At 35.3% G+C, this 72,089-nt stretch overlaps 4 protein-coding genes and 1 pseudogene across 7 annotated transcripts; 1 reads left to right on the top strand and 4 right to left on the bottom strand.

Annotated features, from left to right (window-relative positions):
- Nucleotides 1-1,253: 1,253 nt before the first annotated feature.
- Nucleotides 1,254-23,748, top strand: LOC114270670 (ABC transporter B family member 28). 4 transcript variants are annotated; one of them, XR_014337494.1, is made up of 17 exons: nucleotides 1,263-1,696; nucleotides 3,988-4,175; nucleotides 6,439-6,462; nucleotides 17,548-17,649; nucleotides 17,925-18,015; nucleotides 19,655-19,755; nucleotides 19,940-19,990; nucleotides 20,109-20,237; nucleotides 20,499-20,561; nucleotides 20,837-21,116; nucleotides 21,616-21,764; nucleotides 21,869-21,958; nucleotides 22,403-22,537; nucleotides 22,629-22,685; nucleotides 22,752-22,808; nucleotides 23,019-23,296; nucleotides 23,394-23,748. XR_014337494.1 is itself a non-coding variant. In XM_082882373.1 (17 exons), the coding sequence occupies exons 1-16, from the start codon at nucleotides 1,405-1,407 to the stop codon at nucleotides 23,258-23,260; spliced, it is 2,046 nt and encodes a 681-aa protein (XP_082738499.1). In that variant the 5' UTR covers nucleotides 1,276-1,404; the 3' UTR covers nucleotides 23,261-23,296; nucleotides 23,394-23,748. The 4 variants fall into 4 exon arrangements, 3 of the variants coding, with proteins under 3 accessions (XP_082738500.1, XP_082738499.1, XP_082738501.1); XM_082882373.1 differs by having other exon boundaries at nucleotides 1,276-1,696; nucleotides 23,024-23,296; XM_082882375.1 differs by lacking the exons at nucleotides 1,263-1,696; nucleotides 3,988-4,175; nucleotides 6,439-6,462 and adding an exon at nucleotides 6,743-6,898 and having other exon boundaries at nucleotides 23,024-23,296.
- LOC145797434 (uncharacterized) lies at nucleotides 15,219-16,438 on the bottom strand. Its single transcript, XM_082884586.1, has 2 exons — nucleotides 15,763-16,438; nucleotides 15,219-15,448 (listed from the first exon to the last, which is right to left on the bottom strand). The coding sequence occupies exons 1-2, from the start codon at nucleotides 16,436-16,438 to the stop codon at nucleotides 15,414-15,416; spliced, it is 711 nt and encodes a 236-aa protein (XP_082740712.1). The 3' UTR covers nucleotides 15,219-15,413.
- Nucleotides 23,749-24,469: 721 nt separating the features above from the next.
- On the bottom strand, nucleotides 24,470-26,725 carry LOC114270698 (uncharacterized). Its single transcript, XM_082882376.1, has 2 exons — nucleotides 25,990-26,725; nucleotides 24,470-25,263 (listed from the first exon to the last, which is right to left on the bottom strand). The coding sequence occupies exons 1-2, from the start codon at nucleotides 26,470-26,472 to the stop codon at nucleotides 24,991-24,993; spliced, it is 756 nt and encodes a 251-aa protein (XP_082738502.1). The 5' UTR covers nucleotides 26,473-26,725; the 3' UTR covers nucleotides 24,470-24,990.
- A 4,221-nt stretch (nucleotides 26,726-30,946) lies between these two features.
- Nucleotides 30,947-31,591, bottom strand: LOC145797647 (pentatricopeptide repeat-containing protein At1g06140, mitochondrial pseudogene; annotated as a pseudogene).
- A 1,275-nt stretch (nucleotides 31,592-32,866) lies between these two features.
- LOC114270715 (calcium-dependent protein kinase 3-like) lies at nucleotides 32,867-36,990 on the bottom strand. Its single transcript, XM_082882377.1, has 4 exons — nucleotides 36,428-36,990; nucleotides 35,706-36,002; nucleotides 34,098-34,508; nucleotides 32,867-33,462 (listed from the first exon to the last, which is right to left on the bottom strand). Exons 1-4 carry the CDS (start codon nucleotides 36,735-36,737, stop codon nucleotides 33,191-33,193), a joined length of 1,290 nt encoding a protein of 429 aa, XP_082738503.1. The 5' UTR covers nucleotides 36,738-36,990; the 3' UTR covers nucleotides 32,867-33,190.
- Between the last annotated feature and the right edge of the window lie 35,099 nt (nucleotides 36,991-72,089).

Genomic DNA, 72,089 nt, shown 5'->3' on the forward strand with positions numbered 1-72,089 from the left:
TTATTATTAATATTATATAAAATCATTATATATATTTATTTCAGTTACACTTTTATAGTATGATAGAGTTAAAATTACTAAAATACACATAAATAATTAAAATTAAATTATTATATATATTTGTTTAAGGTGTTGTTTGGAAAGTGGGTTGGCTTTTCGATTTTTTGACTTTTTTGACTATTTTAGTCTGTGCTAAAAAGCTTAGTTTAGGAAGAGTTTTTTGGCTTTTTTAACTTTTTTTGTGAGAGAAAAGTGTAATGATTATGGGTTAGATGTGATGTTTTGTTTGTTGTAGTTAAAATAGCCTATTTAATTTTTTGTGTCTATTTTAACCCCAAATCAAGTTCCCAAACAATGCCTCTTTTATAGAATGATAAAGTTAAGATTATCAAAATAAATAATTAGAATCATTATTTAATTTTAAATATATTTTTTTTTCATATTTTAAATATTAAAATGAATATTTATTTTATTATATTAAAATTAAGTATAAAATAAAAATATTATATATATATATATATATTTGTTACACTTTCATAATTCAACCCAAAGATATATTTTGTAACAAAAATGTTTCATGCCCCCTTTTCTCCCACCCCCTTTGACCCCCTCTCTCTCTAATTGGTTACATTTTCTTTTTCTTTTTTCTTTTTTTCCTGTTCCTCCAATCACCACCTGCCACGTGTCTGTGGGGGGTTGTGGGGTGGTGATTAGAGGGGGTCTCTATCATGACTCATTTTGTAATATATTTTTTAAGGGTATGGCTTCTCTTCAGTTCAGGATCAGATTGGACCGTACTGTTGGGCCCGTGAGGGTTCACCACGGGTCCTGTTTTGATAATCTGAACCGTTTAATGTGTAGAACTCGTCGAGTACTATATGCTTGCAAAAAAATCACATTGATCGGATATCGCTAGCTATATGATCAAATCAGTTTCGTATTAAAAAAATTGAACGATGAACAAATTAACGGTTGACAAAAAACTGTTTTGATCACATAGCTATTGATATCCGATCAACGTAATTTTTACAGGCATATAGTACCCGACGATTTTTACATGTTGAACGGTTCAGATTATCAAAATGAAATCCGTATTAAGCCTCCACGGATCCAACAATACGATTCAGTCCAATCCCGGACTGGACAGAAGCCATACCCATTTTTTAAATAGTTATATATATCCGTTACTTCACGGCAACGCTACATCCATCCAGAAAACTTGGACCAACATCGTAACAGTTTCCGTTTCGCTAAATACGCTTTTAACCATTTGATTTTCGGTTTCGTCTTCCACTCTCCTCTTCCTCATCTCCCTCTCATTTCAACTTCAATGGCAACTCTCCCTCTCACTCTCTCTCTCTCTTCACTCTCCCCAAACCCCGACTTTCTCTCTCCTCCTCCTCCATGTCCTCTTCCTCCGCCTCTTTCCGGCCTCAACTCGGGCGTCGATCGAAGGACTCAGCAACTGTTTCTTTTGCTTACACGGCGGGGCCACCGACCGATCCGATTGTGACAGAGAATGATCCGAAGGTCGATGTCTCGAGCTCTCGCGGGGAGAGCGTAGAATCGCCGCGTAATGCGATTAGTTGGGGTCTGTTGTCGAGCCTGTTGTCTCAGCATAAGTTGAGAATCGCTGTTTCGATTTTCACTCTCGTTGGATGCACTACTTGCACTCTCTCAATGCCCTTGACTACAGGTAAATTAAGGGGTTGTTTGTGGGTGTGCCAAATAAGGGCTGGTTTGGCGTAGCTTAAAAAAAAGTAAAAAATTACCCAAAAATTAAAAAGTTACTATTATTCACAAAAGAAAAAAATTAAAAAATCAACGTTCTAAACAAAAGTGCAGCTTCTGTGCCGTGGTTGTTGACAAAAATGAAATGATTTGGTGTAATTTTAGATGGTTGTTGTTCGGTCCGTGGGGCTATCATGGATCACGTTTTGATAATCTGAACGGTTAATGTGTAGAACTCGTTGAATATTATATGTTTGTAAAAAATCACATTAATCGGATATCGATAACTTAATGATCAAATCAGTTATGTACAACAAATGGATGTTATAATTGACGATTGAAAAAAAATAAATTTGATCAGATAGCTATCGATATCTGATCAATATGATTTTTTATAGGTATATAGTACTCGACGAGTTTTGTACATTTAACGGTTTAGATTATCAAAATAGGACCCATGATAATCCTCACAGGCCGAACAAAACTGTCCAATGTAATGCTCAAAAAGTAGCCAATAATTTCTTAATCCTATTTCACTTGTGCAGGTTGTACGGTTGTGGCCCACACCTCTCCAATCTTCTCATATATATTTATTTATACAATTTTTTAATACACATTTTTCATAAAAAGTCAAAAAGTTAATTCAAGCATCTATATTTTTTTTCTCAATTTTTTAGTTTAAAAAGACAACAAGTGCACTTATTTAAGACATCCTAAATAACCCTAAGTGTATTTTTTGTCTTTTTGAATTAAAAAATTAAGGAAAAAAATATAGATATTTGGGTTAATTTTTTGATTTTTTATGAAAAAATATGTATTAAAAAATTGTATAAATTAGTGTGTAGGAAAAAATTAAATGAGAGCTGTGCAATCGTAATTTTTGCCTTTTGATGAATAGTGATAACTTTTTAATTTTTTGAGTAACTTTTTGACCTTTTTTCAACTTGCCAAACTAGGCCTTAAAAAAAAAAAAAAAAAAAAAAGGTCTATTCAATTTCTTTTATGCCCCGTTCGGTTGCTCGGAAATCACGGGACAACTAATTTATTTATTTATTTTAATTCCTAAGAATTAATTAAAGCAAGTAGTATTTTTTTGTTAATCTGTTCCTGAATGCTCTGTTTGGAGGAAGAGCAAAGTAGAGAAGGAAACCCGAAACTTTATATGTTCTCTTCATTTGATTCGTGAGAGAAGCAAAATAGTTACAAAAAAGTATTTTTTATTTTATTTTTTTTGGGTTAAATTCTTCATTTTTTCCAAAGTGGGTCAATTTTAGGCCTTTTGGTGTCATGTAATTTGTAATGCATTTGAGGCTGGTTTCCAGAAAACGAAAAATAATTTTAGTTCAAGGCAAGCAAGAAACAGTTTCATTAGGATCAGTTGCATGGAGGTGTTTTCTTCTCAAGCCTTAATATTTACATTAGGCTGTGTTTGGTTGAAGAATTTGAGGAGGAAAATGGAAGGGAAAAAAGGAAATAGAAAGAAAATGAGAAAGAATTGATAGGATTTGAATTTCAAGTTATGTTTGGTTCATTTGGGAAATGGAGAAAGAAAAGTGCCTACGTAAACTCAAAAGACAAAAAGTGAGATTGCATTTCCTTCTCATGTTCTTTTCCCTTGTGTTTTGTCATTATAACCAAACAAAAAGTGGGATTGCATTTTCTTTTCCTTTCTATTTCTCTCACTAAATCCACAGCCTTACTGTATTTTATTTAACTGCCAAACATAGCCTGAAGTCAAAAGAAGAGTTGAAAATAAGATGAAAATGGCGACCAAAATATAAATTTCATTGGACATTTTTGTTTGATGCCAAACTTAAGGAAATCAAGGTAAATTGGAATTTCTGACAATGTTTTTTCATTATGTTTTTTTTAAACAAATCTAGAAAAAATCACTTTCCGTGATGAAGTTTTTGGTTCTTGAGAAATTAAGCAATTGAGTTTGAGAAGTAGGATTCGGACATTGTTTTCTTTATTTTTCACTTTAAGATATACAGATGGTGAGGTGATTTTGTGAACTACTGGAAAGCTTTACTTTTGTGCCCACTTCCAGTGAATTTTTATGAGATCTCCATTTTTATTTTCAAAACAATTATTCATCATGAATATTATTTTTAAAACAAGGTCATGCAATACAAGCTGAGAATTGAATGAAGAGCTCTGTTCAAAATAATTTTTCCATTTTTTTTTTTTTTGAATGAAGAGCATGAAAATGAGACATCACTAATGCTTACCAACTAGTTGTTGATGGTTTTCCAGGGAAATTTTTTGAGGTACTAATTGGCAAAACACCTGAACCTCTGTGGAATGTGCTTAGCAAGGTTGCAGTTGTGTATGCATTGGAGCCAATTTTCACTGTTATTTTTGTTATAAACTTGAACACGGTATGGGAGAAGGTTATGTCAAACGTAAGAGCTCAGATATTTCAAAGGGTATTGATTCAAAAGGTACGATCAATCAATTCATCTGAGTTCAATTTTATTTGGTCTCAAAGATGACCTACTATGGGAATTTTTCGACCATAGTGCTATATTGATTTGTTTTCTAAATATTTATTATCCTGTCATACTTAGATTGTTACATCACTTTTCAAATTTCTCATGGGGATATTCAATTGACCTCATTTCTTGTGAATGCTTCATGCTCTTTAGGTTGGATGGAGAACCTATGTCAAATTATTTTCATTCTTCATGGAAATATTGATTTAAATGCTTGCAACTCGTTGGACTTCTCGTTTATTGTGCTATAGTAGTACTCAAGAGGAACACAAATGTTGAAATGCTTGGGACTTTTTGGAAAATGAAGTGTGTGGACTTGTTTGGGGCTTGGGAACAATTTTTTTATGGGCGTTGGCTCAGCAGTAAGGTTTTTCCAATTGTGACTTGGGCATTGCGGCTTTGAAATATAGAAACAGCCACTCCACATACCCCTTGGTGGCGGGAGCCTCGTGCACTAGGGTTGACCCTTTTTCAGTGTAAAATGCTCGTTTTAAAATCACTCAGCCACCCCCTAGATTGCTTGTTTTGTCATAGGATATGTTGTTTTGGTTCTTGGTTTGTTTATAAAATTTCTCCTCTTCTTCTTCTTCTTCAAAAAAAATATTTTGTGGCTAGCAGCCCTTGGGTTTAGCTTTAGATGCAGTCTATTCACTATAGTTGTGTTCATGGGAATTTAAACCTGTGAGTATGTGGGCCATCTGCTTCTGTTTTTTTGTTATGGTGATAAGAAATTGAAGCTTCTTAGGAAGACTTGAAAATGGGGTTGGATATGCTGGGGAAAGTGCTTTTTTTTCTTTTTCTTTTTTGTTTCCTTTCTCCAGGGTGTCCGCAATATGCTTATAGTCCGGTCTATATTTGTCTATATGCCTATCACATGCAAACCAAGTGCAACATGTAGGCCTTGAGAGTCAAATTTCGGATATCTAGTTCCTCCTGAGCAATGGACTGCCTTTCCTGCCCATGCAGGTTGGAAATGTGATAATAGAGAAGCATGGGATTCTTAATCAATTAGCAATCATGATCATGAAAAGGGAGTAAGGTATCTTATGAATGGCATTTTGTTGCTCGGAGTGATCTTTAGCTGGAGAGAACTCTGTGTTGGATTCAAAAGAAATAGTTATGGAGATAGAAATTCAAGGATTTTGGGCTTGAAAAGGTGAAGGCCTTGTTTGGTTTGTTTTTGTAGAGTAGTTTTTGAGAAAAAAAGTACGAAAACTTGTTTGGTTTGCCTTTTTTTCAGAAACGATTTTGGAAAATTATTTTGGGAAGAGAGTTTTTAAAAAAATGATTGATTTGATGTGTATGAGAGAGAGTAATTTTGAAAAGTAGGTAACCAAATAAATTTTTGAGATTTTTTTTGAAAAAATTTGTTTGGTTTGATTATTCTTGAAAATTTGTTTGTAAAGAATTTTTTCCAAAATTTTTTGTGAAAATCAAACCAAGCAAAGCCGAAGTGTCTGTGCTTCTTAGATGATGGGGGCAGCAGAAAGATGTTTTTCTGTGAGAACACTTTACTTTGAAGGACCCAAAAGCATTGGAACTTGGTTTTTACTTAAAGCTTTGTTTGGCACAAGTGTTGAAGCTAATGGGAATTCCATTGTTTGAAGGAACCAAAAGGGGGAATCATTCAGTGAAATCTTTTCTGACCTTAAGTTGGTTGTTCCTTTTAATGTGGAGGAAGATAGATGCGAAGGAGATGGATTTTGAGAAGTGGAGAATGTGGAGTTATCTTAAAAAACAATTTGAACAAGGGACATAATTGCCCTAACTGACACATACTTCAAATATGGATTCAGAATAAATATCTTATAATTTGCTTGCTTTGGTTGCATAACTATAAACCTGTAGATGAGATTCAGTATGCACTAAAGGTAGGCATGGGGAGCCTCGTTAATTTATTATTAGGAAATTGATTTACAAACAGAAAATTTATACGATAAACACATCTAGGATGATGTAATAGTGGTATTCTTGTAATTATAATAATGATGGATATTTTTACTTAGAATGAAAGGATCATAAAATGCTATGTCATTCTGTATGAAATTTCTGTACAGAAATTTCATTTGTATAGCATTACCCTTATTATTATTATTGTTATTAAGTAAATATGCTTTTGAAAAATGATGTTAAAGTGATGTTAATTAGTTTTTGTGAAGATAGAAACATAGATATTTACCTTTCTGATATGTTATTTTGCCTTTATTTGCAGGTGGAGTTTTTTGATCAATACAAGGTATGGATTGAGAGTCTTCTGTTTTTGTTACTGCTCCCAGATTGGGAAGCAAGTTGATGAAATAATTGTATGTGTGTATTAGGTTATATCACTTTTATTGTCTCAAATGACCTAAAAATGTTTGGGGAAGAAGTATGGCCTATGTTGTTGCCTAAAATGGGCTGCACTCAGGGCATTTGCTCTAGCTTTAAATGGGGCTCCAGCAAGTTGAAGGAGGGATTGGTTTCCCGGGATTAGTCGAGGTGCACGTTAGTTGGCTTGGATGCCCGGCTATCAAAAACAAAACAAAAAACCAATGGACTGCTCTCTGGTGCTAGTGGTTCTCAAGATGGTCCTTTTATCTTTAGTTAGAACTACTAGCTTTCATTTGGCAGATTTTCAATTCTCTGGAAGCAGGATTTTGCAATTGCAACAAGTGTCTAGTGCTCAATATTGGGTATTCAACTTCTTAGTTATAACTTAGCATCTTCCCCGTGACTCTTCTTCCTCAGCTTTTATATTTTCTTTGTTTGGCATTTCTATAACTTTTGCAAGTACAAGTAAGCCATCCCCCCTCCCCCCCTGCCCATATTATGCTTCACATTTGCGAAATATTTTGTGTGAATGCATCGTTTTCTAAACCTAAAGCCTGGTACTTAAGAAGCCATATTAATATATTATACCTGAAATTAATATTTACAACCATTGGACTTGACTATGTGGACTTCAGTAATTGAAAATTACTATATGGAAAACATGAAACTAGACACACAACACAAGATACCTAATTCTTAGCAAAGAAAGGAAATAAAGAAAGATGTTGTACATGGAGAAGGGACTTTTTCTGTGAAATAACAATGTGATAGAAGCAATAATGCATCCTTAGGAGATGCTGCAACTACTATCAATGTGAAACTAAAAAATCTTTAATTGTGGCTTACCTTTGATTAAGGGTAAAAATAGTCATTTGGGCAATGAGTTCCCCTTTTTCTATTTACTCTGTTATGCTTATAAGGATATTTGCCCTTAACAATGTAAGACTTGCACACGATCTAAAATTTTCTTGTCAATCTTTGTTTTCTTTTTCCTTTTGTTAGATGCAATATATATTTCTCCCTTTAGTTGTGTCCTTTCTTCATACATAATTAGGCCTCTCAATTGGGCCCAAATGAGCTTGGTCGAGGATTGCCTGAGCTCAGCCCGAATTGATTTTCATGAGCCCAAGCCCAGCTCAACCCGAAGAAAAATAGCAATCTCAGCCCATACTATGCAAAGATTTTAAAAAGCGGCCGCAACTGTTACGTAATGCTGTTACGTAACGGTTGTGGTAGTTACCGCCACCTGTTACGGCCGCTTTTGCAGTGTGATTGAGATTCATAGGTGTGTCGGCTGTAGCGGTTGCTATAGCTGTTGTAATGGTGCCATAACGGCCTATTACACACTGTTACATAACGGTTCTGAATTGTTTCTTTCGAAAAAATACAAAAAATATATATATATATACATATATAGATTCGAAAATGGAGGAAGAGAGATAGATAGAGAAGAGGGAAAATGAAGAGGAAGCTGAAGGAACATGAGATAGAGAGAGAAGAGGGAAGATGAAAAACATGTTATTGATTTGTTGAAGTTATAAGACCTATGCCATTCTATTCAACTGCGATCACTCAATCATTTTGTTTGTGTGTGTCTATGTATATATTGTTTGAAAATAATAATAATAATAATGTGTGGTCATTATCTATTTGGCTTGATTAATATATATATGTATATATATGTTTAGGCTTTTATTTATTCTCTTACTTTTGTTATTGTTTATCTTATATATAATAGTTAGTGATTGATTTTTTGTACAATATAAAGTCATTATTTATTAAAATAAAATGTAAAAAACTTAGTTTATAGTGATTTAAAAATATGAAATATATTGGATTAAACTTAAAAATTTATAAAAATTGATCAATATTTATTTTAAAACCCAATAAATATGATCATGGGAAAAAAATGTGCGTATCAGTAAGTTTTTTTCAAATTGTGTGAAAAATAAAAAAATTCACAGTTCTAGTTACCGCAACTGTTGCGCTATGGCCTTTACACCCCGCAACCGCAACCGCAACCACGCCGCCGCCACCGTTACGGTGACCGCAACCGCTTTTTGGAACCTTGATACTATGTCATGGGCTTTGGGATGGGTTTGAGCTAGACTGTTTTTAAAAATTTACTGCTGGCTTTCAAAAATATTAAAAAGATTGTTCTTTGGAGACCCCAAAATTAGAAATAACAACCACTTGATGTAAGCACTTAGAAAATATGAGGAAGAAGAACTCCGAAAATATGAGGAAGAAGGAATATATTTCTGTTATATTCAAAACTTCTTATCTTACAAGACCAAATGACACTCCTTATATAGGAGATATTACAAACATCATTATAACCCATTATATGCCACTTACATATTATATATTACCACTATCTACCACTATCATATTATATACATGCCATTATCTACCACCAACACCACTATCATATTCTATACATGCCACTATCCTTTACCAACACCACTATCATATTATATACATGCCACTATCTACCACCAACACCACTATCATATTCTATATATGCCACTATCCTTCACCAACACCACTATCATATTATATACATTAACACAAATTTCCAGCACTCCCCCTCAAGCTGGTTTAAAGATATCTTCCATAGCCAGCTTGCTAGTCAGCTTATCAAATTGCTTCTTGTGTAGTCCCTTCGTTAGCACATCAGCTAATTGTTCACCTGTTGGAAGGTAGGTCATACAGATTATGCCAGCATTGATTTTCTCCTTGATGAAATGTTTATCCACTTCTATATGTTTTGTGCGATCATGTAGAACTGGATTATGAGCTATAGATATAGCTGCTTTGTTGTCACAATAGACCTTCATAGGTGTCGGGTGAGAAAGCTTTAATTCTCCAAGAATTCTTTTAATCCACATTACTTCACAGATTCCATGGGCAACAGCTCTGAACTCTGCTTCTGCACTACTTCTAGCTACCACATTCTGTTTTTTACTCCGCCATGTAACTAGGTTCCCACCTACAAAGGAGCAGTATCCGGATGTTGATCTCCTGTCTGTAACACTTCCTGCCCAGTCTGCATCTGTGTATACTTCAACTTGAAAATGTCCATGTTTCTTGAACAGTAAGCCTCTCCCTGGAGTTCCTTTCAAATATCTTAAGATCTTATAAACGGCCTCAAAGTGCTCTGCCCCTGGTGAGTGCATGAACTGACTTACCATGCTGACTGCAAAGGCAATATCAGGCCGCGTATGAGACAAGTAAATCAATTTCCCTACAAGTCGCTGATATTGTTCCCTCTCTTTGACTTCTTCAGCCTTAGCAGCTTGTAACTTCAAGTTAGGCTCGATCGGAGTCTCCACCATCTTACAACCAAGCATACCTGTTTCTCCAAGGAGATCAAGAACATATTTTCTCTGATTAATGAATATACCTTCCTTGGATCTTGCAAATTTCATTCCGAGAAAATACTTGAGGGCTCCCAGATCCTTAATGTGAAATTCTTTTGCGAGTTTCTCTTTGAGGGCTGCTAACTCTGCTTCATCATTACCAGTTAAAATGATGTCATCAACATAAACAATCAAAATTGCAATTTTACTGTTTTTTGAATGTTTATAAAATATTGTGTGATCTGCTTGACTCTGCGAGAAGCCACAACTGATAACTGCCTTCCCAAAGCGTTCAAACCACGCTCTTGGTGATTGTTTGAGTCCGTATAATGACTTGTTCAATCTGCATACTCTGTCGCTTCCAAGTCTCTGCTCAAATCCCGGCGGTAGGCTCATGAACACCTCCTCTTCAAGATCACCATTGAGAAATGCATTTTTAATGTCAAGTTGATGTAGAGGCCAATCTGAATTTACTGCAAGAGATAACAGTACTCTGATGGAATTTATTTTAGCAACAGGAGCAAACGTCTCCTGATAGTCGATCCCATAAGTTTGAGTGAAGCCTTTAGCCACCAGTCTCGCCTTGTATCTCTCAACGCTTCCATCTGCGTTACATTTTATCGTAAACACCCATTTACACCCAACTGTTTTCTTGTCTTTGGGTAGATCAACTATCTCCCAAGTATCACTTCTCCTTAAAGCATTCATCTCCTCCATGACTGCTAATTTCCAATTCGGATCATCCAATGCTTCCTGTATATTCCTTGGAACAAACAAGTGTGAAATCCTAGATGTGAAAGCTCTATGGTTTTTAGACAGTCTTTGATAGGAGAGGTAATTTGCAATAGGATGTTTAATGCAATTTCGGACACCTTTCCTAATTGCTATAGGAACATCAAGGTCGGAAATAGAAGGAATAGGATTACCTAAAATTTCGATGTCAGAACTCGGGTGGACATTCGGGTCATTAGGATGGACATTCGGGTCATTATTCCTCAGATGAAATCGCTTCCTTGTATAAACCTGAAGCTCAGGATTTAGATCATTTTGTAGTACTTCTCCCCCTAAACAAGAATCTTCTTGACTAGGCACCATAGAACTTGGTTCTCCTAAGTGATCATTATCAGACAGATGTGGTTTTTGTGTAGGATAAATGACATTGGGGAGCGGGATAGAAATATCCCAAAAACGGTCTTCTACTCCACTTGTCTCCCCCTGATGAGAAGTGTTGGGGAAATAGGATTTTGTTTCCACAAATGACACATCCATACTCACATGAAATTTCTTGGTTTGAGGATCGAAACACTTATACCCCTTTTTGTTTGAGGAATAACCCAAAAAAACACATTTTATAGCACGGGGGTCAAGTTTTGAACGAAATTGACTGGGAACATGAACATAGGCAGTACATCCAAAAACTTTGGCGAGTAAATCAGAAAACAACCTCGTGTCAGGAAAAAAAATTTTGAGACAATCAAAAGGTGTTTTGTATGTTAACACCTTTGTAGGCATCCTGTTTATCAAATAAGAGGCTGTTAAAATTGCTTCACCCCATAAATATTTAGGAACATGCATGTAAAACATTATAGCACGTGCTATTTCAAGTAGATGTTTATTTTTTCGTTCTGCAATGCCATTTTGTTGAGGGGTATCCCGATATGTAGATTGATGAAAAATCCCATTTTTTTCCAAAAACTCACCCAACTGCTCATTGAAATATTCTGTTCCATTATCAAAATGTAAAATACCAATTTTGGTTTGAAATTGGATTTCAATCATATTGTAAAAATTTGTGAATAAATTTTTCACGTCAGATTTTTTATTCATCAAATAAATCCAACATAAGCGGGTATGGTCATCAATAAATGTAATGTTAGAATTTCCCATCTTTACCTTCACCTACTCCACTACACACTCCACTTCACCTACCTCCACTTCACCACACACTCCACTTCACCTAACCCACTATCACCTCCACTACACCTACTACCATATTTTCTTCTATATATAGATTGTATAGGAATTGTAATTAATCAATCTTGTAATCAATAAATCAATAATACATAATTTCTTACATGGTATCAAAGCAAGGTTAGAGATCTTGGTGTTCTTTGCCTTCCGGCGGGCGGCAACCTTGCCTTGACCGCCCGCCGGGTCTCAACCAATTCAAACCTCCCTCTCTCAATGCTATTCAACCACCACAGGCCCTTTGATGAAGCTGAAATGTGTTCATTCACACCATCCTCCGCTTCTTCTTGCTCCTCTTACTTCAATCATCAACCCCAAGCCTCTCCTCTCACTATTGTTCTACCAAACTTTGATTTCTCTCAAAGTTTGATTTCTAACAAACTTTGTTCTACTGCTCAGTCTTCTGATAGATATATATCTATATATATATTTTTCAAAGCAAAAAAAAAAAAAAAAAAAAAAAAAAAAAAAAAAAAAAAAACAAACAAAAAAACAAAAAACAAAAAATGCCATCTCCGTCCCAGATCTGATGGCGGACAGGGACGCTCTCTTGGCCCTACGCGCCGCCGTGGGCGGCCGTACTCTCCTCTGGAACACCACTCTTCAATCCCCCTTCCCTATATTTCTGGAATCATAATTCTCGGCTACCAAACAACATGAAGAAATCAGGGATCCTTGCCGCAGCGTCCATGGCCGCAGCTTCAGCCACTGCCATCTCTTCTTCGCCGTCTTCTTCAACTCCCTCAACCTCCTCCACGTCGCAAAGCTCTCGGGAGGAAGCTGTTTCGAGCAAACATCGTGATAATTATGTGGCTTCTGCGGATAAATTTGCCCCCAGATTTGATGGCTTGAGGTTCATTGAACCATTGGTCACAGCTCACCGATAAGTTTGATTTTGATGATCCATTCTCTCTCTCTCTCTTTTCCTTTTCTTTTTCTTTTAATATTTCTTCCACTCCCTTTTGTCTTTCACATAGATTCCTTTTCTTTTTCTTTTAATATTTCTTCCACTCCCTTTTGTCTTTCACATAGAGACCACACCCACGTGACCCATTCCTTTTATTATTATTATTATTATTATTATTATATATATTTTCTTTTTCTTTTTCTTTTTCTTTTTATTATTCTTATTATTATTATTATTTTTTCTTTTTATTCATCATTATATATTTATCATCCCCATGCTCATCATTTCATCACCATCCCCTTATTTATTTCTTTATTTCTTTATTATTATTTTTTTTCTTAATTCCCTTCTTTTCACACCAAAAAAAAAAAAAAAAAAAAAAAAAAAACAAAAGTTTGCACAACAACCCATATTTTATTCATCTCAGGGATCCACCCCGATCACAATTTTACACCAAAAAAAAAAAAAAAAAAACAGCAACAAAAAAAAAAAAAAAAAAAAAAAAAAAAAAACAACCAAACCAAAACACAACACCAAAAGCTTTGTTTTCTTTTCTGCAGATGGCCACACACCGACATCCCTTCTCTACTCTGCCGCCGGTCTCTTCTTCTTGCCTCCGTCCTGGACTGCCCTTGCCGGTGTTGCCTCCGTGTTTCCCGCTCCACTGGGCACGATCACTCCCCCATACTCCTCCACTGCAGTATATGGCGGCCCTCCAAAACGGAACATTACGGTGGCCTTCCGCTTCAGTTCCTTGTTTTTCGCCTTCAGCACACTTATCTCTGCTCGCGCATCCTTATACATGCGTTGGAGCAGAGCCAGTTGGGAGTTTAACTGCTGCACCTCATTTGTCCTACTCTGCAGCCGGTTCGACAGGTTTGTGACCGCCGTCATGCTTTCCACACATGCCTTCAAAGTATACTGATTGGCCTCTACATCCGACAGCACTGCCATTCTTTGCTCCACAGACCGCATCGGAAAGTTCAACGGAGTATACCCAGCGGTGTTTGGTTGAGGTTCACTGGCCACCGCACCAGTTCTCTCTCCTGTGGACTCATTGAGGTCGGGAAAGAGGGTGAGCAGCCCGCGGGAAGACGAAGCCATTTTTTCTGGGCAACAGAGTGTTATAGAGAGTGTTACAGAGTATCTTCTCAGCAAAACCTCTCTTTCTCAGCAACACGAAGAATTTTTCAGAGGTTTCTCTCAGTTTTTTCTGTCTCAGTTTCTGCCTCCTCCGCTTCGGTTTATAAAGACCATGACACAGAGGCAGCCACGCGCATCGCGCGCCTTTTGCTTCCGACAACCTGGCACGCCTTTTCATGGCACACCTTTTGATGAATTGGGCACGCCTTTTGATGGCACGCCTTTTTATGGATTGGGCACGCCTTTTGATGGCACGCCTTTTTATGGATTGGGCACGCCTTTTGATGGCACGCCTTTTTAAAAAAATTGAGCGCACCTTTTGAGGATGCGATTTTTTATGGGTCCGACAAGACTCTGTAAACTGTCCCGACATAGATTCCGGTTAGTTTCTACAAGGGTCCGACAAGACTCTGTAAACTGTCCCGACATTTGATTCCGGTTAGTTTTTTCAAGGGTCCGACAAGACTCTGTAAACTGTCCCGACATTGATTCCGGTTAGCTCCTTTAAGGGTCCGACAAGACTCTGTAAACTGTCCCGACATTGATTCCGGTTAGCTCCTTTAAGGGTCCGACAAGACTCTGTAAACTGTTCCGACATTGATTCCGGTTAGTTTCTACAACGGTCCGACATGACCCCATAAACTGTCTTCTACAACGGTCCGACATGACCCCATAAACTGTTTTTCTACAGCGGTCCGACATGACCCCATAAACTGTCTTCTACAACGGTCCGACATGACCCCATAAACTGTCTTCTACAGCGGTCTGACACCGCCATCCAGTGTCCTCTACACCATTATGACACCACCATACAGTGTCTTCACCAACGGTCTGACACGACCATACAGTGTCTCCTATCCTTTTTTTATTTTTATGTATTTTTCTTGTTTTGTTACTCTCTCCAAACTCAAGTTGGTTAGTTTCTCTCCTCCTTGAGTTTGCGGGGGGCTGTTAGAATTTCCCATCTTTACCTTCACCTACTCCACTACACACTCCACTTCACCTACCTCCACTTCACCACACACTCCACTTCACCTAACCCACTATCACCTCCACTATACCTACTACCATATTTTCTTCTATATATAGATTGTATAGGAATTGTAATTAATCAATCTTGTAATCAATAAATCAATAATACATAATTTCTTACATGTAACAAACCATTTTTTACCAGAAAGAGTAGTGATTTTAGAAGGGCCCCAAACATCACTATGAATCAAATAAAAAGGTTTGGAAGCCTGGTAAGGTTTTGGCAAATAAGTAGAGCGATGAAATTTTGCAAAAATGCAACTTTCACAATGAAAAGAAGAACAATCAATCCCTTTAAATAATTCTGGAAATAAATGTTTCAGATAAAGAAAACTAGGATGTCCTAGCCTATAGTGCCATAGCATTATTTTTTCTTGAACAGAGATTGAACTAGTACTATTAAAGCTCTGAGCTTTTTTATTACTAGCAGGTACTTCATCAAAGTAGTAAAGACCTTCAAGCATCCTAGCACGCCCAATCATCATCCCCGAGTTCTGGTCCTGAAATTCACAATGGGATTCAAAAAATGTAACACGACAATTAGAATCCTTAGATAGTTTACTGACAGACAAAAGGTTACAGGCTAAGTTGGGGACGTGAAGAACAGCATTGAGATTAATTTTCTCAGTTAGTTTAATAAATCCTTTTCCTGCAATAGGTGAAAAACTACCATCGGCTATTCTGATTTTGTCATGACCAGAACAAGGGAAATAGGTACTAAATAAATGGGAAAAACTAGTCATGTGATCGGAGGCACCGGAATCTATGATCCACGGAGAGAAGTTTAGGCAAGAGAAGGCTTTAGGATTTCTACCTGTTTGTGCCAACAAAACACTAGGAGTACCGGATGAGGAGTTGGATTTTATCAGCTTTAAGAGTTGATCAATCTGCTCTTTGTTGAAGGGACCTGAATCGGCTTCATTAGCGGTAGGAAAGCCACGATTTTTCTCTCCTTGTTTGCTGCTTTTCCAATTGACAGGTTTGCCATGGATCTTCCAACACGTTTCGCGTGTATGGCGAGGCTTGTTGCAAAAATCACACCAGACCCGTGGCTTATCATCAAACCTGCGCTGGTAATTTGCAGCCTTGTTGGCCGCAACATCGCTAATTAAAGCAGAAATTTCAATTGATTCACCAGTACCTTTTTTCTTAAGCATGACGCTCCTTCGGCTCTCTTCCCTTCTGACTTCGGCAAATACTTCGCCAATGGATGGGAGAGGAGGTCTGCCAATAATTCTTCCTCGCACTTCATCGAACTCAATGTTGAGGCCGGCAAGAAACTTGTAAATACGGCTGTCTTCCACAGTTTTCTTGTGGTGGTTGCAGTCGTCAACCGATTTCCATTCGTATGTGTTGAAGATGTCAAGATCCTGCCACAACCTTTTCAACGAATTGAAATATTTGGTGACGGAATCATCTCCTTGACGAATCTCTCCCAACTTCAAAGTTAATTCGAAAACTTGAGATTGATTTCCTAGGTCAGAATACATCTGACTAACATTATCCCACAATTCTTGTGCAGTAGTATAGCACATGTAATTAGAGCTTATATCCTCCTCCATGGAATTGACCAACCATGTCATAACCATGGAGTTTTTAGCGTCCCAACTGTTGAATAGCGGATCATTAACAGCAGGAGCCTTCTTGTCGCCAGTGATGTAACCGATCTTTCCTTGCCCACGGATATACATCCGGACAGATTGTGACCAGCGGAGAAAATTATCACCATTTAGGCGGATGGTGGTGATTTGGACAGAGTGAGAGTTGGACGTTTTCACCGGAATGGCAGCGGCAGGGGTTGAAGTGGTTTCGGACGTGACTTCCGACATGGCTATGACGGTTTTAGGGCTGCTGTGTTTTTTGTTGCTCTGATACCAACTTAGAAAATATGAGGAAGAAGAACTCCGAAAATATGAGGAAGAAGGAATATATTTCTGTTATATTCAAAACTTCTTATCTTACAAAACCAAATGACACTCCTTATATAGGAGATATTACAAACATCATTATAACCCATTATATGCCACTTACATATTATATATTACCACTATCTACCACTATCATATTATATACATGCCATTATCTACCACCAACACCACTATCATATTCTATACATGCCACTATCCTTTACCAACACCACTATCATATTATATACATGCCACTATCTACCACCAACACCACTATCATATTCTATACATGCCACTATCCTTCACCAACACCACTATCATATTATATACATTAACACAAATTTCCAGCATAAGCTATTAAGTATTAACCAATAAATCAACACATTAATATGTTTAATTTAAATAAACACATTTATTTGCATATAAATAAAAGTAATAAATTTTAATTACACCAAAGTACAGGCCGGGTCTAAGCTTGGCTAAGTCCAGTCTGAATTTGATTTAGGCTTAATTTATTGACCAAGGTTGGCCTGTCCCAAACTTGCCAAAGCTTAGCTTGAAAAAAGTTCAGGCTGAGTGGGCTGGCTTTGGGCTTGCCCAGCCCTATTTGACTATCCTGCTCAAAATGACATTTCACTCACTAATAATTGTAGTTACAACACAACTGAGAACTTGTGGTTTCCTTGTGACAGGTTGGTGAACTCACTGCATTAATAACATCTGATTTGGGTTCTCTTAAAGACATTGTGAGTGAAAACATATCAAGGGATCGTGGATTCAGGGCACTTTCTGAGGCAAGCTACTCTTCACTAAGCAAACGTGAGCTTTATGTTGGACACAGTTAAGCATGTATATTAATTCTTTGTAACTATAATGAATTTCACTTCAAAAGTGACAACTTATCCAATTTTTATTTTATTTTATTTACAACCATATTATTTTTTGAGTTGCACTTAGTATGAGACAAGATTTACCAGTTTTTGAAACCGTATTGTGTTTTTTCATTTTTTTGGGTGGAAATTCTGTATGATGGTCATTCTACCATCTCTGACTTTTGTTTCTCTTGTAGGTGGTTGGAACAATCTGCATCCTGTTCACTCTATCCCCCGAACTTGCACCACTTCTGGGGTTACTTATGCTTATGGTGTCTGTTTTAGTTGGTAATTTTTTGTTTTTTGTTTTTTTTGATTGGCAACAAAAGAAATTTTATTAGAAAGTAATAGTTTGTTCTGTAATATGTCTTTGAATTTCATGTTGTTTTCCTTCACCATAAACATGCGACAGAAAATCTGTCTACGGTTTTGTTTTCTTCTTTTTTGTATTTTACAAATTCTTGGAAATCTTAAGCTGTAGATTTATATGCATTAAGATGTTGGGTAATTGTCTAATTGACGATGTTTCTATTGACTGGGTAAACAAGTACAATAAGTTTGAAGCCTAAACAAAGCTGTGGGAAGGACAACAACTAAGGAGCCTTTTTGATATGACTCGTGCCTGTATTTATCTTGATTATAAGTTAGTATGATGTTGGTCACTAATAATTTTATTTTATTTTTGCCACTGAACCTGTAGAATCCTATAATGTGATAATCACCTTATGATCTGCACTGAAATCAAGGAGCTCCTCTAGCCCTGCTATCTGTCTGGGGAGGCATTGATTTTCAAAGTGCTACATGGAGGACCTGGGGTAATGAGAGATAATTAATGAAGATCCAATTCTGCAGCGTATGTGAACACTGAGAAACTTTAATATTACATCAGGTATCCAGGTCCACGGCCAATGCATTGTGTGCTTTTGCCTTTGTAGGGTACTGATATGCCCACCACAGAGGAGGTAAAGTACACCTTATGTGTATTTTGACCCCAAACTCTTAGTTTCTTTTCCCATTTATGAATGTAGAAAACTCCATGATTTGAGAAAGGACTAACAATATTCATCCCTAAAAAGCCCTCTTTGTTGCTGGTGCCTGTAAGAGAGTGTCCATCACACTTGTCCATGATCAGCAATCTGTTTTTATATGCTGAAAATGTCAATCTAACTTTGAACAACTGTCACTTTGAAGTGTCAGACAATCATGCTGCTTACCACATTCTTTCTAAAATTGAGGTGTCTACCTTATGGGGATGCTAAATTCTTGGTAAAAGGGTTAGTATATATATATATTTTGATTGAGCTTTATTACCACAAAAGAAAGATATATGATGGTTTCAATAAAAAACCAAAGAGGCAAACAAACCTCTAGCTCCAAGAGGTGACATCAAGTGATTCCAAGACTAAATATATATACTATCACAACCTGAAAGTCTAGGTCTCAACAGGAAATAAAAAATCACATCCCTCATAACCCAAGAGGCTAGGATATTCTAAGTAATATTGTAGCCATCTCCTTGCCCGTGCTTAAGAAATTTCCAAACTTCATTAGTAGTTGTACGACTTGGATCCTTGGCTTGATTGCAAGATTTGACAAAGATTTATCTTGAGCCATCTTTAAGTATTTATCTCAGCTTTGTATATGTTTTTCCCCCAAATGTATAATTGGAGTTTCACTATACCATGTTTTATGACATTTCTACATATAATAGATAATTTCTTAAGCTCACACATTCGCTATTCCATGTTTATTCACATTTCAGCTTGCCAGTTGATAATTGTTTAAGCTCATGTTCAGTGAACCTTGTTGCTCTAAATCAACTCATGATTATTCTGCAATTGTCAAGAGATTCTAGTTTAGGAAGTTTTTCTTCCTTTTGCAATTGGTTCATATTTTCTTGCTGCTGCTGAGTGTTATGAATTTTCAGCTATATACAAGCGGTCGACTGTGCCTATTTTTAAAGCTCACGGCATGGCCCAAGCATTGATAGCTGATTGTGTAAATGAAACTTTTTCTGCTATTCGTACTGTAAGTTTCTAAATGCTCTGCTACAGAGATCTACTTTTTGTGCATGTGGGGTTTATATAGTGAATCCTTGTCAGAAGTTAGAATGTTCTCCGTTTTCCATTAAAGCATCTAGTTTTGAGATGGAAAGATGGATCAATGCTTGGATGTACATGCAATGATAAAATCAGTATGATTTATACTGCAGGTAAGATCCTTTGGTGGAGAAAAACGTCAAATGTCAATGTTTGGTAACCAGGTCAGACATGGGTTCTTATTTAAATTCCCATAATGCTAACATTCTGCGAAACATCTGTCTACAGGCAGATATTATTGCTGTCTACGAACTTAGAATCTACTATTGTGGAGCTTGGCAGGTCCTTGCTTATCAGACTAGTGGCATAAAGCTTGGGACTTTCAAATCCATAAATGAATCTCTCACTAGTGTTGCAGTTTATATTTCTTTGTTGGCCTTGTTTTGTCTTGGAGGCAGCAAAGTAAAGGCGGTAAGTACTTCAATCTAGTGATACCTTTTTTCGTGTCCTTATAAAATTTATGTGATTAGGTTTTTGCATCCTCCTCAAAGCAAAATTATTTTCACAGTATTATACTTAATTCATCTTATGAGCAAATGTTTTCATTACACATCTTAGTTAATGGTTGGCAGTTTGCTACGATGTTGCACTCATACATGGGATTTTCAGATCCAAGTTTTTGTTTATTTCTTTGTTGAATAAGCATTTTTTAATGATTTATGCATGATGCAGGGCGAACTATCTGCAGGAATTGTGGTTTCTTTTATTGGATATACATTAACATTAACTTTTGCTGTAAGTCGTTCTTTTTCTGCTTCACACCTTTATGCTGTTTTTTTAATTCTATATGCTGCATGACACAACATTAAGGGGTGACCATTGGTTCAATGGTTAAGACTTGACCTAATAACCTTGAGATTATGAGTTCAAGTCTTGGAGACACCACTTTGTGCATTATGCCAAATGTTAGGTGTGTATTCAATCTTTTCCCTCCTAAACACACATTAATGTGTACTAATTGGGCGTTTTTTTTTTTTTTTTTTAATGCTACATGACACAACACACCTCAGGTTCAAGGGCTGGTTAACACATTTGGAGATCTTCGTGGAGCTTTTGCTGCTGCAGAGAGGATTAACTCTGTTTTAGCTGGGGCTGAAATTGATGAAGCCCTGGCCTATGGTTTGGAAAGAGACATCAAGCGTCAAGAAGTACATGATAAGAATTTTGGATTGTTCTTTGTCAGTGATTCTGATAGGAATAATCAATCTCTTAATATGCATTACATGTCATCTTTGAAATCAACTAGCAGCCTGGGTACCCTAGCCTGGTCTGGTGATCTGTGTCTTGAAGGTATCTTGATTCACTTTACATGTTTGTTTTCAAGCACAGTGAAAGACAGAACTTCTTACATTTTCCAAAAATGCAAATTTAAGTATATCATCACTTTTTAAGGCAATGTAAAAGGGCAACTTAGCCTAATGATAAGGCTTGCCATTAGTGTCTCATGTGGTGCGGGTTTGAGTCAAGGAAATAGCTTCTCCATAATGGGAGTGAGGCTGCGTACATTTTTTGTGAGGAAGTTTGCTTTTATGAGGGAAACCTTGTCTATAATATATCTTTCTTCTTTCTACCTGCTTTTTGAAACACTAAAGATTTGAATTGGTTAGCATGGTGTAAAAAAAATGCTTAATCTTGGGAATGTCCTGTAGTTTTTTTTTTTTTTTTGCTTTTCCTGCTTTGTTTGCAAGATCAAGCCTAATCCACTTTTTGTAGTGGAAAATGTTTGTGGTAAATTCATTTAACACTTGTTTCACTACACCTAACAATGGGTCTCCATTGTTTTATACAGATGTGCACTTCTCTTATCCTTTGAGGCCTGATGTGGAAATCCTGAACGGTCTTAATCTAATGCTAAAATGTGGAACTGTAACTGCTCTAGTGGGCCCAAGTGGTGCAGGGAAAAGTACTATAGTACAGCTATTGGCACGTTTCTATGAGGTTTATTTCTTCTCATTATTTTATGATTATTTAAATTTTCATTTTCCCCGTTATGGATTCATAAAGAATGACAAGTATTAATCCACATCCTTTTTTTTGTGCAGCCAACCAAAGGTTACGTTACAGTTGGAGGAGAGGATGTGCGGACATTTGATAAGAGTGAATGGGCACGGGTCGTCTCAATAGTGAATCAAGTATGCCTCTGAATCTTCCCCATTTTTGATCTAAATGCTTCACATACTAAGTACATGTATGCGGATGTATGTATATGCTGAACAATGTTATATTGAGTATTTACTCTTTAAACCTACTCAAGGCATGAATGTAACTTTATGTACACAAACTCGCAAGAATGCTCACACCTACACTCACACATATGGGATAATCAAAATCGGTAGAAGCATATAAGATTGTAGCATTCTTTCTAACATGGCGCAGCCCAGGTTGATTAAGAAACTTGGGGCAAATTGGGTAAGACAGAGGAGTTTTAAGCACTGTGTTGGATCTAGTTGAGGGGTTTTGTCTCAAACAACCTAAACTGAACAACATTGCATCCCTATGTAGTTCTGGTGAAGCACCTTTGTTTAAACAATGTGCTCTTATATTACCTGAAAGGTACTTAAATAAAATTTTCACAGGAACCTGTTCTCTTCTCGGTGTCTGTCGGAGAAAATATTGCATATGGGCTCCCTGATGATTATGTATCCAAGGATGATGTGATAAAGGCAGCAAAAGCTGCAAATGCTCATGGTTTCATAATTTCGCTCCCACAGGCTTGTCATCTGATTCATTTCTAAAAGGTCCACATATTACTTCCTTCTGTTTGCTTCGTTGTTGTTTAATGAAGCTCTGTTTAATAAACAGGGTTATGACACACTTGTTGGTGAGCGGGGAGGTTTGCTAAGTGGAGGACAGAGACAGGTAATAAGAATAATATATGTGAGAGAGAGAGAGAGATTTGTACTGAAGTTTATTTGCAATTTGCAGAGAGTTGCTATTGCAAGGGCTCTTCTAAAAAATGCACCGATCCTGATACTTGATGAGGTACACTTTTCTTTTGCTTCTCTTTGCACATATATATGCCTGGATTAGGCTAGTGATATGGAAGATTGGTCCGGATTACCCAGATGAAACAAATTCAAAAGATATTCCATTGCAGTCCACCTCTACAAATTCAAAAGATATTTTTATTAATATAACATGTTGGTCACAGACCATCGCAACCACCTTAGTTGCTTCACATTTATGTTTTAGTGCAGGCCACGAGTGCTTTGGATGCAGTTAGTGAGCGCCTGGTCCAGGAAGCTCTAAACCACTTGATGAAGGGAAGAACAACATTAGTCATTGCCCACAGATTAAGCACAGTTCAGAATGCAGATCAAATTGCTCTTTGTTCTGATGGAAAGATCACAGATCTAGGGACCCACTTAGAGTTATTGAGCAGAAAGGGTCAATATGCTTCTCTGGTTGCTACTCAAAGGCTTGCATTTGAATAATATTGATATTACCACTTTCTGTAAACAAATGCCAAGGTAAAACACGAGTTGTAAAAATTTAGTTTTTCTTTTTTTCTCTATAAGTTCCATCACATCAATATTTATTTGCATTTGACACGTTTCCTTCATGCAGAGATCCAAATTTTGTCAAGCTTGAAAGCAAATCAGTGCTAGAGATCACAAAAGGAGGCTAGATGAGATCGTGAGTTGAAAACAAACACAATAGCTTCCATTAACTCTTTATTGACTGTTATGTATACCACTGTTACCACACTTATTTGAGTGCAGACACCCTAGGCTACATCATGTTGTAAAGTAATACAACAGTGAAAAGTGGACAAATTAACAAAGGCTATCAACAAGAATTGTCGTTATACTGATTGTTGTCCAATTATGTGAATTTATTAATTTGGTATTGTATAAGATCAAAAATAAAATATTATTTTCACATAATAAATAGACGACAGGTGAAATTGCTGCTGCAGAAATGGAATATAGTGTCTCAGCATATGAAATTTACGTTGTTGTAAAATTTTATCTTGGGGATGAGGATGGGATGGAAAGGGAAGGACTCATCTTTTGGGTAGAAAGAAAATCTTAAAACTACTGTTGTAAGAGTGTTCTTTATTAATGGCTTTGGAAATATTTTTTTCTCGTGCGATTTCACTTGTTATAACGGTGTTCGATTATTTGTGCGGAATTCAAAAGTATGCAGAGCATGAATTTATGTTTAGATAAGATGAGTGTTGTTAAGATGAAGATACTAAGATAGATGTGTGGTAAGACTAGAAAAGACAGAATTCGGAATGAGTATATTTGTGAATAGGTAAGAGTAGCATCGATAGAAGATAAATTGAGAGAGAATAGCTTGAGATAGTTTGGTCATATATAACGGAGATCAACAAATGCAGTAGTGAAAAGATGTGATTCAGTGACGGTAGATGGAAGTGTTAAGAAAAATGGCAGACCTTGATTGACGTGGACGAATGTAATAAATAGGGATATGAATTTTCCTTAATTTGACTAACCGAATGGCCGTTAATAGAGTTGAGTGGAAAAGAAGGGTTTATGTAGTCGACCTCATTTGATGAGACTTAAAAGCTTGATTTGGTTTGATTTATATAAGTTTTGATCTTCATCTCCCTTGTTAACAAGGATTTGTCTGCTTGCATTTAAAATCCATGTTCGAAGGAATTGATGCCTTCATACTTATAAGGAAAATAATGTTCATTTAAAGTCATATTTGTTCCATGTTTTTGGTGGAAAACATTCTACAAAAAAAATCTGCTAGAGTTTTTCCAGTGAAAGAAGATGTAGAACACTTAGCTCCTCTCCTTCAGTCATATAAAACAAAATAATTAGACATTGATCCTATAAGAACTTCCTCAATGACGGAGCACAATAAAATCTTGAAAAGACTCCATAACCATAACTTCAGAAGTATCTCCGATATCTCCTCTTTCTCTTGTGCTGGTCAACTCAACTTGTAGATCCTTTAGGCTGTGTTTGGTTGGATCTTAAATTTGTGGAAAGAGAAGAAACAAAAGTATACTTCCAAAAATATTTTAAGCTGTCTTGTAGCCTCATGATAAAAGAATTTAAGTACCATATCGTGTTTTCTTCTTGCTTTCCCAGTAAGAGCTATAGAGAGAACATGATTTGAAGTGGTCTAAATGGTGGTTTTAAAATCTTTAAGAATTGAAGTGGTCTAAATGGTGGTTTTTAAATCTTTAAGAACTAGAGAAGGAGATTGTAGCATTCATGTTGGCAAGACATTCCGTAGGAAGGCTAAGGAAGGTATCCATAAGAAAATCATCAATGGGGTCAACAGTTGCCACCCCAACCAACCTGCACTTCCCTTCTTCATTCAGACTCTCCCCTTTCCCACTTCTCAGTGTTCCCTTTGACTCCTCTGATGTTAACACAGTCTCCACCAGCAACGGAGGAGCTTTATAGATACTCCCAATGGAAAACAAAAACTTGGCCCTGAACTCAAGATCCACCTACAAATAAAGCACCACCATTAATACATACATACGTGTATATATATATATATATGTTTATATAACATGTAAATACAACAGCACCGTTAATCCTAATGACAGCATCAATGATCAAAATAAAGGCTGTGTTTGGATATTGGATTTGTGAAAATTTTCATTTATAATCTTTTAAAGTAAAAGTTGAGAGTGGGCTTAAAGTATATAATAAACATTATCGACACAAATGTTGCAGTATATATTCTTCACATATTTACAGAAACAATGATTACTTAAGCCCCCCTCCTTTGCTTAGCAGTCTCAAAGTTATATGATTATGACTGAGAAGGATCATCACTAGCCTATTTTAGACGTCTTTTATAAATGAGTCAGGATTATGATGTCTTTTTCAAATGCATAATGCGTTCTTTTCAGCACATATAATACGAGCTTTCTAACATCCAGAAAGCATGTGGTATTTTCCTATTTTTTGGAATTATTCTAACGTGAAAATGCCTGATGTTATGTAGATTGTGCATGGCCTAAAGATTGTATTATGATTTTTTTTCGGGGTTATGAGGGTTATTTGGAGTTTTGCCTTGACTAGTCCCTGGGTTCATGAAGTCCCTACTCTACACATACTGGGTAATTATGTACTGGTGGAAAATCGTATATGATCAAGTTGTTCTGTCAACATTGTCTAACTTTCCAGTAAATGATTATCATCAGTGAGAATTGTATATAATCTACCTTGCCAGATTTTTGGTTGATGATTCCTCGAAATAGCTCAGGAACAATATCAATTTTCAGGAAAGGCGGCAATGGCAATCCCAAGAACCTAGTTGTTGCGCTTGTCAATGGCGGAATATAGAGTGTTTCTAGATCAAAATTGACTAAAACTTCACCATCCAAGTCACCATCTACGATTTTCAACCCCGTCCCAGACCCTGTACCCCCTTCATCATTGTATTCAAAGTCAGGATATCTAGAAATCCCAAGCTTGCAACCTCCCAGTGTCCTGAACTTAACACTGTACGCATCAGTTTCTGGTATCGGTGGTTGTCTTTGAGTGACTGTGGTGGTAGAAATAGGTGGTGGTTGTTGATTCTGATTCTGATTGTTGATTCTGAACTTTGGTTGAGCTGATGAGAACAAGGATAGTTGTGATGGTTTGTTTGTGGGAATTCTGCTTAGTATTTGTGGAGTTGAGGTGTGCAAGTGACAGCACCCCATTTGGTGGTTTTGTTTTTGTAAGGTCTGTTAGGAGAGAGCGGAGAAGAAATACATGGGTTTTGTACGGGAATTTAATGTAAGAGAATTGGGTTTTTTTTTTTTGGTGTGGTTTTCATGAGATATATATGAGATCAAAATGTGTGGTTGGTTTGCTTCCTCAAGTTCGGAGAGCTTGACGTTTATCCTTTAAAGAGCTCGCCGGAGGATCTTAATGCAGCAGTAATGAAAACTGAGAATTATTATTTGGTTTACAGTCCTAACATTTGCCCTAGTAATGATGGTGATTATTACAGCCCCTAACATTTGCCATAATAATTTAGTTTGCCGTAATATAAACTAAATATATTTTTTTTATTTTATAATTTTCTCACATTTTCGTTTTCTTCTCCAAATTTTAACAAAAATCTATAATCATAACATATTTTAAATGGCAAATTATACTACTAGTTAGGGATGACAATGGATAATCTACCCTGTGGATATTCATGGAGACATAATCCAAATACATGGATTTTTCTATTTTTTTCCTTATCCATTGAGTAAGGTAAGTGATATTTTTTAAATATCCATAGGGGATGGGTCAGGGATGGGTACCCACTAATTTCCCTATATGTTTGTTTTGTTTTGTTTTTGTTTTTTTTTTTTTAATTTTTTTTTTAAGATTCACAACCAAAACTAAATATATATTCAATCTTTTTTCTTTTATTTATTTATTTATTTATTTTAGGTTCACAACCATTTTTTTTTTAAGATTCACAATCAAAGCTAAATATACATTCAATTTTTTTCTTTTATTTATTTATTTATTTATTCAGGTTCACAACCAATTTTTTTTTTTTTTTTTTTTTTTAAATTTACAACCAAAACTAAATATACATTCAATCTTTTTTCTTTTATTTATTTATTTATTTCAGGTTAACAACCAATTTTTATTTATTTATTTATTTATTTATTTTTTAAAGATTCACAACCAAATCTAAATATACATTCAATCTTTTTTTTTTTTTTTTAAGGTTCACAACCATTTTTTTTTTTTAATTTTTAAGATTCATAACCATAGCTAAATATACATTCAATCTTATTTTATTTTATTTGGCTCAAAAACAAAATCAAATACACATTAATTAACATTATCATATTATGCTTGTCAAATTTTATGTATATCTAGAATTTTTTTAATTTATTTAGAAAAATTCTATTCTTACAAAAAAATTTCATCTTCTTTTTTTTTTTTAATTTTATGTATCTCCTTCTCCTCTCTATTAATTGATCTTCGATAATCTGAAGGTGAGTTATTGTTCTCGTTTCCATCTTCTTCTTCTTCTTCTTTTTAAAAATTTTTATTTGCATTTATAGAATGAATTTTCTTGTTTTAATATCTCCTGCAATTGTTTTATTAGATCTCTCTCTCTGATTTGATGGTAGTCTTATATTGAATTTTCCAATTTTCATCTTAACTAACGATCACCTTAATTCAAATTTTATACATTTTTGTCTTTAATTTTCATGTTTTGGTTATGATTAATTGCGCGTTTTTAATCGATAGTCACAATCTTGTCATTATTAGATTGTCGTCATCACAAATCATCATTGCTGTAGTGAGAGGATGAGAGAGAGAGTGTGAGAATTAGAACTCTAATTGTCAACAGAATAATGAAAACATATGGAGAAATTATTTTTCGATGTATCCAAAAAAAAATATGGAAAAATTAGTGGGTACCCATCCCCAGTTGAGATTTAAAGAATATCACTTACCCTACCTGATGACCAAAAAAAAAAGGGAAATCCAAGTATTTGGTTTGGGTCTCCATAGATACACACATGGTAGGTTATCCATTGTCATCCTTACTCTATTCACAATTAGAGTTCTAACTCTCACTCTCTCTTATCCTCTCACTACAACAAAGGCGATTTGCGATGACGACAATCTAACGGTGACAAGATTGTGACTGTTGATCAAAAACGCGCAATTAATCATAACCAAAACATGGAAATTTAAGACAAAATTATACAAAATTTTAATTAAAGTGATCACTAGTTAAGATGAAAATTGGAAAATTCAATCTAAGGTTACCATCAAATCAGAAAGAAATCCGATAAAAAAATTACAGGAGATATTGAAACAAGAAAATTCATTCTATAAATGCAAATAAAAATTTAAAAAAAAGAAAGAAAAAGAAGAAGATGGAAACGAGAGCAATAACTCACCTTCAGATTATCAAAGATCAATTATTAGAGAGAAGAAGGAGATACATAAAATTAAAAAAGAAGATGTAATTTTTTTTTGTAGGAATAGAATTTTTCTAAATAAATTTAAAAAATTCTAGATATACATAAAATTTGACAATAATAATGTGACAATGTTAATTAATGTGTATTTGATTTTGTTGTTGGTCAAATAAAATAAAATAAGATTGAATATATATTTAGTTTTGGTGTTGAATCTTAATATAAATAAATAAATAAATAAATGTATATTTAGCTTTGGTTAAGATTGAATTTTTCGAAATAAATTTTAAAAATTCTAGATATACATAAAATTTGACAAGAATAATATGACAATATTAATTAATGTGTATTTGATTTTGTTGTTAAGCCAAATAAAATAAAATAAGATTGAATGTATATTTAGTTTTGGTTGTGAATCTTTTAAAAAAAAAGGGTTGTGAGCCTTAAAAAAAAAAAGAAAAAAATTGAATGTATACTTAGTTTTTGTTGTGAATCTTACCCAAAAAAAAATAAAAAATAAAAAAATTAAATGTATATTTAGTTTTGGTTGTGAATCTTACCAAAAAAAAAAAAAAAGAAGTTGTGAACTTTAAAAAAAATAAAAAAATAAAAAAATAAAAATTAAATGTATATTTAGCGTTGGTTGTGAATCTTATCCAAAAAAAAAGAAAGAAAGTTGTGAACCTTTAAAAATAAATAAATAAATAAAGCAGGGGGTCAAGTTGGGTTGGGGAATATCTAGACCCATTAGGAGATGGGGAGGGTAGTACCCATGGGGAATGGGGAATGAGGAAAAATAATTACAGGAGAATGGGGATGGAGAATTAATATCCACCCCATTAACCCTCATTGTCATCCCTACTACTAGTCTCTATAGTTTGAACCTTGTGTCACTTTGATTCCTAACCTTTCAATTGTAGTACATTTGACCATCAATTTTGAACCTTATTTCAAATAATGACAATTGAAGACATTGTTATTCCATTTGAAGAGCAAAATCGTCATACAATTTATTTTATTTTGGTTAACTTATATGTTGTTTGAAATATAATGGCTTTTTTTTTAATGAATAATGTTGAAACTTTTTTTTGGTTTTAAAGTTCTGTTTAGTTTGGTTTCCAGAATCTATTTTTAGAAATTTTTTTCTAAGAAATTAAAAATTAAATTGGTGAAAAAAAATTAAAAACATATTACTTTTATATAATTTTATCTTTTGGGAGGGTAGAAATATTTTTTGAAAATAATTGTTCTTTGATATTTATTTTTATTAAATTAATTTTTATTTTTTCAAAAGTCAAATATATTGACAATTTTGATGTCATTATTCAATCAATCTATTAAATCAAAAAATTCAAAACTAGAAATATTTCATATATTAAACATATCAATTATACATTAAAAGCCTACTAACAATCCATTAAATAATAGCCATCCTGTTAATAACAAATACAACCATCTATTACATAATAACCATTAAAAAATATCAACAAAATAATTTTACCTTTGGTGAGTAGAAATAATTTTTAAAAATTTTAAAAATAATTTTTTGACATTTATTTTTGTCAAATTAGTTAATATTTTGTTAAATTGACGACTTTGCCTTTCAAATAGAACAACAATATTTTTAATTATTCTTATTTGAAATGAAATTTAAAATTCAAAATTAAATGTATCACAATTAAAAAGTTAAGAACTAAAATGATATAACCCCAAAATTACAGGACGGGTGGGTGGCGTATTCGCTCTATCCCAAATGAGACCAATTATGAGACAATGTATTTTGTTGATCAAGAGTTATTATGGTGGTTTAGGAATTTAGTGCACAGAATGTCGATTTGCATGCACAGGAGCCCAATCCGACTTGAGATTTGTGAGATGAACTCCCAAACCCGATATATTATAATTATTTGTTTATTATATGTTGCAAATATTCAGAATAATTCTTTAGAGTTCATTATTTTAGCTACTCGCACCATGGGTCGCCACATATCCGTCCCCACCCTCCATTACCTAACAAATCACCAAACATGGTTCTTCATTTTTATTTTCATTTGTCTTGGACACTTTTCAGTACACTAAATAAGTTTCCATAAATTAAAAACAAAATGCAAAAAATAAGAAACTGACAATGTTATAAGATGGAACACTTTAGAGCATTCATCAGAATTTTCATTAAATCTGAGTAAAGAAAAAAGAACTCCTCTATCTGATATCGTCTGCTCCAACGGAGAAATTTAAGCTGCCATTAGACCACCGGTCGACCAGGCGGACTACCGGTCAGTCGACTGGCCGATCGAGCAGTTAATGAAAAAAATGAAAATCCTGCTTCTGAGACCATTGCAGTCCATAAAACTAAATCTTTAATAGCTATCGCTTTGAATAATTTGAGACGAAAATCAAGCAACCCACAATTCAAGTACATATCTACAAGCGATGTCTGTAAATAAATGTAGTTGGAATTCATAAAATTGTGCTTTATACAGAACCCATGAACCGATTTACCTTCTTTGCCAGCAGAAACATTTACACAAGCCCGAACCAAACATTCAGATGTAAATGGCTCCAATTCAAAACTAGCTGTTCTCTTCTCCAAAAACAGCTCAAAAACTTTGGTTTGCTTTGAAGACTTGAGATAGCCTTTCATCATAGGAACCCAAATAACAGTATTCCACTCAGGAATTTCTTCAAACAATTTATGGGCATCTTTCAAAGAACCCAAATCAGAGTACGCATCTATGAGAGCAGGGACAAGATAAGGATCTCTATCAAGTCCCGATTTGATTGCCAAACAATGAACCAACTTCCCATCTTGCAAAATCGACAACCTAATACAAGATTTGATTGCGCATGCCAAGTTGAAACTATCAACGGAACAACCTTCGGTTTGCATCTGTTTGAAAAACCGTAGAACAGTAGAGAAACATTTGTTCTTGAAGAATCCAGAGGCGATGGTGTTATATGAATAGGAGTTCTTGACAGTAATGAAATCGAAAGCTTTGGTAGCGAATTGGAGAAAACCCAATTGGATGTAGGAGTTAGAGAGCTTGGAACCGAAGAGAAGTGAACTATAGAGACCATTGAGGATGATTTGGGACTGTAGCTGTTGGGTGAGCGGGGGTCGATCTCAGGGTAAAATTTTTGCTAGAGGTGGTCATCCGGCAAGACGTCTAGCCGGTCGTTCGGTGGGTCCATACTTAACGGTTAGATATAGTAAATTGTAGAAAGGTGTAACACATATTCAGTTTGGTGAAAAGTTTGGGACGCTCTCAATTTGATACCGTTTTGGTGAAACTATTACAGTACAAAAAGTACATCTTTTTCACCAAATTTAAATTTGATGATAGATTTGATAAACGGTTAAAGATGGTTATAATAACTTGAGCAGAAGAAAACAGTTTATATCTAGAGCGAGCCTTGGCCTAAAGCGAGCAAGACGGTCCTCTTAGGCCCCAAATTTTGACAAATTTTAAAATCTTTGGGATAATTTTAACTCTGTAATATTAGTAGATTTAAAAACAAAATTTCAAACCAACTAATGTAACTTCACAATCTAAATTAAAAGTTTTTAGAACATATCCAACTCTTCATTTTTATTTTATTTTTTTCTGATTTAATTTAATTATAGATTTGAGTAAAAAAAAACTTGATTTGATATGAATTATTCCAAGTCTTTCATCAAATTTTCATGAAAATCTTTTTAAAAATTCTCTTTATATCCCAAAATTTTCTTTTTATCATATTCGATGAGGAAAAAAAATAAAAAATATCTTCAATATCCTTTTAAATTTTCATCAAATTCAAATTTGATAAATTCCAAAATTTGATTTTAAAAAAATGTCTCTCTTGATCAAATAAAAAATTATATATTTATAAATCTCATTCATTATAAGTATAACTTGCATTATATTAACCTTGAATTTATATTATACATTTTTAGAGTAAAAATTTTAAATAAATATTTTTTTTATTGTTTATATTTGAAAGGCTTCAATTTTAAAATTCCGCCTTCCGCCTCAAAAATCTCAGCCGGCCCTGTTTATATCAACCAAACATGACTTACTGGTAAAACTAAGAAACCATGACTAAATTTTAGTGATGAAAAATACAAGCATATAGAACATAACATGATCAGAGGATTCCATTTGACATGCGAGAGAGAGAGAGAGAGAAGAAACTCCCACGAATATATGTTACAAAACTTGGCACACACTGGACTGTCGGATCTACCAAACGTGGAACACCACGAAAACCCGTTAGCAATAACACTTTTCTTTTTTCCATTTTTTTTTTCTTAATTCCTCTCGCACTAATATAAACACCTAAAACACCTCTTGAAATCAGGTAAACATTACTCATGCAAATATAACCTCAACTGAATTCATCAAGCTTGGAAAACTCAAAGTGGGCATTTTGGTTCTTGAACTTTGATGATGATGATTCTTCATATCCTGCTGATTGATCCAATTCTGTTAGGGTAGTCCACACAGTTTCAACAAACAAGAGAAGACCTAAGGGATGTGGCAGTTGGGAGTTGTGTGCATGATGCCCAGCGAATAACCGATTCAGTCACCATGAGATCAATCTGATCAAATTCACCGAGCCCAATCGTATGGTTTCTCCTGCTATGGATGCCCGACATTCTAGACCCGTTTGTTCCTTCTGCTCTTCTAACCTCTGCAGCTTTATGCTCCATTTCTCTTGCCTCATGCCCAAAGCATAGTGAAGAAACTGGTACAGTAAACAACTCCCCCCCGCTTGCCTCTGCCCAAGACAAGAATTATGCGTTCTTTTATCAATATGTATATTGTTGTTAAATCGCGAATCGAAACGTGAATCGTTTTGTTACAAATAGTGAATTGTGAATTATATCGAATCATGAATTGTAAGATTCACTTTAGTTAACAGAATATATAATTTTATATATGTATATACATATAAAAATACAGTGTTTAAAATGAAATAAATATAAATATAACTAGACAAATTGTATATATTTAAAAAATCATGCATTTCAATATACTTAATTGATCTCTTTTTTCATTTTGCAAAAAGGACAATTCATGCATCATGCAAACAAAATTGAATCACAGTGAATCGTAGCAAATTGTAGTGACTCGCAATAAATTGTAAGATTCATACAATTTAAGATTCAATAGTACGAATCAAATAATTTTGATTGAAACTCCTACATATATCATTTGGGTCTGCATGATGACAAGGTAATTGAACGTGAGGCAACTGTTAGGCAAAGACAATATTTGGACAAATTATGTTGTTGCTGAGGATTCTTGTTTTTTTTTTGAAAATCAAAATTGCATGACAAAGCTTTAACCAAGTGAGGTGCTTTGTCTAATAGGTATCAGCATTGAAAGTCAAAAGATAAAAATCTACAATACCTTGACGAATTGAATCTACCCTTGTTATGTTGGCTGAGAAATCCGATGCATAATTCCCTTGCTCGGCCTCAGAACCTGGGCTAAAGAATGCAAAGCTTGGCATTGCAGCAACAGGAGTAGAGAATTCCAGGGTATTTGATCCACCGCTGCTACGAAAGGAAAACCCAACAGATGTGAAACACGGTGTTGATGGATCCATGAGCAAAGAAGAAAATGATGATCTGTATGTCACTTCAGGAGACTGGGCATCACAAATAGCAGGCGAGCCAGTTCCGAAGCTGATGTCTTGATTCCGAGTCATAAATGAAGTAGATAAAGAGCCTCTTGCCATATCCAATTCTACACAACTTTGCTTTTGACATTCATACGAGTCTTCAGAAAGTGGTGCAGGGTGGCTTATCCAGGCATGATCTATGAAAGGAGAGAAAATATCGTAAGATTTTTCAGACGGAGAGAAAAGAAGGGCAGTCAAAGCATGGAAAAAAAGGGACACGAAAAAATAGAGAATTTAAATTATATTCAGTCAAATAAAATAGATTGGATACAACATACTGATTTGGACCTAAACACTTGCCATCAATTAAGTAAATGACTCTCAGTCCACACTGAACAAAACTTAGGCCCTGTTTGGCAAGTAGTTTTTTTGGGCTAAAATAGTCAAAAGCCACAAAAAAACAAAAGCCAAAAAATTCAACACCAATAGCAAAAGGTCACACCATACATATGAATTAATCATTTTTTTAAATACAACTATCTATTCAACTAAAAAAAAATTCCCAAGTTAACTTTTTTCACTTCATAAAAATTCCAAAAAACTAGAAAGCCACTCCAAAAGCCAAGTTTGCAAACGGGGGTAGTAAAAGCATGCCCACTTTCGTCGTCTAACAGAATATTCTAGTGGTTGTTGAGTCATATATTAGGATGACTTTTGCAAAGACCTCTCACAAATGCAAATTATTGGATCTACTGCAAGCACTAAATCATTTATGACTTCATTGCTATGCTAAAAAAACTTACAAAAGGAAACCACAGTGAAGATTGTATTGGTGAATTGTATCAAGCAAACCAACAATCTCAAAACAGGATGATCATAAAAAAAATTTGCTCTGTTTGGTTGTGTTTTTGTTTTTGTTTTTTTTAATACAAAAAATTCGTTTAATCTTATATTTTCGTTTTCGTTTCTGCGTTTTCATATTTGCGGAAACAAAAGTGGGTTGTTTTTAGAAAATTTTCCTGAAAACAGTCCTTGAAAACAATTTTCCAAATGGGATTTTTTTTTTTCTTTTCCAGAAAGCAAAAAAAGAGAACAGAACCAAATTCATACGGCACATTGCTTGGCTAGATAAAATTGAAGAATGAGTGCCTCCTCAATCTTTTGGATTCTCAGCCTGCGTCTCATTTCTTCTATTCTTTGATTATTTTACTATGCGATGGGTCTTCTTTTCATGCTTCTACATAATCCTTACTATTTGTGAAAGAAGAGTGCTAAAATCATAAAACTAATTTCCTATGCTTTCATCTTCCTCCTAAACAATAATTAGGAAGTCCAAATCTAGGAATTACAATAGGTAAGTATTTTCGTAAACAAACAATGGAAAACTGATTTACCTAGAACCTGCTGAGCTGTGAGTCTTTGAGAAGGGTCCGTACAAAGCATTTCCCTAATTAATTCCTTAGCAGAATCAGATAAATGGTCCCAGGGATCTGATGGAAACCGCAGATCAGACGCCCTAACAGCATCAAATATTCGTGACTTGGTCTTCCCCCAAAACGGTGGCATCCCACTGAGAAGAATGTAAAGAATAACCCCTGCACTCCACACGTCAGCCGCCTGGTTATAGCCACTGGTCAATACCTCGGGAGCTATATAAAATGGACTACCAACAGTCCCGCGCAAGCTTTGACCTGTTGGAACAGAATCAAAATGCTTAAAAATTATGAAAACTAAATTACGATAAAGCTCTGAAATTCAATATTGAAATCTGTATCAAAATCTTGAAAACTAAATTTGAGTTATACCATACCCCTTTGAATGAACAGGGTCGAATCCTTCCATTTCAAATCCATAAAACAAAGCACAATCTTAAGTCATGTTTGTTTGGGTGGACATGAGCTTGAGATTGGATTAATAATCCAATAAAATTATTAATCCGATGTTTGATTAAACAATTGAAATACGAACTAATTATTTTAAACATAACTATTAGTTAAGATAGGATACATAATCCAACGGATTCGTAGTACTAGGACTATTAGTCATCAGAATGCTAGTGTCTTGCAAGCAAGGAGACAAACAAGTTACATTACATCAAAGAAATATGGGACCCTACCTGACTTGATGTAGGTTGCAAGACCAAAATCAGCCAATTTAATTGGCGAAGAGGAGGCTTTTGTTGCTAAGAGGATGTTCTCTGGCTTTAAATCTCTATGAACAACGCCCTTGTCATGACAATACGCCACCACTTGCATCAGCTGCCTGAATAGAACCCTAGCCTCACACTCGGAGAATCTTCCATGCTTCTCCAACTGGTGGAAAAGCTCTCCTCCGGCACAAAGCTCCATCACCAGATGAACATAATCTTCCTCCTCATAAACAGCTTTGAGATCTAAAACATTTGGGTGCCCAGACAACTTAGTCATTATTTCAATCTCAAGCTTGATGCTCCGCACATCGTCGTGGGTGACGAATCTATCCTTGGCGATTGTCTTGCAAGCCAGTCCCTCACCAGTGAACTTATCAGAGCATGCCCTGATAATGCTAAACTGGCCCCATCCCAATTGCTCTCCAAGAACGTATTGATCTTTCAAATTTGAGGTCTGGCTAGTCTCCAAAATGTTGAAAAAAAAAAAATTATTGGGTAAGGCTTTTAGCGGCAGTCGATAGGATCTCTAAAATCCTAAGTACACAATTTATTTTATTTTATTTATTCACAATACTGGTTAAGAGTTTTCGTCTTTTTTTTTTTTTTTTTTTTTTTTTTTTTTTTTTTTTTTTTTTTTTTTTTTGTCTCTTTTTGTTGCTTTATAATTTATCGATTTGTGATTCATCAAATTAAGATCACACAATATAGATTTGAAACCACACTGTAATCTTGGTGTCTTCTCTTCAGGGTGCGTTTGTTTGGACGGACTGGATAAGGGGAGATTGTAATTCATTGGACTATTAGTCCTAGACACATTGTCCCGAGACTATTTGGTTGGACTAAATTTAGTCATGGGATAAAATGTTTAGATTGGACTATTTTTAATTATCCAATGTTTGTTTGGGATATTATGGAGTACGATAAATGTTCAAATGACTATTTTATCCTTTTCAATTATTTACTAAGTAATAGCAATATTAAACATAACTTTAATAGTTTAATTATTTTTAACTAGATTAAATAGAAATTTGTTTTATTCTATTTTTTGTACAATATTTTAATTTTTTTAATTTATTATTTTCAATTAAATTAAATTTATAATTTATAATTTATATTTTTTATTTAATATATAATTTTAAATTAACGACAATAAAAAAAAATTATTTAATATATAAATTAAATTTTCAACAACACTAAAAAAACTTAATTTATAGGGCCATAATTTATAATTTATTATTTTAAAATAAATTTAATTTATAATTTATATTTTTTATTTAATATATAATTTTAAATTAGCACTTAAAAAAATAATTTAATTTAATATGTAAATTTAATTTTTTAACAACACTAAAAAAATTTAATTTATAAGGCCATAATTTATGATTTATTATTTTTAATTAAATTTAATTTATAATTTATAATTACAATTTTTTATTTAATATATAATTTGAAATTAACAACACTAAAAAAATAATTTATAAATGTTCAAAAGACTATTTTATCATTTTTTAATTGTTTGCTAAGTAATAACATGGAGGGTAAAATGGACATTTCACAAAATAATCTCATGGGATACCAATCCCATGGTTTCTATCCCACCCTCCCCCATGGGATAGGATAGTCTCATATTTGTGGGACTAATAGGGGGACTATTAATCTAGAATTAAGAAAATGAAACAAACAATGGACTATTAGTCTGATGGGACTAATAGTCCAATCCCACCCTCTAATCCTTCAAAACAAACACACCCATTGTTTACAAGTAACATCATTTATTATTTTTTACTTTTAAATAAAAATTATGAGTATTAATATTTATAGTTATTTGTTAAGTTTTGATTTGTAAAATTTTTTTATTTGATATTATTTATGTTAAAATAAGAGATTTTGATATGCTAAAATTATGAATCTTGATTAGTGGTTATTTATATTAAAATTAAGAATTTTATTTTGTTGTCGTTTGTGCTAAAATTAGGAATTTGATTTGTGTTAAAATTAAAAATATTAATTTGTAGTGATTAATATTTAAATTAGAGATTTTGATTTGTTATAATTTGTGCTAAAATTTGAATTTTGATTTATACTAAATTTAGCTTTTTTGATTTGTATTAAAACTAGAGATTTTAATTTGTGGTGGTTTGTGCTCAAATTGGGGATTTTGATTAGGAATTTTGATTTTATTTTTTGTGTTTAATATTAGCTCGAAAAATTATTATTATGTTAATATTATTGATTGGGGAAGAAAAATTTTGAGATTATAATTAATAAGTACCCCTATATAAATTTCTTGTGTTTAGGAATGAAGAATTGAGCCTTCGTTTGGGAAGTGGGTTGACTTTTTGGCTTTTTGACTTTTTTGACTATTTTAACCTGGGCTAAAAAGTCTGGTTTGGGAAGGACTTTTTGATTTTTTTGACTTTTTGACTTTTTGGTGAGGTGTCCATATGTAATATTACTAAACTGCCCCTAGTATTAAATTTTGTTTTTATTTCGGCGGCTGTCCATTGTACTGTGATGTCACCAACCCAGGCTAAGTTTGTTTTTTTTTTTTTTTTTTTTTTTTACAAATGGTTTTTTCATGTGTTTTTTATTTTTATTCTAATTTTAATTTTAATTTGTTTACATTTTCTGTAAAATGATAAAAAGTGAGGTTTTATTTTATTGTCCTGTGTATTTTAAATAATTCAATTTTATTTTAATTTAATTTTATTTTAAATATTTAAATAATATTAATTTTATTTAAATAATCTAAAATTTTAAATCGTAAAAATTTAAATAATTTAAATATTCAAAAAATTTAAAATGTTAGTATATTAATTTAAAAACAACTCTACACTAATCGTAACTAAACATATAAAACAAAACTTAATTAAGAAATTATTTAAAAACTTATAACCAAATACATAATTCGAAATTTCATACTACTTTCACAACTCTACACTCAAATCATAACCAAATACATAACAAAAAAATTAAAATATTTAAAAATATTTGTATAAAATAGAGTTTGAATTTTTTTTTATAAAACATTTTAAAATTTAAAAAATTTAAATCGTAATATTTTAAATTTAAATTGTAATATTTTAAAATTTAAATCGTAATATTTTAAATTTAAATCGTAACAATAATATCATTGCCTTATTTATTTATTTTTTTATACATTAATTATTTATTTTTTGCCTTATTTATTTCTATATTTATTGCCTTATTGAGGTAACTTATAACCAAACATATAAATCGAAATTTAAATAATTTAAAATGTTAATATTTTAAATTTAAAAACAACTCTACATTCAAGTCGTAACCAAACACATAAAATGAAACTCAATTAATAAATTATTGAGGTAACTCATAACTAAACACATAACTCGAAATTTCATACTACTTTCACAACTCTACACTCAAAGCATAACCAAAAAAAAAAATTATTTAAAAATATTTTTATCAAATATAGTTTAAATTTATTTTCATAAAATATTTTAACAAAAAACAAAAAAAATGTTTTTATTTTTTTTTCCAACTTTCTTTGTCTTTAAAAAGCCTGATTTGATTTATTTATTATTATTTTTTTTTACTTTGCCGCCCCTCTTTCATGTGGGGGTAGCATGGTAAATTTACTTGTCAAATTATTGCAGCCATGCTCCCAACTTTCTTTTGTCCGTTTGTGACTAAATTAGCCACTTTTATCATTTAGTGACTAATTTAGACCAAACCTAACTTCCCAAACGCAGCCTGAGAGATATAAGTGAGGTTAAGATAGGGTCAAATTTTATTGAAGTTAAGTGTGTATTGAAAAGTCAAGACTATGGCAAGTAAGTTGGGAAGCTTAACGTTTTTGTTGAAAGAAAATTTGAGGTCAACTGTTTTCTGAATATCAAGAAAAAGGAAAGTGAAATTAAAAAGTAAAAATATTTTGGATAACTTATAAATACACCTTTTGAGGTTTGATTAAAATACGAATCGTTCCTACAGTTTTGAAAATTACATTCCATCTCTGAGATTTCTAATTTCATAACAAATTGTCCATTTTATTAATAAATCATCAAGTCAATTAACAATTTTTAATGATGTAAAAAATATTTAAATTGATAATTTAGGTAATTTTATTATTGTATAGAAGAGCAATTATGAATTTTATTTTTTTAGTTAATTCTGTCAAATAAAAAATTATAATAAGGGGATATTTGTAATTTTTCAAATCACATGAGACAATCTGTATTTTAAACAAATCTCAAGAAATGTACCAGTGATTTACCCAAATATTTTCCATTCAGATTTATTTCTACCATCTAATTTTCAGGTGAGTGTTTCTAAACTCTAACAAATTTGGGAAGATTTTTTTAGTTTCTTTTTTAGAAATTAAAGAAAAAAATTATTCTACTCAAATTATCTAATTATTAATTAAGATATTCACTTTGTAAATATTGATAGTACAATGCACATGCACCTTTGATCATTTCATATGAAGTGTTCAACTTAAATTTAGAAATTAAATTTCAAAATTTTAATATTGTTATCTAATAATTGAATTTCTTTTGTATTTGGTTATTGAGAAGACCATAAAAGAATTTGAAAGCTTTTCAAAGCTTCCAAGCATTAATTTCCAGAACTTGAACTTTTTCCTTTCATTTCTAGTTGTGTAATAGTGTTTTCCAACTTTTGTTAATTAGAAAGAAACATTAATGCGTTTCCCATTTTTTGAAATTAGTATTAATCGATATAGCAGTTGAATATAAATGTTGCCCTTTTAAAATTGAATTTCTAACGGTCAAATTTTTTTTCAATATATTATGTGACTTTAATTGTACTAATTACAAGTATTTATTTTTTTATTTTTTTACTATTGTCACATATCTTGTTGCTCTCAAATGGGGGCATTTCCCTAAATAAACCAAAATAATAAGGGAATTCCCAAACTAAGCCTAGTTTTGAAAGAATTTCCAAAATGAGCTAACTCGCGGTTCACATTCGCGAGTTCAATGCTTTTCCACCCCTGTCGCCTGAGACCTGTAAAAATTGAAACTCGCTGTTATAAAAAGCGAGTTTAATTAAGAACTCGCTGTTAGGAAACGCGAGTTTGATTAAATTTGTTTCCTTTGAACTCGCTTTTTACAAGCACGATTTCATGCTGAACTCGCTTTTTCAAAACACGAGTTTATCAGAAAGGATTTTTGTGTTGAACTCGCTGTTTGTAAGCACGAGTTTATAAAAAAAAAAATTCTAATGAACTCGCTCTTTGTAACCACGAGTTCATCAAAACCCACGTTTTATGAAAAAAAATTTTAACCTCACTTTTTAGAACCACGGTTTTTTGCCAAATTTTTTTATGAACCGTGCTTTTAGCGTAATTTTTTTTTTAATTTCAATTTTACTGAACTTTAAAGAAAATTTTTTCGTTTTTTTGTTTATGTTGTCATTGTTTTGGTGATAATATATTTCAGAATAATTTTTTTGGTTAAAATTCTTTTACTAAAACCGTTCTCATATTAATTTTTTCTTCTTTCCTTTTGTCTTTATTTTGGGTTAGAATGTGTAATTCAGCATTTTTTTTATTTTGTTTGACTAAAGTAAATTTCTTTTGTTTTTCCTTGTGTTTGTTTTAGGTTAGAAGGTAATAATGTAATTGAAATTTTTTTTGAGCTTTAGTAAAGCCGTTTTGATGTCAATTTTTTTTAATTATTATTTCTTTGTTTTGCGTTAGAAGGTGTTATTCAATAATTTGTTTGGGCTTTAATAAATCTGTTTTCATTTAAATATATATATTTTTTCTTTTGTCTTTATTTTGGGTTAGAAGGTGATAATGTAATTCAAATTTTTTTTTTCACTTTACTAAAGTCATTTTCATGTAAAGTTTTTTTATTTTTTATTTTTTTCTCTTGTCTTTGTTTTGGGTTAGAATGTGTTATTCAGAATTTTGTTTTGGCTTTACTAAAGCCGTTTTCATGTAAATAATATTTTTTTTTCTGTTGTCTTTGTTTTGGGTTAGAAGCTGATAATGTAATTCATAAATTTCTTTGGACTAAACTAAAGCCGTTTTCATGTAAACTTTGATATTTTTTATTTTTTTCTCTTCTCTTTGTTTTGGGTTAGAATGTGTTATTCAGAAATTGGTTTTGGCTTTACTAAAGCCGTTTTCATTTAAATAATATTTTTTTTTCCTGTTGTCTTTGTTTTGGGTTAGAAGCTGATAATGTAATTCATAAATTTCTTTGGACTAAACTAAAGCCGTTTTCATGTAAACTTTGATATTTTTTATTTTTTTCTCTTCTCTTTGTTTTGGGTTAGAATGTGTTATTCAGTAATCGGTTTTGACTTTACTAAAGCCATTTTCATTTAAATAATATTTTTTTTTCTGTTGTCTTTGTTTTGGGTTAGAAGCTGATAATGTAATTCATAAATTTCTTTGGACTAAACTAAAGCCGTTTTCATGTAAACTTTGATATTTTTTATTTTTTTCTCTTCTCTTTGTTTTGGGTTAGAATGTGTTATTCAGAAATTGGTTTTGGCTTTACTAAAGCCCTTTTCATTTAAATAATAATTTTTTTTTTCTGTTGTCTTTGTTTTGGGTTAGAAGCTGATAATGTAATTCATAAAACCTTGAGGAAAAAACACATAAGTCTCCCACAAAAATACATAAGTAGTACAAACATAAGTCTCGAACAACAATACATTGTGGACACCATGAACTGAACACACAATACATAGATAAACATAACAGTTAGATAGACAAATATTAGCCAGACAATCTGACCAACTCATTATGGAAACACTTACTCTAACACAGACATTACATATTAATGCATGACCTAATATTGCCGAAGTGTAGACATTAACACCTAATTCGCGCTTAAATCGGTAGGTGGCTCAGAGTCTGAACAATCCGAAAGCTCAGCATCAGAGACAAGCTGAGGATCCTCCATGATACCCTTGATAGCCGCATCATTTGGTTCTGTTTTGTTCTTCTGGGCATCCTTCTTAACTATGTATAGCTGCATATCGCGGGCTAACTTACGGTTCATTTGAGAAATCTCACGTTGTAGTCTTTCACATAGTCGATCAACATTATCAGGATCTTCCTTTTGGATCTCAACAGAACGTGCTTTTGGCACCTTCAATCGATTTTCCCGACATAATCTTTCTATTTGGACTCGCTCTATAAATAGTGCGGGCCACTTCAGAAGTCTAGCGTTTGCTAAACCATATCCTATTTGATTATCTGATGGTTCCTCCACCAAACCACATGGATCTCGATAGTACTTGGGCATGACAAAATGTCGCTTCCCAAACCTATCATGATAAGCACAAGAGGCATCTAACGAAGCAAATGGTGTTTCATCTTTAGCATCGCCACTTCCCCTTCCCCCTCCTCGTCGTGAACTGTCACCCCTTTGCAAGTTCCTACCACCTCTGCGATTCCCACTCCCTCCCATGAACCATGTAGCCATGCTAATTTTTTAAAACAAATGAATGATAATTTCGTAGGGCGAAATGAGTTGTAAGGTTGTGTCTTCACCTTTAGTCGTTTATATAGTTGGTTATGAACAGCTTTAGAAATATGGCCCTGCATGACAATTCCACATAAACGAACAAGGTATGAGTTGTCGGTAGAATGAAAAACTAGAAAAAAGGAAATATTGTGCACCAAGTCACATGACTTGACAATCCATCTGCATATACCGACAAAATAAGGGCATGCTCACTGTAAGGTAAATCAGTGAATTCACTGTTACCATGTGACTTTCTGAATTGAGAATCGCACATATATTAATAAGAAATGAGTTGTCATTGTAATAAAAAAGTCGAGCAAAAAATTGAGAAAACCAAAGTCTGTGCACCAAGTCACATGACTTGACAATCCATCTGCATATACCCACAAAATAAGGGCATGCTCACTGTAAGGTAAATCAGTGAATTCACTGTTGCCATGTGACTTTCTGAATTGAGAATCGCACATATATTAATAAGAAATGAGTTGTCATTGTAATAAAAAAGTCGAGCAAAAAATTGAGAAAACCAAAGTCTATGCACCAAGTCACATGACTTGACAATCCATCTGCATATGCCCACAAAATAAGGGCATGCTCACTGTAAGGTAAAGCAGTGAATTCACTGTTACCATGTGACTTTCTGAATTGAGAATCCCACATATATCAATAAGAGATGAGTTGTCATTGTGTATCAAATAATCGAGCAAAATATCGAGAAAACCAAAGCCTGTGCACCAGGTCACATGACTTCACAATCCATCTGCATATACTGACAACTCTCTCCACGATTTGACTACTCAATGTTTGAAAAAATGAAACTTATGTAGGCAATGTTGTGTTTCACTTAGCTATGCATCATTCGTTGTTATGACCTACTATTTCAATTAACGGGAAAAGTATGACTATTTGAATTTTTGTTGTCATTTGGAATTATTTTAAAATCAACTTTTGATTATTCGATTTGTAATATTTTGGGAAACATTTACAATTTCAACTTTTGAAATCAACTTTAAAATAATGGTGGACCTTGTGAGTGAAACGTGGGTTAGGTAGGAGTACTTGGCCATCAATGTTTGTGAATATCATGGTGCATTCAAATCTGTCCAGAAAACTGGTGCATTAAAATCTGTCTGGAAAACTGGTGTTACACAGTAATTTCAGAAGTGTTGTTCTCTTTGGGTATAAATCCGAAAAATAACAAATCAGCGTCATTAGAACTGGTTACAATTCTAGTTTCTATACTAAGAGAATCGTCAATTTCTAGTTTCTACACAATTCCAATTGGGTTTTAAACTTAGTCCCCCAACTGGACCAACCACTTGGGTTTGAGCTTGTTTGTTTAGGCCCCGAAGTTTAGTTTTCTGTCAACCCCCCATTCCTTACCAGAGTCATCATTTGTACTGGACTTACAAGAATTAGAAGGCAACTCTTTCTTCTTTCCTGATGGAGATTGAAATTATTTACGTAGAGGATTCCTATTTGACGAGGCCCAGTTACGGGAAGCTTTTCACCGACCTACCTATTCTGTTTTATGTGTTATTGAAGGCGGTAGTTCGTTTCACCGAGTTTAGTTTTCTGTCAACCCCTCATTCATTACCAGAGTTATCATTTTTATTGGACTTTCAGGAATTGGAAGGTGTCTCTTTCTTCTTTCCTGATGGAGATTGAAATTCTTTGTAAATTGATCCCTATTCACCAGCCCCAGTTAAGGGAAGCTTTTCACCGAGCTACCTATTCTGTTTTAGGTGTTTTAAGTATTCACATAATTCAACATACATTAATCCATTCATTAATCCAGAATTGAGAATCGCACATATATTAATAAGAAATGAGTTGTCAGTGTAATAAAAAAGTCGAGCAAAAAATTGAGAAAACCAAAGTGTGTGCACCAAGTCACATGACCTGACAGTCCATCTGCATATACCCACAAAATAAGGGCATGCTCACTGTAGGGTAAATCAGTGAATTCACTGTTGCCATGTGACTTTCTGAATTGAGAATCACACATATATCAAATTGGTGTTGAGGTAAACCAATTGGGTTTTAAATTGCTTACTAGAGTCATCATTTTGACTGGACTTCCAGGAATTGGAAGGCGACTCTTTCTTCTTTCCCCATGGAGATTGAAATTCTTTACGTACATGATCTCTATTTCACGAGCCCAGTTAAGGGAAGCTTTTCACCGAGCTACCTGTTCTGTTTTATGTGTTTTAAGTATTCACATAATTCAACATACATTAATCCATTTGTTAATCCAGAACATTCATTAACTCATTGCAATTCAATAAAGAAAGTCATGAACTAATAAATGTGCTGTTATAAATGTAGTTATTTCATAAACTTCAGGTTCATTAAACAAATACTTCAAATACATCCGTACGTTAGATGAACGACAACATTGTCTTACATTCCAGACAACATACAAATATATATGAAAGATAAAGGGGTTTGATTTCTCATTCCTCATCTGACATGTAGTAGTCAGAGAGATATTTTTCATTGTTTAAGACATTATTTCGCTCAATCACTTTCAAATCTCTGTTGCTTGCTTCTGCCATTTCGGTGGCTAACTGAAGCATGAAATGTCGACATCTTCGCATCAACATTCTGTTGTTCTCCTTCTTAATTCTACTAACTGCTTTTTCATAGTCACTGACGTTTCGTCTAGCCATGGTTAATGAACGACGATGAGGTACCGGTGCCCCAAAGTTACGTAGATCATTAAACAATCCTTCTTGCTCCGTTACCCTGAACGCCCATTCTACTCGGATACCAGCATAATAATCCTTCGGACTCGAGTACTTTTCGCTCTTGTAGTCATAACTAAATGGAGGTAGCAGCCAGACTTTCGGATTTCTTTGTTGGCGTGAACTTCCTGCACCTCTTGAAGACATTGTTCCTAAAATAAACAAACAAATAATAATAGTAATTGTAGATATATTACTATTGTTATGACTTGAACAAACATCATACTGGGGTTGTCGCTATTTATAGACATCATACTGAGGGTTAACTAGAGATGATCTACTGACGATAATGCATGCTGGGGCACTATGTAAGAAGTGATACCCGTGATATTATTTTTTAGCTTTTTATTTCATACAATCCTGAGTACCCGTGACTTTGTGTACCTGTGATGACGTCACGGACGTGGTTGTCAGATAAAGTCATCATTGTAGGACAGAGGATGACACTGCAATCCCTTCATATTGGAGCAGTGAGTTGTCAAATACAACAATATGCAGTGAGTTGTCACATCGCCCCATGAAACTATTTTTTCATGCTTGCTTTTTGAATACAGTAAGTAGTGACTTGGAATTGACGATTTCAGTACAAATTGGTATTTTCAAAAAATTATAAATGAAATTAAATCCTTAAATTTTCTTTGTTTTAAACTAATATTCTTCATAAACAACCTATATTTTATTTTATTTTCACTTAATGAACTTCACAGTCATCCTATTTTCTCCTGTTTGCATTTATTGTTTCTTTTTGTATATTCTGCAATGTGATTAAAAAAATAAAGCATTTACTTGCGCTGCAGAAAGTCACATGCATCACGTAATGTGAGGAAAAAAGTGACAAACTGTATAAGCATGGCAACGTCAGAAAGTCACATGCATTACTGCATCACTGCATAAAGAGACATGCATCACTGCATCACTGCACAAAGTCACATGCATCGCTGCACAAAGTCAGATGCATCACTGCATCGCTGCACAAAGTCACATACCATCTGAGGAAAAAACAAAGCATTCAAATTATTACACCGGTTCAAGTAATTGGTGAGCATCACTGACAAATGTTGGACGCATCACCGCGCCGAGCTACAATTTATTATCGTACCATACCTACTGTGCCCTTGTGAATTATGCAATCTATTAAAATTTTGAGGGGGTGTCATAACAAAATAACAATAAATTAATAAATATGTCAATACACCTAAAAAGTAAAACAAATTTCTGAATAAATATTTCCAAGAATTTAAAAATATTTTAAAGATTTTGAAATTGTAATTTCACATTTATTTTTTTAAAAAAATTTCAGGTAGAGAAATTTGACTACTTAAGACGTTTAGTCGGTTGATCAGCTTGGTTTTTATTTTATTATTTTTTTTTATGTTTTTACTTTTTGTTTTGGAATAACAATAAATTATGCAATTCATAAAAGTCGAAGTGACAACTCCTATCAAGTTGATGCATAGTTGTTCAGGTCATAAAAGTTGACGTGACAACTCTGATGCATAGTTGATTACAATAATTTCATACATACAGCTACCATGTGTATATATGGTATAAATATCGCATCATACCATAACAACAGTTTTACAACTATTTCGAGCGATATCATCATGAGATATACGGTGGTTGATCTATATTCAGCAATGGGTCGCTATTGAGTTGCAGATGGAGATGAATTTGAATACCCAATGAATCCAAAACTGCGTTACTCACGTGCCACCGTCAATACCATGAGAGCTGAGTGGGAATTTCGCAAAACTTGAGCAAACGTTCTCGTTGAGCTATGTCGTGAAGTTAATCTTAAATTTCCTCGCCGGTTAGCCATGCGTATGCCAACTGACACTCCACAGTTGTTGCAAAGGGCATTGCATCGTATCCGCGACGAGGTTAATCGCATGACCCAACGTTTGCAAAGGTCTGAACTAATGAAAACCGCAAATGAGCGTACCGAAGATGGGTTAATGGATGATGCACACCAGTACTACGCCTAGAGCATGGATGTTATGTATGAATCTGATATTGAGATGTCAGATGATGATGATAATGAATGAAATTGTTTGGATGAACGCCCAAACCATTTCTGTAATGCATGCAATTTTTAATGCTTATCCACGACTTATCTTATCAATGAAGGGAGATATTTCAATTATTTTCGAATATTTATTGTAATTCTACCTTTACTTTCTCTCCGTTATTGTTATTTTGAAGAACGCTACTTGAACTAGACTTTCATGATTTCATGCATTATTGATGTGGAATATAATAATGATACTTAATGAACAAGGTATGAGTTCATATCGATTGATAGTTGAAATACTTGTGTTTGTTTAGATATTTATTTTGTTTCCTTTTTGTTCATATTGCTCCCCACAACTATCCATTATGCAATGTTCACATTTTTTTCCTAGATTTTTGATGTATAAATTTTTTACAAACCTGTAGCAACACAAGTGGTCCTCCAATCTCATTTAATCATAAAATCCTATCAATTCTTATCATTTTTTTCCTGTTTTCGTTTTCATTTTTATGGAAATCATCAAAACAAGTAAGAATAAAAAATTGTGAAATTATATTTTTCGAAGAAATAAGTATGACACATTTACATCATCTATACAAGTTTGATATACAAAAACTATAAATAAAATAAACTATATACTCCACATCACACCCGCTAATGCCCTAACCTGCCCCCAGTCCCACAACCCCGATCGTGGACCTCTCTCCTCGGTCTCCTGCGGTACACTCTCTGAATATCTGGCTCCTGTGGAGCCTGTGACTGTGACTCCCCCTCTATTGCATGTGCTGCCCCTGATCCTGGCTGTGGCGGAAGATCGGATACTGCTGTGAGCTGTGAAACTCCATCATCTGGTGCAACTGTATCAGGATCTGCAGCTGGAGCTCGACCTCTGCCTCTGCCCGCACCCCGACCTCTGCCGCGACGTCCGCCACGACCAAAACCTCGGCCTCTCCCACGCGCTCTGGGGGGGGCTCAATATGGCCCTCAGCGTCAACGTGGGAGATGTTAGTGAGAACTGCATCATGTGTACTCATGGTCGCGGTCGAACTTTCTGGTGGTGGTAACTGGGTGGGTGAGGTAACAACGCCATGTATGTATCGGGGCGGTGTCCAATCAGGGTCAGGCACATAAGGTATGCCAGTATGCTGCGTAAGAAGTACGTCGAGGGAATCTGTAGATATATATGGGGTAGTATGTGGTGGGGTCGAAGGCAGTGTGGAAGGAGCTGATGTGGCAGGCGCTGAAGTGGAATGCGCTAACATGGACGGCGCTGATGTGTCTGGAGCACCTGCTGAAGTGTGTACAAACGATCTCCCCGATGGGCAAGCTGGAATGCCTAGTACAATAACTCCCGGATCTCTGCAACGGCCTCCAAGACATGCTGTGCATCACGTCTCAAATGGGTGTCCTCAGCCAAGTGAAACGACCTCTCAGCTCCAGCCACCTGAACAAACATTCAGACGTATTATTAGGCTACAGTTCACTGAATGTAAATAAAGTATGATTTTAATAATTATCTGACACATAATATGATACTCACCAATGCCTCAAGATAAGGGCCAACTCCCTGATATCCAGACTCAGACACGTGGCTCGGATTCCCAACTAGTAGGTGTGTATGTCGCCGATACCACAACATGTAAGGGTCGAAAGAGGGGATCACGTCATCGCTGTAGTCAGCCTGTACAATACTATCCCGGCGGGTATCCCACAACTGTATATATCGCATATAAAACACACGCCAGTCAGTGCCAGCTCGGCCACGCCTATCAGTGACGTGCAACTGCCACTCAGTGTCGAACCGATTCGGCACGGACTGCACCCGACCAAAATGTCGGAGGACACGATGGGGGAGATGCCACTCAACCATGTCAAAACAAATAAGTGGCACTCTCGCCATCCATATCTCCTGACCCAGTCGGCAGTAGTCGGGGAGCGTATCGAGGACCCCAGCGTAAGGCTGCCAGATAAACTACAATGACGACAAATAATTTAAATTTTGCTCGTGAACTCAAAACATATACAATGAAGAAGACAACTAAAATGCAATCAAAAAAGTTCATACCTCGCCCTCGATCACGCGGTCCAGCTGGTCTCTATAAACTACCACTACGTGGGTCGAGACGACCTCGTGGCCCATGTCAACCATCCACCGGCTAGCTCGCGGTCCGGTGGGCAACTGCATGTCCCCCTTACCCATAGGAAGCTCACCAGGACCAACCGGTTGCCGCCTAGATGGGGCAATGCTAATCAATCTCTCCCATGCCCAAATCTGCAATAGTTTGAATACAATTACAATACTGATATATGGCTATAAATATGAATTGACATGTAATAAAATTGTTACTAACCTGTAGCAACACAAGTGGTCCTCCAATCTCCCTCGTACCCACCTGAGCTGCTCGACATAGCATCCTATACAACCATGCCAGAGCCGCGCTACCCCAGCTGTACTGCCCAATCTCCTTAATGTCTCTCAGCAATGGCAAGTACATCAGCTTGACTAGGTTTTGTGACTTATCAGGGAGAAGTACCCCCCCAATAAGCCACAGAATATATGCTCGGGTATGCTGCTGTACCAACTCATCTGGAGCATGATCTGGAAGATGAGCAAAGTGCTCGGCCAGCCACCTCACCCTCACTCTACCTGCCTGTAAATCTGCTGGTGTAGGTGCTACTCCCAATAGCTCAACACATAGGGCTATCCATTGCTCTGTCGCGAGAGAAGATTCAACTCCAGTAACTGCTCGGCCATTAATCCGAAGACCATATAGGACGGATACGTCCTGCAACGTGACGGTGGCCTCCCCGATCGGGAAATGGAATGTATGAGTCTCTGTGCGCCACCTCTCAACGAGAGCAGTGATGAGTGCGTGGTCCAGTCGAATGTGCCCGATACGATACACACCATAGAATCCCGCGCGTAATAGATACTGCAAGACTTTATGGTCCAACGGATGCTCCCACAATCCAGAATCTGCCTGACGGCATGTCAACACGGTGCGTGCCTCATCCTGCAAAACAGAATTACTAGTTCAAATAATAACATTATCCCGAAATATACAACAAAATGCAATGTATTTTAATTGTAGCCGTAAAGTGCAACAAACGTTATTGCATACCGGACGGTCCCACATACTGTCAGCCCGATGTGCCTATCTAAACAGTGGAACCTCCTCAGGTACATGTGCCATGAAGCCTGTACAACTGAAATTATTGATCCATATCAAAAGCTCATTTAATCATAACATAATAACAGAGAAAACTGTAATTATTGATTTTGTACTGAACGATGTAAAATACAATGAAGTAAATGTTATAGGTTCGAGAAAAAGACAAATTTATGTGCCACTTACACGGAAGCAATTCGAAATTAATGATTACATTTATGGCATATTTGACAAAACTGAAATATTTATTTTGTAATGCTAAAAGTTTGAATAAATTATAAATTTTGCCAAATACATATAAAATTTTGTAATTGTGAACAATGACCGCAGCATTCCAATTTTTAAAATTTTAATTTATAATAGGTTAATTTTTTTAAAATTTGTAAATTTTTTAAATTATAAAATGTGAACAATGATTGCAGCATTCGATATTTAATTTATTCAAAAATATGAAACTTTGAAATGGTAGAAGAACTACGTGATTAAGTATAGAATATTGTAATACACATTTCGAATCAAGTACTCCGTGAAAAACTAGTACACATTTTCAATAAATTATAAAAGTTTGAATAAATTGTACACATTTTCAATTTTGCATTACACATTTTTTACTCAAGTACACATTTTGTAATACATACTTCAAATGTACGACCCCGTTTACAAATAAAGAATTTTAAAATACATAATTAAATGATCTATTACAAATGAAGAATTTCAAAATGATATATTACAACATGTAAGTATTACATAGTCTTCATCGACCAAGTCGCGCCGGACATGTTCGCCTGTCATGACCTGTCTGGTGGCACTCACTGCAACGAGCTGTCAAACGCATGTTTGATATATCCATCTCATTCGGAATACGAGCCATAGATGTATGACCCCGTTTTACTTCTCACAGACGAAGGTCATTAGGCATTAAGGTCCACTGCAGATCATCCCAATAATCTTCATGCGGTATTGGGTTGAATTTAGTTTCCCAAACCCTCATGTATACAGGAAGCCTGTATACTGGATCAACGTACTGGGATGGATTGTCACCGCATTCAGACATTACAGCGAGCATATGAGAACATGGATAGTGTCTTATCTCATATTTCCCACAACTGCACGTGGGTTGATTCACCCGCACAATCTGTCTATTGCAACCTCGTCCACGGCGAAAAGATGTTTGCACCTCAAATACACGGCGGGGCCTATAAGATAATATTGAAACAAACTAATCAAGTTCCTGTTTTTAGATGTAATTAACTTAACAACATAATAATAACAATTTTTTCACATTACAAACTAACCTGTCATACGATATCAACTTGAAAGTATTTCCCCTTGCGATACCCTCCTCCATAGTTCTTTGCATCTCTCTAGGGTATTGGAAGTCATTGCGTACATCTGTTTCAGCTTGGGCTCCCATCTCGTCAAAATATTTGACGAGTCGTCGAAATGTGAATTCAACCATAGCTGAGATAGGTAAGTTCCTTGCACCTTTCAAGACGCTGTTGAAGCACTCTGCATCATTACTGGTCAATACCCCCCAGCGATATCCACCGTCATATGCAAGGGCCCAGTCCTCAGGATTCATCTTGTGGACCCAATCGATGGCTTCTTGGTTAATAGCCTGTATCTGATCTAAGTAACCATTACACTTTCGTCGTTGATCAGCACTCCCTGCTTTCCACAGAAGTTGTTTGAGTTCCTTATTTCTGAAATGTGTGTTAAAGTTACTGCAAACATGTCGAAGGCAGTGCCGATGATATCCAACAAATTGGAGCGAGGGATTCAGCCAATGCCGCCTCACAGCAGCTAAAATACTCTCAGCTCGATCAGATATCAAAGTCACTCCCTGTCGGTCCATGACAATATGTTCCTTGATATTTTGAATGAAGAACGACCAAGACTCCAAACTCTCCCTGTCGACAACAGCGAATGCAAGCGGTAATATTTTGCCATTGGCAGTGACAATCGTTGCTATAAGTAACACACCAGTGTATTTACCGTATAAGAATGTACCATCCATAGTTATAACAGGCCTACAATATCTAAAGCCATCGATGACGGGTTTGAAAGACCAGAAAACAAAGTGGAAGACGGGTATAATGGTTGCATGCCCGGTATATCTATGCTTTCATGTCACGATGGTGCCAGGATTAGATGTCTGTAATGCATGCATGAATTTAGGCAATTGCCTGTATGATTCATCCCAATCGCCGAATACCATTTTAATTGCCTTTGCCCTTGCATGCCACGCCTTCTTGTATGATATACTATAGTTCATGGTCTTTTTAATATCTTCGATGGCATTCTTAATTGGCATATTAGGTTCATTCTGCATACGACAATCAAATATGAGTTGGATTATCTACATGTGAACACTATAAACAAACAAATATGTATGTATATGTAAACATTTGTTTTTTATACTAACCGCAACTTGTCCCAAAATATGAGAAGCAATGTAACTGGAGCTAATATTAGTGTGGTCCCTGTTCATTTGTGGGTATAAACAATGGTGAGGACCCCTGTACTGCTTTATTTCAAAAAGACCATGTTTCCTACTAAGAGATGCATGCAACCACCAACTGCAGTCGTGCTTGCAAGCAGACACCCAAAGGTCTCGCTTGGAGGTTACGACCTTATACTCTCGATTATTTGTTGCATGGTACAATTTCACAGCATATAGAAGTTCCTTCTTATCAACAAAAACCATTCCTCTGTCCAACTCTGGATTTTTAGCACTCCAGATCCGGTTACGGGGAACGACATCACGGGTACTAATGTCAAAATCACCACCCATGTGAATGTTGTCATAGAAAGGGATTTCAACTCTAGGTGGAATAGGGGCATTTTCAGGTTCAACGGGAGCCTGGGCATCATATTCTTCATCATCATCATCATCTGATCCGCCTAATACATTTTCTTCCTCACACATTTCATTGTCATCATCGTTTAGGGCGACATCAGGACCGTACATGTCACTGTCAGCAAACTGCACCTCGTTCACTGTTTCAGCCATATTACCAGTAACTTCAACCGGAGTGGTATGATGGCTGCATGTCGGTACATCTTGTGTGTTACTGCCAAATTCATAACCATATCCACCACGTGAACTCGATTCTACACCATGGCCCTGAAATGACTGTTGTGTGTAGCCCAATGGATAACATTGATCTGATTCATACATAGGAGACTGAAACGCTGTTGTGTCAATCCCATGCGTCAGCAATGTAGTGAACGGACGAGAATCCATATGTGTCATGTTCGGGATATTGTGTACAATCTCTTTACCAATGTAGACTTCCAAACAATTTGGTGCTTGAAAACTTGCACCGATACTTAATACGGTGTTCAACACCTCATCATCATTGATCGGTAATATCTTGTATTTGCTGTGTGCTTGCCACTGGCGATAAGGATATCTACATTTGAAGGTCAATTGGACACTTTCCCCCGTAACTTGCCACCTTTGACGTAAACATCTCCTCTAAATTGCTAAGCGTGGTGCCAATTTGCACCGCATATATCCCTTTCGGCTCAGCATCATATGCTACGCCTTCATCAGGATCCCGAATTATGTTTCCCCCCCAGTAGAAAATAATTGGAACAGTCTCCATATACTTGCTTCAATTAAGACAAAAAACATTAAAATAGCAACAATATACTTATATCTCCTTGTACTTGTAAAAGAATTATATAAAATTATACTCATTCAATTACAATTACTTGTGACGCAAAAACTGTATTTAAGTAATCATCAATTATAATCCAACATTCATTATTGATTTTTTAATTAAGATATGAGTTAAAATAATGATAATGGTTTAGATTTTTTAGCTTTTTAAGAAATACATCTTACAACTTATGAAAAAATTAACATCATCCTCTTATGCTATGCTTTTTACATTATTTATTATGATTAAGATCATGCTCTTGTGCACATTAAATGTAATTCAACTAAATTTTAGGTCAAAAAACAGCTTTATTAATTTTGGATTAATTTTGTATAAATTAGAAAGTAACAACATTTGTAATCATTAAATAAATATAATTTTATTTGAGTGATGAACATCTTAATTTTATAAGGACTTGTTATTTTACTTCTGAAGTTGTAATTTAAAATTTATCAAAAATGTCTGTGTTACATGGATTCTTGAAAACAAATCAAGTAACCATATCAGACACTTGACACGTAGATAAGTGTATCATATGTATGGTCGATACTTCTCATCAGGTATGCACATATGCACGATTTTAGCCAAAAAAAATTTTGTTCTCAACTCGCTGTTATAAACCACGATTTAAGCCAAAATTTTTTTCCTTCTGAACTCACAGTTATAAACCACGTTTTTATCCCAAAAAAAAGGACTTGTGTACTCAAAACATATATATTAAAATGTGATCAGAACATCACTTGTGTTGTTGGTAGCTCAAGTGGTAGTGCAATGGTGATGCCCAGGCAGAGGCGTGGGTTCAAACCACGCCAACTCCTTCTCAATTTTCAAAAAACTCAATTTTCAAGCAACTACCTCGGCATCACCATTGCACTACCACTTCAGCTACCAACAACATAAGTGATGCTTTGTTCACATTTTAATATATATGTTTTGAGAATACAAGTCTTTTTTTTTTTTTTTTTGGATAAAGTCATGGTTTATAACAGCGAGTTCAGAGGAAAAATAATTTTGGCTAAAATCGTGGTTTATAACAGCAAGTTCAGAACAAAATTTTTTTGGACTAAAATCGTGGTTTATAACAGCGAGTTCAGAAGAAATTTTTTTTTGGCTAAAATCGTGGTTCAGAACAGCGAGTTTATAATAAATTTTTTTTAATTAAAAACGCGTTTTGTAACCGCGATTTCTTAATCATAATCGCGTTTTCTAAGCACGATTTTAAGATTTTCCAAATTCCACGCGGGACAGGCCCAGAAATGTTGAAATCGTGGTTGTGAACCGCGAGTTAGTTTTCCCAAAATAAGCTAACTCGCGGTTCACAATCGCGATTTCAACATATTTCCGCCTGTTGCGCGTGAAAGTTGGCAATTCTTAAACTCGCTGTTACGAAAAGCGATTTTGATTAAGAAATCGCGATTACAAAACGCGAATTTAATTAATTTTTTTTTTTTGAACTCGCTGTTACAAAACACGATTTCGTCAAAAAAAATTTTGTTTTGAACTCGCTGTTATAAATCACGATTTTATCAAAAAAAAATTTCTTCTGAATTCGCTGTTATAAATCACGATTTTATCCAAAAACTTTTAATATATATTAAAATGTGATCAACATAAGGCATAGGTTGTTGGTAGCTCAAATGGTAGTGCAATGTTATGCCTTGGCAAGGGGCGTGCGTTCAAATCTCGCCAGGTTTTCCTTTTTTTTTTTTTTTTTCCTACTCACTCTATACTTTATATATTTATTATGTAATTTTTTTATCAAAAAAAAGTAAAACATTTGTTTGGTTAACTAAATTTTTTTTCTATAAAACATAATTTTTTCTGCAAAATGTACGCTTTTAAAATGTACTAAAATATTTTAAAAGCGTACATTTTTTGAGTACATTTTGCTGAAAAAATTAATATTTTTCTGAAAAAATATTAAAAATACAAAAATATTTTATTCAGTACATTTTTTTATATTTTTATGTATTTATTAATTTTTTAAAATATTTTTTCACAATTTTTTTACTTTTTAGATACAAACAACTAAGGTGCATCTAAAAAAGTTAAAAAAAAAATGTTCAAAATTTTAAAAAATATTTTTCTGAAAAAATACTAAAAATATTTTTTCTGTACATTTTTTGTATTTTTATGTATTTATTAATTTTGAAAAATATTTTTTCACAATTTTTTTTTATTTTTTAGATATATCTAAGTAAGGTGCATCTAAAAAAGTAAAAAAAAAATATCTAAAATTTAAAAAATATTCACTAAAAACAAAAAAATATGAAAATAAAAAAACTCAATTTTCAAACAACTAAATCCAAAAAACTCAAACCAAATACATTGAATACTTTTTAAACAATTATGTTGACATTTTGAAAAAAACTGTGTTTTATAGAAAAAAATTTTAGTTAACCAAACAAATGTTTTACTTTTTTTTTGATAAAAAAATTACATAATAAATATATAAAGTATAGAGTGAGTGGAAAAAAAAAAAAAAAAAAAGGGAAAACCTAGCAAGATTTGAACCCACGCCCCTGCCAGGGCATAACATTGCACTACCATTTGAACTACCATCAACTTATGTCTTATATTGATCACATTTTAATATATATTAAAAGTTTTTTGATAAAATCGTGATTTATAACAGCGAATTCAGAAGAAATTTTTTTTTTGATAAAATCGTGGTTTATAACAGCGAGTTCAGAACAAATTTTTTTTTGACGAAATCGTGTTTTGTAACAGCGAGTCAAAAGAAAAAAAAATTAATTAAATTCGCGTTTTGTAACCACGATTTCTTAATCAAAATCGCTTTTCGTAACAACGAGTTTAAGATCTACCAACTTTCACGCGCAACAGGCGGAAATATGTTAAAATCGCGATTGTGAACCGCGAGTTAGCTTATTCTGGGAATTCTTTGAAAACTAGGCTTAGTTTGGAAATTGATTTACTATTTTAACTTATTTAGGGAAATGGCCCTAGGTTGTGACCTTATATAAATTATAAAGTGTTGATAAACTTGATTTATACATAAAGAAATTTGATTTATACATATTCGTGACCACGCTTGTAAGTAAAATATGTAAAAACATGTTTTCAAAACACATTTTGAACAAAAATTCAAAACCAGCACTCCCTCTTATTTGTCACAGACACTGACACTCACTCTCTCTATCTCTCTATCTGACACAGACACCAACAACACTTGCACTCACATGAAACATATATAATTTTTAATATATATAAATTTATTTTATACAATTCAGAACAATTAATTTTTTTTTAATTTAATTTATCTTTTTAAATAATTTTTTTTTCAAATTATTTTTTTTTTGTTCCAATGATTTTTTTTTTTTTTCGAATAAACCTCAGGGGTGTCAGTGTAATTTACCTAAAAAAAAAATTTACATTTTAAGAATTAAAGTCAAAAAATAATCATTTTATATAGTTGATTATTATTTGCTATTATCAATTATTATATATATATATAATAATAAAATATTGGTATGAATTTTACAAAATAAAATTTATATATATTAAAAAGCCTATATGTTTGATGTAAGTGTGAGTGTTGTGGGTGTGTGTGTCAGAGAGAGGGATAGAGAGAGTGTTTGTGAGTGTCTGTGACAAACAAGAATGAGTGCTGATTTTGAATTCTTTGTTGAATTTTTACATTATGCTTAGAAGTGATTATTATCCACGGGTCAACAATAAAATCGTGGTTTGCAACCACGTTTTCTGAAGATAGAAAGAATTACTTAACCACAGCATGGTTATGTATAAATCAAATTTTCTTAATCAGATTTACTTTAAAAAAGTAATTACTTCAAAATTTTTGTATAAATAAAATTTCCTTAAAAGCGTGATTTGTAACCTAGACAGATATATCAATAATTTTGAATATGAAGACATTACGAAGATTCTTCTTTTATTTTTCTGTTCATATAATTTTATACTATAATTTGTATGAAGTATTGTATTTATTCAGTGCGATTGGACAAAACTGGACAAGTCATACAAAAATCTTAAATCATAGTGTAACTTTTTCTATGAAATTATTATTTTTTTCATTGAATTCAAATAACTCGACTGATTTTGTATGACTTGCACTTAATTTTAATTTCAAACATTGTTCACGTCATTTTTTATAACTGGTGGTCAAATTAGTGAGATTTGTGGACAATTAAAGAGAATTTACTTTTATTGACATTATTCCCTCTGCCAATAGGGACCTTAATGACAAAGTTATTTGATAGGTTATTTCCTATGACATTATTCCCTAACTTAGGGAAATAACCTCATCTAAAATAACGTAGGAAATAACTTAGGGAAATAACATAACAAAAAAATTATCGACCTTAAGCGAGTCAAACTTGAGTTTCATTAATATTAAAGAGCTCTCATTATGTGTTAGAATTTAGGTATGCTCCTTTCAGATCTCAATTTGAAATCTCAGTATGTTTCATTAATTGAGATTTGTCGGATCTACGTGGAATGGACGTTTGGTGTGGATTGTAAGATTAGTTGATAAATGCGTAAACTGTTTAGACATCTGACTATCATAAAAAGTTATAACTTAATTGAATAAACATAATGCAGGCGCATAGAGAATAAGTCAATTGGATAATTCAAGTGGGTCAAAATTATCGAGAATGACTCAAGTGGCAAAGAGGTAAAAAGTAATATTTTGACTTCTAATTTTTTGTGGATCAAATTATTCGACCTCTAATGTTTATATCAATTTTTTGTAGATCACTTCTAAAAGTCATTTATTTATATCAAATTTATAAAAGGGAATGTCATGAATTTTAAGAAGGAAAAACTCGAAAATGAAATTCAACCGTAAATGGGGCAAGAAATTCAAGTAAACTATACTTTTTATATTTAACCACGATTACATTTAAATTTAGTGCATAAATTTAGTCAAACCAATTTTTCTTATCGTAGGGGCATGTGGCATCAATGGCATATTTTAAGGTTTTCTTTTATTTTTTATTTTTGGGTCAACATTCTAAGTAGTTAGATTTTTAATTTGTTAATAAAATTTTAGTGTACTACTTCCATAGAAAATATTAAGCAGGCCTACACCGACATAAAATTCAATTATCTGACTTTTCTATTTTGCCATATCCCTATCTCCAATATATATATATATATATATATTTGTTCCTGGCCAAAATGATGAGAAAACTTCCATAGCAATTTCTTATCACAAATTTTGTTCCTTACTTTTCAATTTCTTATTCTTACTTAAAAAATTGAAAGTTAGAACAAAATTATTTTTGTTACTTTATTAATTTTAAGTTATTACTACTCCACATCACCTAATTAATAATAATTTTTACAGCCAAATTAACGTTTCTCTTTCTTATGTAATTATTATTATTATAGATAATTATCTATTCATTACGTAAAAATTATTTGTTCCTAAAAAAAATTATATAACATTATTTAAAAATTTTAACTTATCATAAATTTCTTAACCCCTAATTTCTGACATAACCCTCATTTCTGATTTCACAATTTAAAACCGTTAATTGAAAAATGATTTCACATTCATCAATTCAAAACCCTAATTCAAAACCAAAACCCTCATTTCTGATTTCACATTCAATAGAAAACCATAACCCTCATTTTCTTATTTCAAACATAATATTTAAATTTTGCTAAACAGATGCAACATTCAACAGATTTCACATTGAACAGAAATCTGATTTCACATTCAATACAAATTTGATTTCATATTCAACAGATTTCACAATTATAAACAGATTTAAGATAAATATAAACCATTCAACATTCACATTCAACAGATTTCTAAACAGATTTCACAAATATAAACCCTAACCCTAACCCTAACCCTAACCCTAATTTAAAATTTAAGATTTCACATTGAACAGATTATCTATAATTAAAATTCAACAAATTATCTATAATTAAACACATTCAACAAATTCAGCAACAAATTATCTATAGCAAAAGATTTCACATTCAACAAATTATCTATAATTAAAATTCAACAAATTATCTATAATTAAACAAATGCAACAAATTATCTATAATTAAAATTCAACACATTTAACAAATTATCTATACTTAAAATTTCACAAATATAAACCTTAACCCTAATTTATTATTTCTGATTTCACAACATTTTATTCACGAATATAAACCCTAACCCTAACCCCACATTCATGAACCCTAACCCTAATTTATTCACAAATATAAACCCTAATCCTAACACCACATTCATGAACCCTAACCCTAATTTATTCACAAATATAAACCCTAACCCTAACCCCACATTCATGAACCCTAACCCTAATTTATTCACATTTTCACAAACACAAATATATTCACAAATTTAAACTCTAATCCTAATTTATTTACAGTAAAGTAGATGATAGAAGCCATACCAACGAGAGAGAGAGACAGTACTGAATCAATCAGAGGGAGCTCCAGAGAGAGAGAGAGAGCAGCGAGCTCCAGAGAGAGACAGAACAGAGAGTAAAGAGCGAGAGAGAACAGAGAGTAAAGAGCGAGAGAGAGACAGCAGTGGAGAGGAGAAAGCGTGAATGGTAAACACGGGGCTGGGGGGGTGTAAATAGAAGTTCTAAAATTGTGGTTGTGAACCACGATTTCACTTAAAGAAAAAAAAATTGCTCTAAACTCGTGGTTATGAACAGCGAGTTCAGAAGAAATCCATTTTTTGATGAACTCGTGTTTTGAAAAAGCGAGTTCAGCATGAAATCGTGCTTGTAAAAAACGAGTTCAAAGGGAAGAAATTTAATCAAACTCGCGTTTTCTAACAGCGAGTTCTTAATTAAACTCGCTTTTCCTAACAGCGAGTTTCAATTTTTTCAGGTTTCAGGCGACAGGGGTGGAAAAGTGTTGAACTCCCGATTGTGAACTGCGAGTTAACTCATTTTGGGAAATCTTTCAAAACTAGGCTTAGTTTGGGAATTCCTTTATTATTTTGGCTTATTTAGGGAAATCCCCCTCTCAAATGTCCTTTGAACCCTAAATCTCTCTTTTATATTTGTTTGTTATCATTTTGATTTTGATTTTCTTGCTTTTGGTTTAAACAAAACTCGTACATTTTGGTTTGTCTTTAATGAGTATATTTGAATATGTTTGTGAGATATAAAAGGTTTCTTTTCTTTTTAAAATCCAATTTTTATTTTTGTATTTGTATTTTACCTATTTTACTTGACGCTAACATAAGTTTTACTTGGTTATTTTTGCAATTTGAAAACATTTGTTGTTATTAGTATTATTTTGTGGGCTTAGCGTTGTGAAGAGAAATGAATATTATCGTACATGGTGACATGCAACCATGTTTAGGAATAAAGAATTGAGAGACATAAGTGTGTGGGTGATTTTTCGACCACACTGTCCGCTTAGTAATCAACTGGAGAGCACCAGCAGAATAGATGGCTTCAGCTAACCTGTAACAGAAAGAAAAGGCTCCGGCGGTGGCTCTTCCACCCGGGGCCTCTCCGACGATCAAGTCAGTATATCTCTCAAAGATAATCAAGTGCTAAACTTATTGCTCAAAACATAATTTGCGTACCTTAGACCCACAGGGGTGCCTCTCTTTTATAGTTTACTTAATCCAAGTCCCACTAGAAGCCTGACTTCTATGGACTCCAATTCAATACTGACTTTGGACTCTTCAAGAGATAAAGATAAACTCCCTAAGAGTTTTATCCTTATCTTAGCTAAGTCTTCTCTTTTCTCTAGGACTTTTGTTCCTTATCCGCTTATCTCGGATTCCGATATCTTCGGAGATCACCTCGGCCTCGCCAAAGATAACCTCGGCATAACTACCACGACACGTGGCACCTCGGCTGATATGTCGGCGTCACCATGCCACGTGTTGGTACTCAGAAAATATATCCCCACAACTGCCCCCTAAGTTCTATTGCCTCAGCATTCTGAGGTGATAGAACCTATATCGATATCTCTTTCTATACATTGGCTTACAAACTCTTCAGCCGAGATCATTTATTTCAAGCCGACATGTTCTCTTCGGAGAACAAGAATTCCAGTGAACTTTCCCATGCGCATGAGCTGTCATGCATCACTTCTCAACCGTTTCTCTTATGCGTCTTTACCTTATTGGTCCGTGTTTGTGACGCGCTTATAAACCACGTTTTTCCTACGTACGCCGCCTGACGTATGAGCTGCTCCAGGCGCATTGATTATCTTTTGCCGCCGTTTTTGGTTTTTGACAAAAACTCTTCCTTCTTCTTTCATTTTTTCACTATTGCATTTGTTGTTTCTCTCTCTAAACTCGTTCTCTCGAATCCGCCATTGTTGAAGCTTCCAAGCTCTGTGTTTGTCTTCCTGGTGGAACTTTCGTCATTCTGCCGCATCTGTAACTACCGACTGATTTCGGCATTCCTCACATCGGCTTCATTTTTTCTGGTAAGCAATTGTTCCTTCTGATTTCAATTCTTGACCATTTCTGGAATCTCCTGTTATTACTGCCTTGCTCAAATATCTATTTTGTGAATCATTCATCTGAATGTGTTTATTCTTTGATTTGGCCCTTGCCTATACCTTTAACATACGCACCGTTGCACCACTTCACTGTATTTTTGCCACTGATCTTGGTCCTTTATTTCTTGTATTCTTCATGTTCTTGATAGCCCATCCCTGTTCTTGTTTCTGAAACTTCGCCTTTGTTTTCTGTTTTTTGTGTCTTTGCCAGATCTCTACCTTCAATTTTTACTTTTAATCTTTGCCTTCATAGATTTAGGTTTGGGATTTGTCTATAGAACCTATCAATTCTTAGGAAAAAACTGAAACAATCCTTACCAGCATATACCTAGGGTTTCGCCGAGGTCCGATAATCCTCTTAAGAGCATCTTCTTTCTGAAACCTAGCCCTCTGATTTTAGGCCGACGTTATGGGTATGTGGAGACATAGGGTAGACACACCGACCAAACTTGAGTACTTTAGGCAAGAGTTCTCTATTCCTGCCGATGTCCATCTGAGGCTGGCTGAAGATAACGACTCCATCATGCCCACAGATGATTCAATGCCCTTTCCCATAGTAGCTTTTACTGAGTGCGGACTCCGGCTCCCACTTAACATTCTCTTTCGCGAAATTCTTCACTTTTACAAGTTGAACCCTATGCAACTTGCCATAAACTCTTATCGAGTGATCAATGGCATCATAGTTTTAGCTAGGCAGGAGAATGCTAGGATCTCCCTTGCCGACATCCAGTACTGTTATACCATGTGCCCCCTTAACCTGAAGGAAAAAGGCTTCGTCTATTATCTTAAGCCGAGGTCCACTGAATTCAAAATCGTAGCCGACCTCCCAAACTCCAACAAGAGGGCTGGAGATGACTATGTTATTGCTTCGGGAAATTGGGAGTTTGGCGCAGACGAGGACGCCCATCTCTACCCTCTTCCCTGATCAGTTAAAGAGGGCAAGGGTAAGAGCCCAGTGTCAATACTTAGTTGTTTCTGTTCAAGTCTTTAATATTTTATCTGTTTCTAATGTTTGTTTCTTCTTGCAGACGTTCGCAAGCCAGCGAAAGACTTTCACCAATCTTACGTTCCTAGCAAGGACCTGAAAAAGCTCCTGGACTTGCCTGTTCACAAAAGAAAAGCACCTCTTCTTCTAAACTTTATTCCCACATACAAATCGATTCTGCCCGACGTCCCGAAAAGAAAGAAGAAAAGTTTATCTCCTCTCTCTGCTACCACTTTACAAACCGTATCAACATCTCGGGCTGACCAAGGGTCAACCTCTGATCCAGTCGATTAACCAGTAACTTCAACCCCATACTTAATCCCAATACCAGAAAGAAAATGTCGGCGACGACTTGTCAAAACTGCTGAGATGGGTCGCCCGAAGCCTGTTGATGTAGATCTCTTAGCCGACCTACCTGCCGACGTTGATGCTGTTCCGACTCAATCCATGCCCCCACCAAAGCCAAAAAGAATAAAAAAGGCCCAGCCCAAGGCCAAAGCTACTGAGGTTGAGGCTGAGGATGCTCTGCCCATCTCACAATTGGCTGAGAGTAAAAAAACTGCTTCTGCTTCTGCAAAAAGGTCTGCTGAGGTCCAGCCATCAGAGTCCACCCAATCAAAGAAGCCGAGGTCATCGTCTGCGACGACCTCGGGTTCCAGAATACCAAAAGTCCCCTGGACACCGGAGATCACTCTAGAGGATAAGCCTGTCCTTGCCAGCGACAGCGCCGATGATATAAACGTCGGCGTGGCACTCAGTATTGCTCTACTCCTCCCAGGCGATCTTGAGCGGAATGCCAAGATGAGTGAGTCTGAGAACTACGCCTTTATGTTGTAACGCTCTGTCCAAGTAAGTGCATTTGTGCTGAAATTTGTTTTCTCTCTTACTTTGTAAAATCTTGTCACAATTTGTGCCTTGTGTTCTTTCAGGCCATCTAACATGCCCACTCTCTCTCCATGCAAGCTTTTGAAAACAGAGCAAAGTTGGTCGACCTGAAGAGAGAGGTTTCTGCCCTTAAAAAGGAGAACAAAACTCTTCAATTAAAGATGAAAAAACTGGAAGACCAGGCTGAGGCTGCCACCAAAGCCCAAACCCTTGCCGAGGAAAAGGCCGAATCTGCCGAGGCTATTAAGAAGGTCGCCGAGGCCGAAAAGAGAGAGGCCGAGGACAAAAAGGTCCAAGCCGAAAAGGAACTTCAGGAGGCCTTAGTTACCAAAGATGCTGAGATTAAGGAGGCTGACAAGAAGGCTTATGCTCAAGGAATGGCCGACGTTCCTGAGGAATACAAACTGCAAGTTAGGCAGGCATGCAACAGGGGCTCCTCCCTTGGTTGGATGGCCCTTGCCAAAAAGCTCAACATCCCAGATGACTCGCCATTTCGCAAGGCTGATGATATCCCTCTGTCATTCCCTCCCCCTCCTCCTCCAAGTCATTCTGAAGAAGAATCCGAATCTGAGTCTGAAGATGTGGAGGAGGGTGAGGAGGAGGGTTTAATAAGAAAATCCAAGGAGGCTGTTGGGGCTAAGTCTCCTTCTCTGAATGAGCAGGTCCTGGACCTGACTCAAGATAATGAGGGCGATGAAGTTATCAAGGAGGCTACCCCGGAGCAGGGTTCATCCGACATTTCTCAAATCGGCAAGAGCGTTGATTAAACCCTTGCCGAGATCGACGCCGAGATTGCTGCAGATAAGGAAGCCGAGGTATCTCTTCAGGAGACTTCTGAGGTTCAGATCCAGCCAGTTGCTGATGCTGAAAAGTCTTAACTTTCATGTCTTTTCTTTTGCACCCTTGTACTTTGTTTTGCTTTCTGGACAATGTAAGCTTCCTTTTATGGCCGATGTGCCTTTCTTTGTTATTTCGAAACAATTTACTTCTGGTAGGCCGTAGTGCCTTCTTTTGTACACAACTACAACTGTTTTTCTATGGATGCTTTAATCTTTTAATTTCTCTTGATTTGCTTCTGCATGGTTCTATACTTAGAATATTTTGTATGCCTTTCATATTTTGCCACCTTTGTGCAATCTTCTTTCGGGATTACATATCTCGGGTATAATAACTACAAGCTTTACTTCGGCGAGATACTGACCTGCAAACTTTTCATAAATTTCAACAAGTGTAAGACATATACTATTCAATGTCAACTTTGCGAACGTTTCTCAATGTTTCAATCAAGTGTTTAGACAGTGATCTTAGTCTAACCTACTTGTAAATTGCTACCAATTTCAACAAGTGTTATGATATACTGTAAACTTTTCTTAAGTTATAACAAGTGTTTAAGCAATGATCTACTTGTAAATTGCTACAAATTTCAACAAGTGTTTAAACAATATACTTAATTTTTACCTCAACCTGCAAATTACTGCAAATTTCAACAGATGATCACATGTCGGCTTAACATTATCTCGTAAATTGCTACAAATCTCAACAAGTGTTAAGCATCTTCTTTGGTTGGACCAACCTGTAGATTGCTATAAGTGTGCAAACTATAACCTCGGCTTCACTTTGATTTGTAAATTGCTACAAATTTCAATAAGTGAAGAGAAACAGTAATCTCGGCTTAACTTCAACTTGTAAATTGCTACAAATTTCAACAAGTGAAGATAAGGAATAATCTCGGCTTAACTTCGACTTGTAAATTGCTACAAATTTCAACAAATAAAGATAAGGAATCAGCTTAACTCCAACTTGTAAATTGCTACAAATTTCAACAAGTGAATTAAGGAATAATCTCGGCTTAACTTCGACTTGTAAATTGCTACAAATTTCAACAAGTGAAGATAAGGAATCAGCTTAACCCCAACTTGTAAATTGCTACAAATTTCAACAAGTGAATTAAGGAATAATCTCGGCTTAACTTCGATTTGTAAATTGCTACAAATTTCAACAAGTGAAGATAAGGAATCAGCTTAACTCCAACTTGTAAATTGCTACAAATTTCAACAAATGAAGATAAGGAATAATCTCGGCTTAACTTCGACTTGTAAATTGCTACAAATTTCAACAAGTGAAGATAAGGAATCAGCTTAACTCCAACTTGTAAATTGCTACAAATTTCAACAAGTGAATTAAGTGTCTCTGTCTTCTCTCTGCCCCCAATGTGAACTTGAGTTCTACTTGGGTTCTCATTATTCATGTCTCTAAAAACACCAATATGTAGCTTTATCAATCATATGTGTTTTAAAGAAAAGGGAAAAGATTTTATTGATGACATCGGCCAAAAATACTGCATATCTAATGATAGAAGAATTTCAAATTACAAGTGTTCCAAGGTCTTGGCAGTGTTTTGCCCTCGTTATCTTCAAGCCAATAAGCACCATTGCCTAATACCGAAGTAATTCTGTAGGGTCCTTCCCAGTTTGGGCCAAGCTTGCCCTCTCTGGGATCTTTCTTGTTGCCGACGAATTTTCTCAGGACTAGATCGCCGACTTGAAAATCTCTTGGATTGACCTTCTTGTTGTAAGCTCTAGCAAGCTGTTGCTGGTATATTGCGAGTTGAATTGCAGCTTTCTTTCTTCGTTCTTCCAAAAGATCCAGATCTCGGGCTCAGAGTATGTCATTGGTGCCATTCCCTACTCCCTGGGTTCTAATCCCTGGGATGTCGATCTCCAATTGGATGACTGCTTCTGTGCCATAAGCCATGGCAAAAGGGGATTCCCCTGTTGATCTTCTCGGCGTTGTCCGATACACCCAAAGCACGTTGGGCAATTCTTCTACCCACTTTCCTTTTGCTGCCTGCAGCCTCTTCTTTATTCTATCCAAAATTACTTTGTTGGATGCTTCTGCTTGCCCATTACTTTGGAGAAAACTTGGTGTTGAAAAGTAATTCTTGATCTTGAATTTTGCACAAAAGTTCTTGATGAGTTTGCTGTCAAACTGCGTTCCGTTGTCGGCAACTATTGCTCTTGGAATCCCAAATTTGGTGATGATGTTTCTCCATATAAAGCTTTTGACGTCCACATCTCAGATTTTGGCAAGAGGTTCTGCCTCTATCCACTTCGTAAAGTAATCTGTTGCTACCAGCAAGTATTTTCTCTGCCCAGTTGCCTGGGGAAGTTGCCCAACAAGATCCATGCCCCATTGGGCAAACGGCTAAGGGCTGGATACTGGGTTCAGGTCAGCAGCTGACTGATGTATCAAAGGTGCAAACCTTTGGCATTGTTCACACTTCTTCACGTAAGCTTCAGCATCCTTTTGCATGTAGGGCCACCAATACCCCTGGGTAATGGCCCTGTGGGCTAATGATCTGCCCCCAGCGTGGCTTCCACAAATCCCTTCATGAATCTCGTATAGAAAATCTTCAACCTGCAAAGGGTGTACGCACCTTAAAAGGGGTCCAGTGAAGGACCTTCTGTAGATATGGCCCTCTGCTGTCAGACTGAATCTGGCCGACTTCAATCTGATTTTATGTGCTTCATTATGGTCTTCTGGCAGCTTTCCCTCTTTTAGAAATGCAACGATTGCATCCATCCAGCTTGGTCCCAAGTCCACGCACATTGCTTCTTGCTCTGTGCTCTGTGATTCTATGCTCGGGCCCGACATATAGTCGATCATAATTGTCCTTGTTTTTCCAGTCTGCATTGAACTTGCCAGGTTAGCCAACGCGTCGGCGTGGGTGTTGTCATCTCAGCTAACTTGGAGTAGTCGGCAGTTCTGAAATAGGGCTACCAATCTGATGACCTCTTTTGCATATGCCGACATCCTTTCGTCCCTGGCTGCAAATTCTCCTGTTGACTGGTTAACAATAAGTTGTGAATCACAAAAAACTATTACCTCATTTGCTTCTGCTGCTGCTGCCAGTTTTAGCCCTACAATTAATGTTTCGTATTCCGCTTGATTGTTTGAGGCCTTGAACCCTAAACGGATGCATTGTTCTATTATTTCTCTATCTGGAGATATCAGCAGTACTCTTGCCCCTGCTCCTTGTCGGTTCGAACTTCCATCGACAAATAGTCTGAATGAGTCGTCGATGTAGATGCTGCAGGGTCTGAGTTTTTCCTTCCTTTGCTCTTTTGCCTTTGGCTGGGATTCTTCTTGCTTGCTGGGACAATGCTCATCCTGGCTCAACGAAGCCCGATGTTCGATGGTTTCGGGTGTGAATTCTGCCACGAAGTCGGCCAAAACTTGGCCTTTAATTGCTGTTCTCGGCCTGAATTCCAGGTCATACTGACCCAGGGCTACTGCCCATCTTGCTATCCTTCCTGTTAAGTCTCCTTGTTGCAACAAGGACTTCAGTGGATGCTCTGTTAGGACCACAATCTTGTGCGCCTGAAAGTAATGGTTCAACTTCTTTGAAGTCGTTACTAAGGCTAGCATTAATTTCTCCAGTGGTAGATACCTTGTTTCTGCGCTGGTCAAGGTTTTGCTTACATAGTAAACAGCCTTTTGCTCCCCTTTTTTTTCTCGGATTAGTACTGCACTGACTGCGTGTTCTGAAACTGCCAAGTAGAAAAACAGTTCTTCCTTTGGTTCTGGATTGGAAACAACCGGAGTTGTGGTCAAGTACTTCATCAGGTCGGTCAAAGCGGCTTCGCATTCTTCTATCCACAGAAAGTCTGTCGCTTTTTTCACCAAGTTGAAGAAGGGTCTACACTTATCTAAGCTTCTGTTGATGAATCTGTTTAGGGCTGCGGCCCTTCCAGGAAGCATCTGAACTTGTTTTGCCGACGTCGGGCTCTTCAGTTCTAGGATGGCCTTGATTTGGTCTGGGCTGGCCTCAATGCCCTTTCTTGTTACCAGATACCCTAAAAACTTACCTGATCCAACTCCAAACGCGCACTTTGATGCGTTGAGTCGGAGCCGGTATGTTTTGAGTATATCAAAGACCTCTTTTAGGTCGGCAAGATGACCCTTAGATTCCTTGGTCTTCACGACCATGTCATCGATGTAGACTTCTACCGTTTTGCCAATCAGGTGCTTGAACATCTTTGTTACTAACCTTTGGTAAGTTGCTCCTACGTTTTTCAACCCAAAAGGCATTACCTTGTAACAGTACAGGCCTTTAGAGGTGATGAACGCGGTCTTCTCCTCGTCTGGAGGGTACATGGCAATTTGGTGGTACCCCCTGTATGCATCCAGAAAACTCATCCTTTCATGCCCTGAAGTAGCATCTACGAGCTGGTCAATCTTGGGCAGAGGAAAGTTGTCTTTGGGGCAGGCTTTGTTGAGGCTGGTAAAGTCTACACAAACCCTCCATTTGCCGTTCTTCTTCTTCACCACTACTGTGTTGGACAGCCATGTTGGGTAGTGAGCTTCTCGGATGGCCCTGGCCTCTAGAAGTCTATCTACTTCTTCTTCTACTGCTTCGACGTGCATCAACGTCAGTCTTGTGGCTCGTTGAATCACAGGTTTTGCCGACCTATCGACATTCAGTCTGTGGCAAGTGACCTCGGGGTCAATGCCAGGCATTTCGTAAGGTGTCCAGGCGAATACCTCTATGTTTGTTCTTAAAAAATCTTCCAGTTTTCTTTTCTCTTCTTCGGCTAAGCCTGAGCCGAGAAGAAAGAACTGCTCTTCGTCGCCCTCCTAGATGAGGATTTTCTTTAGTGTCTCCTCGCTCTTCTTGGCTAGTTCTTTGCTGACGTCTTCTAGTACTTCCATGTCCTCATTTTCAATTTCTACCTCTTTTGGCTCTCGAACGCTACAAGTAGACTTCATTGCTGCCATGGAGCAACTTTTTGCCTGCAGTTGATCTCCTCTGATTTCTTCAATCCCATGCTCTGTTAGGAATCGCAGTAGTTGATGCAATGTTGAGGGAACTGCCCCCATTGCATGCAACCATGGTCTTCCCAATATGATGTTATATGGTAAAGGTGTGTCAATCACCATGAATTCTGTCCTGATCTTCTTAGTGCCAGCTTGTACTTCCAAGCTTGTTGCGCCCAGTGGCTACGTCGGCGTTCCATTGAAGCCGACCATCATGCCATTCGATTGCTCCATGTCGTTTGGGTGAAGGCCTAGCTCCTTGTAACATCTAACGTACATGATGTCACAAGAGCTGCCTTGATCTATTAGGATGCGTTTCACTTGGCACTCCCCAACCTGGAGGGACGCTACCAAGGCATCATTATGCGG

The sequence above is a fragment of the Camellia sinensis genome, chromosome 8 (assembly GCF_055761805.1).
Source record: "Camellia sinensis isolate YWXY chromosome 8, ASM5576180v1, whole genome shotgun sequence".
NCBI classification, from domain to species: Eukaryota; Viridiplantae; Streptophyta; class Magnoliopsida; order Ericales; family Theaceae; genus Camellia; species Camellia sinensis.

Coding starts and splice junctions, on each gene's coding strand:
- LOC114270698 (XM_082882376.1), bottom strand. CDS start 26,472: ATGGGGTGCTGTCACTTGCACACCTCAACTCCACAAATACTAAGCAGA. Junction 25,264..25,989: donor TCAACCAAAAATCTGGCAAG/GTAGATTATATA, acceptor CTTTATTTGTAG/GTGGATCTTGAGTTCAGGGC.
- LOC145797434 (XM_082884586.1), bottom strand. CDS start 16,438: ATGTATTCTGACCTAGGAAATCAATCTCAAGTTTTCGAATTAACTTTG. Junction 15,449..15,762: donor TGTTTTGTTGGCACAAACAG/GTAGAAATCCTA, acceptor TGTGAATTTCAG/GACCAGAACTCGGGGATGAT.
- LOC114270715 (XM_082882377.1), bottom strand. CDS start 36,737: ATGACTAAGTTGTCTGGGCACCCAAATGTTTTAGATCTCAAAGCTGTT. Junction 36,003..36,427: donor TGCAACCTACATCAAGTCAG/GTAGGGTCCCAT, acceptor CTGTTCCAACAG/GTCAAAGCTTGCGCGGGACT. Junction 34,509..35,705: donor CACAGCTCAGCAGGTTCTAG/GTAAATCAGTTT, acceptor CTCCTTTCATAG/ATCATGCCTGGATAAGCCAC.
- LOC114270670 (XM_082882373.1), top strand. CDS start 1,405: ATGTCCTCTTCCTCCGCCTCTTTCCGGCCTCAACTCGGGCGTCGATCG. Junction 20,238..20,498: donor GAGGCAGCAAAGTAAAGGCG/GTAAGTACTTCA, acceptor TGCATGATGCAG/GGCGAACTATCTGCAGGAAT. Junction 21,959..22,402: donor TCGTCTCAATAGTGAATCAA/GTATGCCTCTGA, acceptor AAATTTTCACAG/GAACCTGTTCTCTTCTCGGT.